Here is a 72089-nt window from a genome sequence, read left to right as displayed (position 1 = left end):
GGTAGGCGCGCCCCCCTACCTTGTGGCCTCCTTCTTTATTTCTTGACGTAGGGTCCAGGTCTCCTGGATCATGTTCGGTGAGAAAATCACGTTCCCGAAGGTTTCATTCCGTTTGGACTTAGTTTGATATTCCTTTTCTTCGAAACCCTAAAATAGGCAAAAAACAACAATTCTGGGCTGGGCCTCCGGTTAATAGGTTAGTCCCAAAAATAATATAAAAGTGGATAATATAGCCCAATAATGTCCAAAACAGTAGATAATATAGCATGGAGCAATCAAAAATTATAGATACGTTGGAGACGTATCAGTCTTAAGCGATTTTGCCGAATCTAGGCTCATCATCGCTTCATCATAGTTCGTAGGTTTGTCATGGTCGAGTAACATGACCTCCAGAACAGGATTACCGTACCACTCTGGTGCGGATCTTACTCTGGTTGACCTACGAGGTTTGGTAGTAACTTGATCTGAAGTTTCATGATCATCATCATTGGCTTCCTCACTAATTGGTGTAGGTGTCACAGGAACCGGTTTCTGTGATGGACTACTTTCCAATAAGGGAGTAGGTACAGTTACCTCATCAAGTTCTACTTTCCTCCCACTCACTTCTTTCGAGAGAAACTCCCTCTCTAGAAAGGATCCATTCTTAGCAACAAATGTCTTGCCTTCGGATCTGTGATAGAAGGTGTACCCAACAGTTCCTTTGGGTATCCTATGAAGACACATTTCTCCGATTTGGGTTCGAGCTTATCAGGTTGAAACTTTTTCACATAAGCCTCGCAACCCCAAACTTTAAGAAACGACAACTTTGGTTTCTTGCCAAACCATAGTTCATAAGCCGCCGTCTCAACGGATTTAGATGGTGCCCTATTTAACGTGAATGCAGTTGTCTCTAAAGCGTAACCCCAAAACTATAGCGGTAAATCAGTAAGAGACATCATAGATCGCACCATATCTAGTAAAGTACGATTACGACGTTCGGACACACCATTACGCTGTGGTGTTCCAGGTGGCGTGAGTTGCGAAACTATTCCGCATTGTTTCAAATGAAGACCAAACTCGTAACTCAAATATTCTCCTCCACGATCAGATCGTACAAACTTTATTTTCTTGTTACGATGATTTTGCACTTCACTCTGAAATTCTTTGAACTTTTCAAATGTTTCAGACTTATGTTTCATCAAGTAGATATACCCATATCTGCTCAAATCATCTGTGAAGGTAAGAAAATAACGATACCCACCGCGAGCCTCAATATTCATTGGACCACATACATCAGTATGTATGATTTCCAACAAATCTGTTGCTCGCTCCATAGTTCCGGAGAACGGCGTTTTAGTCATCTTGCCCATGAGGCACGGTTCGCAAGTACCAAGAGATTCATAATCAAGCGATTCCAAAAGTCCATTAGAATGGAGTTTCTTCATGCACTTTACACCAATATGACCTAAACGGCAGTGCCACAAATAATTTGCACTATCATTATCAACTCTGCATCTTTTAGGTTCAATATTATGAATATGCGTATCACTACTATCAAGATTCATTAAAAATAGACCACTCTTCAAGGGTGCATGACCATAAAAGATATTACTCAGATAAATAGAACAACCATTATTCTCTGATTTAAATGAATGACCGTCTCGCATCAAACAAGATCCGGATATAATGTTCATGCTCAACGCTGGCACCAAATAACAATTATTCAGGTCTAAAACTATTCCCTAAGGTAGATGTAGAGGTAGCGTGCTGGCGGCGATCACATCGACTTTGGAACCATTTCCCACGCGCATTGTCACCTCGTCCTTAGCCAATCTTTGCTTAATCTGTAGTCCCTGTTTCGAGTTGCAAATATTAGCAACAGAACCAGTATCAAATACCCAGGTGCTACTATGAGCTTTAGTAAGGTACACAAAAATAACATGTATATCACATATACCTTTGTTCAACTTGCCATCCTTCTTATCCGCCAAATACTTGGGGCAGTTCCGCTTCCAGTGACCAGTCCCTTTGCAGTAGAAGCACTCAGTCTCAGGCTTAGGTCTAGACTTGGGTTTCTTCTCTTGAGCAGTAACTTTTTTGCCGTTCTTCTTGAAGTTCCCTTTCTTCTTCCCTTTACCCTTTTTCTTGAAACTGGTGGTCTTGTTGACCATCAACACTTGATGCTCGTTCTTGATTTCTACCTCCACAGCTTTTAGCATTACGAAGAGCTCGGGAATCTTCTTATCCATCCCTTGCATATTATGGTTCATCATGAAGCTCTTGTAGCTTGGTGGTAGTGATTGAAGAACTCTGTCAATGACACTATCAACAGGAAGATTAACTCTCAGTTGAGTCAAGTGGTTATGGTACCCAGACATTCTGAGTATATGTTCACTGACAGAACTATTCTCCTCCATCTTGTAGCTGTAGAACTTATTGGAGACTTCATATCTCTCAATCCGGGCATTTGCTTGAAATATTAACTTCAACTCCTGGAAAATCTCATATGCTCCATGATGTTCAAAACGTCGTTGAAGTCCCAGTTCTAAGCCGTAAAGCATGGAACACTGAACTATCGAGTAGTCATCAGCTTTGCTCTGCCAGACATTCATAACATCTGGCGTTGCTCCTGCAATGGGTTTGGCACCTAGCGGTGCTTCTAGGACGTAATTCTTCTGTGCAGCAATGAGGATAATCCTCAAGTTACGGACCCAGTCCGTGTAATTGCTACCATCATCTTTCATCTTTGCTTTCTGAAGGAACGCATTAAAATTCAACGGAACAACAACACGTGCCATCTATCTACAACAACATAGGCAAGCAAAATACTATCAGGTACTAAGTTCATGATAAATTAAAGTTCAATTGATCATATTTAAGAACTCCCACTTAGATAGACATCCCTCTAATCATCTAAGTGATTACGTGATCCAAATCAACTGAACCATGACCGATCATCACGTGAAATGGAGTAGTTTTCAATGGTGAACATCACTATGTTGATCATATCTACTATATGATTCACGCTCGACCTTCTGGTCTCAGTGTTCCGAGGCCATATCTGCATATGCTAGGCTCGTCAAGTTTAACCCGAGTATTTCTGCGTGTGCAAAACTGGCTTGCACTCGTTGTATGTGAACGTAGAGCTTATCACACCCGATCATCACGTGGTGTCTCGGCATGACGAACTTTGGCAACGGTGCATACTTAGGGAGAACACTTGTACCTTGAAATTTAGTGAGATAGATCATCTTATAATGCTATCGTCAATCAAGCAGAATAAGATGCATAAAGGATAAACATCACATGCAATCAATATAAGTGATATGATATGGCCATCATCATCTTGTGCCTGTGATCTCCATCTCCAAAGCACCGTCATGATCATCATCGTCACCGGCGCGACACCTTGATCTCCATCATAGCATCGTTGTCGTCTTGCCAACTATTGCTTCTACGACTATCGCTACCGCTTAGTGATAAAGTAAAGCAATTACAGGGCGTTTGCATTGCATACAATAAAACGACAACCATATGGCTCCTGCCAGTTGCCGATAACTCTGTTACAAAACATGATCATCTCATACAATAAAATATAGTATCATGCCTTGACCATATCACATCACAACATACCCTGCAAAAACAATTTAGACGTCCTCTACTTTGTTGTTGCAAGTTTTACGTGGCTGCTACGGGCTGAGCAAGAACCGTTCTTACCTATGCATCAAAACCACAATGATATTTCGTCAAGTTAGTGTTGTTTTAACCTTCAACAAGGACCGGGCGTAGTCACACTCGGTTCAACTAAAGTTGGAGAAACTGACACCCGCCAGCCACCTGTGTGCAAAGCACGTCGGTAGAACCAGTCTCGCGTAAGCATACGGGTAATGTCGGTCCGGGCCGCTTCATCCAACAATACCGCCGAACAAAGTATGACATGCTGGTAAGCAGTATGACTTGTATCGCCCACAACTCACTTGTGTTCTACTCGTAACATCTACGCATAAACCTGGCTCGGATGCCACTGTTGGGGAACGTAGTAATTTCAAAAAAAAATCCTACGCACACGCAAGATGATGTTGATGCATAGCAACGAGAGGGGAGAGTATGTCTATGTACCCTCGTAGACCGAAAGCGGAAGCGTTTATCAACGCGGTTGATGTAGTCGTACACCTTCACGATCCGTCCCGATCAAGTACCGAACGTACGACACCTACGCTTTCAGCATACGTTTAGCTCGATGATGTCTTCGCCTTCTTGATCCAGCAAGAGGGGCGAAGTAGTAGATGAGTTCCGGCAGCACAACGGCGTGGTGACAGTGTTGGTGAAGAATAATCTCCGCAGGGCTTCGCCTAAGCACTATGAAAACTATTACGGAGGATAAACTAGAGGGGACGGGGTTGCCGGCACACGGCTTGGTGTTTCTTGATGTGTCTTGGGTGCTAGCCCTACCCCTCTATTTATATGTTGAGCCTTGGGGTCGAAACTTGGAGTAAAAGCCTCCACAAAGTCGGTTTCACCTGAAAGGCAAGAGTCCTTCTCGGACTCCAGGGCCAGACGCCAGGGTTCCCGGAGTCTGGACCCAGACGCCAGGGACCCTGGCGTCTGGCCCCTCAACTCCGCAAAACTTCCTTTTACGCTTTCCAAAAACCTTGTGGGCTTTCCCCCTTTGGCCCAAACAAAGTGTTCTCGTACCCAAACATTTCGGGAAACATCTGGAACCCCTTCCGGTGAATTCCGGAACCCTTTCGTAGACCAAACACTATTATCCCATATATCAAACTTTATCTCCAGACCATTCCGGAGTTCCTCGTCATGTCCGTGATCTTATTCGGAACTCCGAACAACATTCGGTTCCCAACATACATAACTCATAAATACTATATCGTCAATGAACGTTAAGCGTGCGGACCCTACGGGTTCGAGAACTATGTAGACATGACCAAGACACTTCTCTGGTCAATAACCAATAGCGGAACCTGGATGCCCATATTGGCTCCTACGTATTCTACGAAGATCTTTATCGGTCGAACCGCGTAACAACATACGTTGTTCCCTTTGTCATCGGTATGTTACTTGCCTGAGATTCGATCATCGGTATCTCAATACCTAGTTCAATCTCGTTATCGGCAAGTCTCTTACTCGTTCCGTAATGCATCATCCCGCAACTAACTCATTAGTTACATTGCTTGCAAGGCTTATAGTGATGTGCATTACCGAGAGGGCCGAGAGATACCTCTCCGAAAATCAAAGTGACAAATCCTAATCTCGATCTATGCCAACTCAACAAGTACCATCGGAGACACCTATAGAGCACCTTTATAATCACCCAGTTACGTTGTGACGTTTGGTAGCACACAAAGTGTTCCTCCGGTAATCGGGAGTTGCATAATCTCATAGTCATAGGAACATGTATAAGTCATGAAGAAAGCAATAGTAGTAAACTAAAATGATCAAGTGCTAAGCTAACAGAATGGGTCAAGTCAATCACATCATTATCCTAATGATGTGATCCCGTTTATCAAATGACAACTCATGTCTATGGTTAGGAAACATAACCATCTTTGATCAACGAGCTAGTCAAGTAGAGGCATACTAGTGACACTCTGTTTTTCTATGTATTCACACATGTATTATGTTTCCGGTTAATACAATTCTAACATGAATAATAAACATTTATCATGAAATAAGGAAATAAATAATAACTTTATTATTGCCTCTAGGGCATATTTCCTTCAGCTATGGACCTGTAGGTCTGTGGTAAACTACTCACGCTTCATCAAAGAGGCAATGGTGTTGATGTAGAAGCCCTCCGTGATTGAATCCCCCTCCGGCAGGACGCTGCAAAAGGCCCCTAGATGGGATCTCACGGGTACAGAAGGTTGCGGTGGTGGAAAAGTGGTTTTGTGGCTCCACTGAAAGGTTTTGAGATATTTGAGAATATATAGGCGGAAGAAATAGGTCGGTGGAGTCATGAGGGGCCCACAAGGGTGGGGGCGCGCCTCCCGACCTTGTGTCTGCCTCGTGGCTTTCCTGACGTGCACTCCAAGCTCTCTGAATGTCTTCTGGTCCAGGAAAAATCATCGCAAAAGTTTCATTCCGTTTGGACTCCGTCTGGTACTGCTTTTCTATGAAACTCTAAAATAAGAAGAAATAACAAGAACTGGCACTGGGCTCTAGGTTAATAGGCTAGTCCCAAAAATCATATAAAATAGCATATTAATGCATATAATACATCCAAAACAGATAATATAATAGCATGAGACAATCGAAAAATTATAGATACGTTGGATACGTATCAGCCGCCGAGGTTGCTGGTGTAATTAGACTCTTCCCCAAGGTTGAGTGGGTGATCGTGTTGGGTTCTAGGAAAAATCTTTGCATCTTTTACGGGGGTCTAAGAGAATCTACTGCCATAATTTGCAAATTTGACCTTTAAACATCCGCGGACATGCCCGGGCGCGGACTGTCCCTCATATGGGCTACCGGATAGTCACACACTTCAAATTCAAACCCTTAAATCCATACAATCCATGCATGTGGATCACATAGCAGAAATTCATCACAATTTAATAGTTCAACAATGCAAAATAAATCATAGTTCAATGATCCAGACATGCCAAAATTAAATTCAAGTCTGAGCGTGATGGATCAATCGCCGACCGAATCACTCATCGGGCGCCATCCTTACCGCCTCCTCTACCGCTGCTATCTCTGCATCCTGCTCTACCTCCATCCATGCCACCAGCTCTGCTGTTGCCATCGCCTCTCTCACCTCCTCGTAGTCCCTACTTTAGTTGGTCTCCTACTTCTTCCTGGCAAGACATATCTTTGCTTGCTCATTCAAGAGGCTTGATTCCGCCAACATTATTCTCAAATCCTTCGTGTCTCGAGCAAGTTGCAACCTCTCATTCTCGATCTCTATTGATCCAAAGGTTTTGGAATTCCCAATCTCCCATTTGAGACACGCTTATTTCTTCTTCAACTCCATCTTATCCCTCTCAATTGCCAACTTGTTGCTCTCAATTAGCAAAATGTTGCTTGCCCTCTCTCGGTCCCAATTCATCTTTTCTTTTTTGCATATCCAACATGAGCTTGTACCTCTCCTCTTTCTTGTTCCCGCTTGTGGAAAAAATGCCCGTCCATCTAGTCGATATTTTTGTCACCGCGGCGTCATGGGCGGCCCTACCCTTCTCCCACTTGTTTCCCATCAGTCGCTGATTATTCATTGGCATGGTGGCTTTTCCATGCTCCCCTACAACTTCTCCATTTAAATCTAATCCAATTGATTGGTTGGAGTTTAAGCCATTATTCTTCATCTTGCTAGCCTTGAGATCATCCACAAGTTGTGTCCACTTTGGTTTAACATGCAATAGCACCCAACAATGGCCAAAACTGAATGGCTTCTTCTCCGTTTGTTGATACATAATGGCTGCCACCACAATCTAACAAACAAGTATAACAATGGAAAGCGAAAAAAACGCAATTCAAATGATAACAAATGAAGCAATTAAACTTATGGGAGTTGACACTCCCATCCCGCTTTGAGGGAGGCCAATCATTTGTTTATAGTAGCCAACATACTTGTTCACTTCCTCTTAACCGATCCCCCATCAATGTTGGAGAGAACCACATTACGGGTGGTCACGATAGGATGCGGCTCTGCATATTCCATATGTTCATGATAATGCTTATGGATCTTCTCCCAATACAAAATGCCCTTTTGCTCTCTATCACATATCGGGTCCATGAATGTAGCTAGCCAAGCTTTAACCAACAAGATATCGTCAAAAGTTGTGAATGTCGGACCTCTTGCTTTGGGCATGCATCTTTGCCTTTCTTTTCTTGTTGGGGTTGAGGTTTGATGTTCTGCCAACTTCAAACGTAGGAAAATTTGGACCCCTCAAGTCATAGTCCATTTGGGTAGGTTCTTGATTATCGTTGATCATTTCCGGCATGATATTCTCCTAAAATTATCATGATTTCAAATAAACTAATGGTTTATGCAACTAATTGCTAATGGCTTGTGCAATTTAATAATGGTAAAGGAGCAAAAAATGTATTGTATCCTGTTGTGTCATTCTATCAAACGGGACGTGGGCAGTGTAGCGACCCGACCTCAAACGGTCTAGTCTCTGTGCTTTAGTGTCATCCCTGTATCGGTAATGCTGAAACACACAGTACTCGGAGGATTTCTAGCAGAGTAGCAATCACACACTTATTACATCGAATGTCTCAAAAGAGAACTTATTACAATAAATATGGCTTAAGGCCATCTAATACGATAACAACGGAAGGCTTGGAAGATAAAGTGAGTCCATCAACTCCAACGGCATAGCTGAGCTGCACGGCAACGACCTAACGAACCTTACTCCTCATCTGAAAAGTCTACAACATAATACGTTGCAGCCCGAAACGGGTTCAGCACATGGAATATGCTGGCAATATAACACAGTAGAGCAAGAACAAAATAATGCTATCACTATATGCATATTTGGCTGGTGGAAAGCTCTATAGTTAAAGTTTTGCGAAAAGCCAATTTTTCCCTGCAACAAAGGAATAGATTTTATTTAACTATCATGGTAGTTGAAACATCATTGAGAAGGTTCCTCCAACTCAATCCCAATTAAAAAGTAATTATAAACCCAACAATATTAATTTAGAGTGATGAGATACATATGATAATACAAGTACTAGATACTCAAGATGTCCAAAACCGGGGACACGGCTAACCATGATTAGTTTGTACACTCTGCAGAGGTTTGCACACTTTTCCCCACAAGACTCGATCTCCTCCGTTGGATTTCTTGCACTACATGGTGTTTGAGAAATGGATGACCGAGACATAGTCTTTCAGAAGCATTAACTCTCTACTCCGGATAGACTATACCACCTACAACCCACTACTTGCTAGTCTACCTCTTCAAGAGCTTCACGTAACTTACTCAACTATGTTAGAGCCCATAATAGCTTGTGGCTGCACACGGAAGTTTCTAGCATGAAATATCTCAGTTCCCTTTGAGCCTGGGTGGTGGACCTTAGGATTATCACACGGGTACTCCGGGATATCCTAGGACAACACTGGATTCTCCAGGTGCCCGACAAGCAATCCACACAGATGTGTATTAAAGTTGCCACCTTAAGTTGAACCATTAATTAACAATCTCACATCTGTCATGGTTTCACTCAAACCCAATCCACGTCTACGAGCATAGCATAGCAATATAAGCAATACGTAGAAGTAACTCCCAAGGGTTTGATAATAACAGGGCAATAGGTTCTACCTCATCAACTACTTCCCAATACCACATGTTATCAAGTCGTAACCATGCAATGTTTGAGGGTTGAAACTAATGCATAAAACTGGGTGATAAAAGGATATGATCAAGTGTTACTTGCCTTGGTGATGATCCGCAAAACCTAGAGACTCGATGTAGCACGCTTCGCACTCCGGGTACTCTATCGCAATCAAACAAGCATACAATAAGCAATCAAACAAGGGCACGAGTAAAACTCAAATAAGAGATCTAACCAGAAAGTTCAACTTAAGAACTCCGGTTTGCAAAAATAATCAAATCAAACGGAGCAACGAAACTCAAACTGCGAAAGAAACAAGATCCGATTACTAATCTGGACTGAAGTAAAATTTTACTGTATCAAAATATTTTTCAAGTTGGTTAAACGGAAAGAGGGTTTCAAGACGAAACTCTAGGCGCTTGAATCGCCTGATTCCGATAAATGAGCGAAAAGTTATACTAAAACGAAAATCGGATTAGAAATCACGATCGAAAATAATCGTGGAAAATCCGAGAAAAAGAAAAACTGACGAACAGGCTAACGAACGAACGTTCGCTGTCTGCGGTTAAACGGTGAAAACCGTTCGTTAAAACGAACGTAAAAATGGGCATTCGCTTAATAACTAAACCGAAAATAAACCGAACCGGATCTAATAAAAAAACGGATCTAGGGTTTCGAAAAAAAACCAAACGGTTTTCTCACGAAAACCGAGGCGGCTACCTCGGGTCCGGCAAGGTCCGGCGACTCCGGCGCGGGCGGCGGCAGCGGTGGGCGGCGGCACGACACGGGGCAGCGGCGGCGCGTGCGGCGGCGGCGACGCGTGGCGGTCGCGGCAGCGGTGCGGCGCGTGGCGGCGGCGGCGGGCGGCTAGGGTTAGGGTTTCGGGGCGAGGCGAGGCTGGGCTGGCTCGGGTGCGGCTTATAAGAGGGCCGGCCCGAGGTCTCCTGGACGGGTACGGCCCGAAGTCGGTTTGACTTTTTATAGATAATTCCAACGTGCAGAAAAAGAAAGAAAAGAAATACTAAACAGACTCCAAAAAATCCGAAATAAATTTTGCCCGTCCTATAAAAATAAGCCGGACAAGGTGAACATTTATTTAGGCCTAAAATGCAATTTTGAGAAACGCATATTTTTCCTAATTCAAATAAAATAGCGATAAAACTCCGAATAGAAAATCTTATTTGATTTTAATATTAAATCTTCGATATTTCTCTATTTTGAGGAAGTCATTTTATCCTCTCTCTTTTATTTTTATAAAAGAAATAATCGAAGAGAAAAAAATTAAAACCAAACGATCCTCTTTCCAAAATTCAAGAAAACTCGAATATGAAAATAATGAAATCCCCAACTCTCTCTGTAGGTCCTTGAGTTGTGTAGAATTTCTAGGATAAAGCCAAAAATGCAATAAAATATGATATGCAATGATGATCTAATTTATAACATTCCAAGTTGAAAATTTGGGATGTTACAAACCTACCCCCCTTAAGATGAATCTCGCCCTCGAGATTCGGGTTGGCTAGAAAATAGGTGTGGGTGGTCTTTGCGAAGATCATCCTCTCGTTCTCAGGTGGCTTCGTCCTCGGTATGGTGGCTCCACTGAACTTTGCAAAACTTAATAACCTTGCTGCGGGTAACTCGGCTGGCAAACTCGAGGATCCTGACTGGCTTCTCCTCATAGGTCAAATCATTGTCGAACTGAATCGCTTCCAGCGGTACTGTATCTCTCAGAGGAATGTCGACCATCTCTGCGTGGCACTTCTTCAACTGAGAAACGTGGAACACATCGTGAACTCCTGACAATCCTTCAGGTAATTCCAACTTATAAGCAACTTCTCCCATACGTTCTGAAACTCTGTATGGTCCCACAAAGCGTGGCGCTAACTTTCCCTTAACTCCGAAACGCTTAACTCCTCGGAGTGGTGTTACCCGAAGATACACTGTCTCCGATTTCATAGACTACCTCCTTGCGTTTTGAATCTGCATAACTCTTCTGTCGGGACTGAGCTACCTTCAGTCTATCTCTAATCAATTTAACCTTCTCTTCTGATTCCTTAATCAAATCTGGTCCAAATAACTGACGGTCTCCAACTTCATCCCACAACAACGGTGTCCTGCACCTCCTTCCATACAAAGCTTCGAAAGGTGCCATCTTCAAACTGGCCTGGTAACTGTTGTTGTATGAGAACTTTGCGTAGGGCAAGTTTTCATCCCAACTAGATCCATAATCTAGTGCACAAGCTCTCAGCATATCCTCCAGAATCTGGTTGACTCTCTCGGTCTGTCCATCTGTTTGCGGGTGAAAAGTTGTACTGAACTCCAGTCTGGTTCCCAAGGTTTCATGCAACTGATTCCAAAACTTTGAGGTAAACTAGGTTCCTCTATCTGATACAATTGTTCTCGTAACTCCATGCAAACATACGATCCTGGTCATGTATATCTTTGCCAACTTGGCACTTGTATAGGTGGTTTTTACTGGGATAAAGTGAGCTACTTTGGTCAAGTGATCAACTACTACCCATATAGAATCATATCCTGATTTGGTCCTGGGCAATCCGGTGATGAAATCCATGCCAAGCTTATCCCACTTCCATTCGGGTATCGGCATAGGTTGTAACAATCCGGCTGGCTTTTGATGTTCTGCATTCACTCTCTGACATACATCACATATAGCTACATACTCGGCAATATCCTTCTTCATACCAGTCCACCAGAAACGTTCCTTTAAATCCACATACATCTTGGTGTTTCCGGGATGTATTGAGTATGGTGAGTCATGAGCCTCCTGAAGTATTAACTTCCTGATCTCTGTGTTATTGGGCACATAAACACGGTCCTCAAACCATATGGTGTCGTGTTCATCCTCACGAAAACCTTTGGCCTTTCCTTTGCTCATTCTCTCTTTTATCTCGGCGATCTCTTTGTCATCCTTCTGAGCTTCTCGAATCTTTCCTAACAATGTAGACTGAACTTCCATTGTTGCAACAAAACCTCTAGGGACAATCTCCAATCGAAGTTCCCTGAGATCCTCTGCCAACTCCTTTGGCAATCCTACGCTTATGAGTGTGTTGGCATAACTCTTCCGGCTCAAAGCGTCTGCTACGACGTTGGCCTTGCCTGGATGATAGTGAAGCTTCATGTCATAATCCTTTATAAGCTCCAACCATCTCCTCTGCCTAAGGTTCAGCTCCTTCTGTGTGAAAATGTACTTCAAACTCTTATGGTCAGTGTATACATCGCAATGGTTTCCAATAAGATAATGTCTCCAAGTCTTCAATGCATGCACTATGGCAGCCAACTCCAAGTCATGCGTGGCATAATTTAACTCATGCGGTTTCAGTTGTCGCGAGGCATACGAAACAACTCTTCCGTCCTGTATCAGTACTCCTCCAAGTCCTAAGCGAGAGGCGTCGCAATACACTTGGAAATCCTTGCGTATATCCGGCAGAATCAGTATTGGGGTTGTAGTCAGACGTTTCTTTAACTCCTGAAAACTCGCTTCACATTCTTCTGTCCATTTAAATTTGATATCCTTCTTCAATAGCTCTGTCATTGGCTTCGCAATCTTGGAAAAATTCTCAATAAATCTCCGGTAGTATCCTGCGAGTCCAAGAAAACTGCGGATCTCGCTAACTGAAGTGGGTGCCAACCATTCAGTGACTGACTGAACCTTGGTGGGGTCTACTGCTATACCTTCTCCTAATATAACATGTCCAAGGAATCCAACTTCTTTCAACCAAAACTCACATTTGCTGAACTTGGCATACAACTGATGTTCCCAGAGTTTCTCGAGAACTAAACGCAAATGCTCTTTGTGCTCCTCTTCATTCTTCGAGTATACCATTATATCATCAATGAACACCACAACAAACTTATCCAAATATTCCATGAACACCTTGTTCATCATGCTCATGAAATAGGCAGGGGCGTTAGTCAGTCCAAATGACATGACCTGTAACACCCTCGATGCGACTATATCTCCCACGTGTCGAGGCACGACTTAGAGGCATAATCGCATTGAAGGCATATGTCGCAAGTTAGGCAATCTTCACAACATCCCATGTAATATAAATAATAAAGGGGAGGTAACATAGTTGGCTTACACTCGCCACGTCAATCAAGTACTTAAATAACATTACATCATCCAAACACTCATGGCCCGACTACGGCGCCAAAATAAAAGATAACCCAACATGCGACACGGTCCCGATCTGTAACGCCTGAGTAATCAAGCAACAGTAAAACTCTCCTAATGATGCCATGTCATCTGCGATTATTGTTACTAATCTCGGGATAATTCGAAACCGCGTCAAATTCAAACTTAAAATTAAAGTCGACAATAAAAGTTTTCAAAATTGAAACAAAAATGTTCGGTGGACACCAAATATTACAAAGGTAATTATGGTGCAGAAAACACATTTTTAGTAAAAGACTACATACTTTAAAATGAAATAAAACAGAAAAGAAAAAAATAAAGAAAAGAAAGAAAGAAAGAGAAAGGAAAACCCCCCAAACCCCCCTGGGCCATCTGGCCCAGCTAACCCACCTGGCCCAATCGGCCGAACCGGCCCGCCTCCGCCTGCCGCCTCCCTTCCCTGTTCCCCCGACCCGGGTCGGAACAGGGGCGCGTCCCCGCCGCACCCTCTCGCCGACGATGACGAGGGGATAAGGTCGCCACGCCGCGCCCCCACGGTCTCTCCTCCCACTCACCCCCACGCTCGCCTCGGTTCTTGCGCCTCCCACTCCCCTCCAGAGCCACCGCACCTCGCCCCCTCGTTCCCCACCGCAACCGAGCGCCGCCATGGCCTCGCCGCCGTAGTACTCGCGGCCACCGCGACCTCCAAGCCCTTCCGACGCGTCCGCTCGCTCCGCCTCCCTCGACTACGCCTCCACGTCAAGACGCAGGACGCCGAGCACCATCGAACGCTGCCCCAACCTCGTCTTCTTCCTCAGATCCCCGACGCATCTTCGACGAGCGCCGTCGACTCTCCGGCTACTAAACTCCCAAGGGCCATCTTGCGTGCCGCACGGTGAGCTCCCCATCTCCCGCCCATCTCCGTTAGCTCCCTCGCATGCCCTAGCTAGCTTCCGCCGAATCACCCGAGCGCTCCTCCGCGGACCCCGTCGCCGACGAGTCTTCGGTGACCAAATGGTCACGGGCTCGTGTCGGTTACGCTCCTCATGCCGCGTAGATCCTCCCCAACCTCTCCATTTCTTTGCTAGCTCGCCCCAGCTCCACTCTCCTCGAGCTCCCGACTACGCCGCCGCCTGCGCGCGTCGTCGGCGCCCTTCCGGTGACCAAATGGTCACGGGGCCGAGCCCTTTGTGCTCAGCGCGTCGCGCAGCTCCACCCTAGCCTTCCTGCTCGCCCCGAAGCGCGCCGCGTCGCCGTCTCCGTCCGCGCCCGAACAGCAGCCCGCCGCGCTCGTCGCCGGCGACCATTCCGGCCACCTCCGCCGTCGTGCTCCCCTCCATCGGACGCGGCGCGGAGAGGCCGTTCCAGAGAGCCTGGCCACGCCCGATTTGGTGCCCCGTAGCGCGATTCCGGCCAACTCCGGCGAGGGGCCGCCTCTGTTGGGTCGCCGGAGTCGGTCCGGCACCGTCCGCCGACGTGGCTAGGCGGGCCCCACCCCTGGGTCGCTGCTTGTGGGCCTGGGGGCCCCAACTGGCCTTTGACAATGACATGTGGGTCCCACTGGACCCACCTGTCTGGTTTGACTGGTCAACCGACCAGTTGACCTGCTGACATCACTCTGATGTCATGCCTACGTCATCACACACTGTTTTGGATAATGTTGGAATTAAATATATAACTAAAATCAGAAAATGATTTATATCTTTAGAAAATCATATCTTTTAATCCGTAACTCGGATGAAAATACTTTGTACATGAAAGTTGCTCAGAACGACGAGACGATTCCGGATACGCAATCCGTTCGTCCGCCACACCTCCCTAACCTATCGAACTTGTAACTTTCCCCCTTTGGCTCCTCTGCCCGAAAACGCGAAACACCGGGGATACCTTCCCGGATGTTCCCCCCCTCACCGGTATCACCTCATACCGCGTTAGGGCACCCCTAGCACCGTTACTTGTCTTGTCATGCATCGTTATGCATCTGTTTGCATTGTATTCATTGTTTCTTCCCCCTCTTCTTCCGCTAGACACCGAGACCGACGCCGCTGCTACCCAGTACGACTACGGAGTTGACGACCCTTCTCTCTTGCCAGAGCAACCAGGCAAGCCCCCCCCCCCTTGATCACCATATATCGCCTACTCTCCTCTATACTGCTTGCATTAGAGTAGTGTAGCATGTTACTGCTTTCTGTTAATCCTATTCTGATGCATAGCCTGTCCTTGCTACTACTATTGTTACCTTTACCTGCAATCCTAATGCTTAGTATAGGATGCTAGTTTATCAGCAGTGGCCATACATTCTTGTCCGTCTGCCATGCTATATTATCGGGCCGTGATCACTAGGGAGGTGATCACGGGTATATACTATATACTTTATACAGGATACATGTGGTGACTAAAGTCGGGTCGGCTTGTGGAGCACCCGCGAGTGATTCACGGATTGGGGGCTGAAAGGACCTTTGTCCCAACGGCCCTCTGTGTGGATCTTTGTGGCGAAGCGACAGGGCAGGTTGTGACCACCTAGGAGAGAGGTGGGCCTGGCCCTGGTCGGTGTTCGCGGATACTTAACACGTTTAACGAGATCTTGCTATTTGATCTGAGTCTGGCTACTGGCCTATACGCACTAACCATCTACGCGGGGACAGTTATGGGCACTCGACGTCGTGGTATCAGCCGAAGCCTTCGTGACGTCAGCGACTGAGTGGCGCGCGCCGGATTGGACCGTAAGCCTGCTCTTGTATTAAGGGGGCTAGTTCTGCTTTCGGCCGCGTACGCAACGTGCAGGTGTGCAATTGGCGATGGGCCCAGACCCCTGCGCCATAGGATTTAGACCGGCGTGCTGACCTCTCTGTTGTGCCTAGGTAGGGTTGCGACGTGTTGATCTTTCGAGGCCGGGCATGACCCAGGAAAGTGTGTCCGGCCGAATGGGATCGAGCGTGCTGGGTTATGTGGTGCACCCCTGCAGGGAAGTTAATCTATTCGAATAGCCGTGATCTTCGGTAACAGGACGACTTGGAGTTGTACCTTGACCTTATGACAACTAGAACCGGATACTTAATAAAACACACCTTTCCAAGTGCAAGATACAACCGGTGATCGCTCTCTCACAGGGCAACGAGGGGAGGATCATCAGTTAGGATTATGCTATACGATGCTACTTGGAGGTCTTCAGTCTAATCTCTTCTACATGCTGCAAGACGAGGCCGCCAGAAGCGTAGTTTTCGAAAGGACTAGCTATCCCCCCTTATCCCGGCTTTCTGCAGTTCAGTCCACATATAATAGCCTTATTCCAGTTGATACCAATGCATACATATGTAGTGTAGTTCCTTGCTTGCGAGTACTTTGGATGAGTACTCACGGTTGCTTTCTCCTTCTCTTCCCTCTATCCTTTCTACCTGGTTGTCGCAACCAGATGCTGGAGCCCAGGAGCCAGACGCCACCGTCAACGACGACTCCTACTACACCGGAGGTGCCTACTACTACGTGCTGCCCGCTGGCGATGAACAGGAGTAGTTAGGAGGATCCCAGGCAGGAGGCCTGTGCCTCTTTCGATCTGTATCCCAGTTTGTGCTAGCCTTCTTAAGGCAAACTTGTTTAACTTATGTCTGTACTCAGATATTGTTGCTTCCGCTGACTCGTCTATGATCGAGCTCTTGTATTCGAGCCCTCGAGGCCCCTAGCTTGTAATATGATGCTTGTATGACTTATTTTATTTGTAGAGTTATGTTGTGATATCTTCCCGTGAGTCCTTGATCTTGATCATACACATTTGCGCGCATGATTAGTGTACGGCCAAATCGGGGGCGTCACAAGTTGGTATCAGAGCCGACTCCCTGTAGGAATCTCCCTTCCACACTCCTTGGCTGAAGTTGACTCTAGACATTACAAAAACTTTTACTAACATGGCTGTGTGCCTTACGGGCCCACATCGCCATCTGGGTGGTATTATGCTCTTTTACTCCTCGATCCTTACTCTGGGACACTGAACTCTCTCCTACTCGGGTTAAACGATTTTACTAACTCTAACACTAGGATCCCGTGACCATGTTCACCCCAAAGTTGGATAAGCCCTAGTTATTCTTTAGAGTAGTATTTGAACATTATCCACATTGTCATTTGACTCCTGTGAAAACATCTTTGATTTCAGATGGGACCCACGAGGCAGGTCGTGCGCCACATGACGGCCATTGGTGCCTCAGGATCACCTGCTGTGTTGGTTGAGATGATGACCTATCTGGGTTATCGCTGGCACCCTGAGTACACCGTCTATGAGGAGTATCAGGACTTCAACCAGGAGCAGTACCGTGCCATCGTCCACCTCTACTCTCAGGAGTATGACTCCACTACCGTGCTGCACACTGCTCATGGTGTTGGAGTGACTATCGATATGGCGGTCCACGATGCTGCTTATGCTGCTCTGACACGTCTTCGTGGAGAGTATCAGGAGTTGGACACCTCCCCCTTCAGGCACATTGCTATCGCATCCGATGTTGGTGCGGAGGGTTACTACACTGCTGCCTACTCCACTGTCACCCGAGAGCCCTTCTACCATCAGAACCTGGCTCTGCATGCTGATGGGCTGGATAGAGCTAACTGAGCTCTTCGCCACGAGCTGTACACCACCCGTCAGCACCTATATTGTTCTCTGACGCTGTTGCACCCCTCTGTCCGCTCTGGTGATCTATCGCGTTCTACGATCTACCCTGCCCGGACCGTGATGCCCCAGGGCGTCGGCTGGCTAGATGTGGGAGGCTACTCTCCTGCATTGGGTCCTCTCCTGCCACCTGCGCATCGGGTTCCACACCAGAGTATCCGCGGACCCCAGGCTACTCGCGTGGAGGTCTTCCCTTCGCGTCACTACCAGTTGTCGGGCTACACCTACCTCTGCAGTACCGCATGGGACTGATGTAGACTTGCTTGTTAGTGTTAGATGCATTCGCCGCGAGCCTGTGTGCCACCTATGATGCCTTAGCCTGTGTACCAAACTTTGTGTAACGAACTCTATGCATGATCTCTTTTGTAAGATATGCCGACTGCTATGTAGTATCTATCGTGTTGCTTTCGTTGTGCATGTTTCATCATGAATGATTCTTGTCTTTGCAAATTTCTCAATGCTGAACTACCCCTGTTAAATATTAGCAGGATGGTTAGACCAGGTGGTCGTGGTCGTGGTCGTGGTGGCAACGCCCCACCACCGCCTGAGTACATGGCTGGGATGATGCAACGGTTTGAGCTGAATCGTCAGTTCATGGAGAATATTATGGCTCAGTTTCCTCGCCCCAATATGAACCAGCAGCCAACCCAAGTGACTCTGCAGGATTTCATGCGCCTCAACCCAACCGTGTACCGCAGCTCGACTCAGCCTCTGGATGCTGACAACTGGCTCCGTGACATCACCTATGAGATGGAGTCTGCTGATGTAGCCCCTGCCAGCTATGTCACCTTTGCTTCCTTCTTCCTGAAAGGACCCGCGGCTCAATGGCGGGACAGCCACAGGCGTACTCTGCCAGCTGGAACAATCATCACCTGGCCAGACTTCCAAGCTGCCTTCCGTGGTCGCTTCATTCCTCAGGGAGTCATGGATCGGAAGAAGCGTGAGTTCCGCAACCTCACCCAAGGCAACAAAATTGTGGAAGCTTACCAGCGGGAGTTTCTGGACTTGTCCCGCTATGCTGAAGAGGACATTGCAACTGATGCACGCAGACAGGAGAAGTTCCGTGATGGCCTTCAAGCTGACATCAAGCTCGCACTTCTAGTGCATGACTTTGCTGATTTCGCCACTCTGGTGAACAAAGCCATCAATGTCGAAACTGGTCTGCAGGAATCCCAGAGCTCTCACAGGCGCAACCGTGACACGGGCTCATCTTCGGACCCGTCTTCGCAGAAGCGCAAGATATGGATTCCCAACAACATGTACCATCTGAATGCACCTGCCCCAAGGCAGACCTATGCTGCACCTCGTCTGCCTGCTCCTCCAACTAGGCAGCCAAGACTTCCAGCTCCACTACCACAAGCTCCTGTTCCCACTCCCAATAATGGTCTCTGCTACAAGTGTGGTCAGCCAGGTCACCGTGCTAGGGATTGCAATCAGAACCAGAATCAATTGGCCCTCCCCACAGCTGGCCGTGGAAGCAACCAGCCTTGCAACAACAATGCCAAGTCTTATGGTCGTGTTCATGCCAACCACGTTGATCTCAATGAAGTTCTAGACCAGCCTGCTACCGTGATGGGTACACTCCTCGTAAACTCAGTACCTGCATCTGTTTTATTCGATTCAAGAGCATCGCATTCATTCATGTCAGAAGATTTTGCATACAAGCATGACGTTAAATGTGAGGAGATGAACACTTCGGTATTGGTAAAAGACCCCATGGGACAATGTCAAACCTCTCTGGTTGGCATCGATGTCCCCGTGGAAATCGAAGGGCTGGAATTCTATGCCTCTCCCATTATCCTGAAGTCGTCTAACATCGACCTCATTCTGGGAATGGATTGGTTGAAAGCGCATACTGCTTCAATAGTTTGCGCCACTAAGGTCGTCCATCTGCTACACCCTTCTGATGAAATAATAGCTTACCAAGCTCATCTAGTTCAGAACACCGAGGCACGACTTTATGCCTTGAATGCGTTGAATGCTGCACCACTCGAGGGAATTGAAAACATTCCCGTCGTTCGTGAATTCCAAGACGTCTTCCCAGAAGAACTTCCAGGGATTCCCCCTGCTAGAGCTGTCGAGTTCATCATCGACTTGAAACCCGGCACCACCCCTATAGCTAAACGACCCTATAAGATGCCGCCGCATGAACTCATTGAGCTTAAGGAGGAAATCGACAAATCTCTTGTCAAAGTTTTCATTCGCCCAAGTTGCTCTCCTTGGGGAGCACCTTCTCTCTTTGTTAAGAAAAAGGATGGGACAAACCGATTAGTCCAAGACTACCGTCCTATAAACCAAGCTACCATTCAGAATAAATATCCTCTTCCTCGGATCAATGATCTTTATGATCAACTGGCTGGCTCATCAGTGTTCTCCAAACTCGATTTGAGGCTAGGTTACCACCAGATCCGTGTTCGTGAAGAGGATATCCCAAAAACTGCCTTCGTGACTCGGTATGGATCATACGAGTACACCATCATGTCATTCGGCTTAACGAATGCTCCCGCCACCTTCTCTCGTCTGATGAACTATATATTCATGGATTACCTCGACAAGTTCGTCGTGGTTTATCTGGACGATATCCTTGTATTTTCCAAGAACGAGGAAGAACATGCTGGACATCTTCGTCTGGTGCTAGAAAAGCTTCGAGAGCACCAACTGTATGCTAAGTATTCCAAGTGTGAATTCTGGCTCCCCGAAGTAACCTATCTTGGGCATGTCATCTCCAAGGATGGTATTGCCGTCAACCCTGAACGAGTTCAGGCTATTCTCGATTGGACTCCTCCGAAGAATGTCAAGCAAGTCCGAAGTTTTCTCGGTCTCGCCAGCTATTGCCGGTGATTCGTCGAGAACTTCTCCAAGATTGCCAGGCCTCTGACTAATCTGTTGCATAAGGGTGTCAAGTTCGATTGGACAGACAAGTGTCAGGAAAGTTTCCAGGCGCTCAAAGACAAGTTGACTTCTGCCCCCGTGCTTGCTCCACCTGATACTAAGAAGGACTTCGTCATTTACTGCGACGCTTCCCGTCAAGGATTAGGTTGTGTCCTAATGCAAGAGCGCAGAGTGATTGCTTATGCCTCTCGTCAACTGCGCCCTCATGAAGAAAACTACCTAGTTCACGACCTCGAGCTTGCTGCTGTCATTCATGCACTGAAGCAGTGGCGACACTACCTTCTCGGTAATCGTTGCGAGATCTTCACCGATCACCAAAGTCTGAAGTATCTGTTTACTCAGCCAGATCTGAACCTCCGTCAGCAAAGATGGATGGAGACTGTTGCAGACTTTGACGTGGGTATATCATATACCCCCGGCAAGGCTAATGTAATTGTTGATGCCTTGAGCCGCAAGTCTTACTGCAACCACCTCCAGGTTCACAAAGTTCAGCCCTCGCTTGCCGAAGAATTTAGAAAGCTGAACCTCCATATTGTTCCTCCTGGAGCACTCGCTCCCCCTCCCCCGGAGTTCCGCAAGATGAATCTTCTTGTTGTTACTAAGGGTTCTCTAAATACCCTGGCTGTCGTACTAGATCTCGTAGCTGGTATAAAGACTATTCAAGGTTATGACTCTGAAGTCCATAAGATTAAACGCCATCTAGCAGAAGGAAAGCCCTCATTATTCACGATCGCCGACGATGGCGCCTTGTATTTCAAAGGCCGCCTAGTGGTACCATGTTCGAAGAAAAACCTGGATAAGACTAAAAGGGTTATGGAAGAAGCTCATGATACGCCTCTGTCCATCCATCCTGGTAGTACGAAGATGTATCAGGATATTCGCCAAAGATTCTGGTGGTCTAATATGAAGCAGGACATTGCTCGTTATGTCGCGGAGTGTGACGTTTGCCGTCGTATCAAAGCTGAGCATCAAAGGCCTGCTGGAACTCTGCAACCTATCTCTATTCCTGAATGGAAATGGGACCATGTTGAAATGGACTTCGTCACTGGATTTCCCAAATCGCAGAAAGGTAATGATGCTATTCTTGTCGTCATTGACCGGCTTTCCAAAGTTTCCCATTTTCTGGCGGTCAAAGAGACAATCACTGCTAGTCAGCTTGCTACTCTCTACATGGCCAGAATTGTTTCACTTCACGGTATCCCACTGGTTATCAGTTCAGACCATGGCAACTTATTCACTTCAAGGTTTTGGGCGAGTTTCCAAGAAGCTATGGGAACTCATCTGTCGTTCAGTACTGCGTTTCATCCTCAGTCGCAAGGACAGGTTGAACGTGTCAACCAAGTTCTCGAAGACATGCTTCGAGCTTGTGTAATATCATTCGGCAAGAAATGGGAGGAATCTCTTCCATATGCCGAGTTCTCTTATAATAATAGCTATCAAGCTAGTCTGAAGATGTCCCCCTTCGAAGTGCTATATGGACGAAAGTGTCGAACCCCTCTGAACTGGTCAGAAACGGGGGAACGTCCACTCTTCGGTCCGGATATTATCCAACAGGCCGAAGAACAAGTCCGCATTATTCGCGAGAATCTCAAGACTGCTCAGTCACGTCAGAAAAGTCAGTATGACCGTCATCACCAAGACATGGTCTATCAACCTGGCGAAAAGGCTTATCTTCGAGTTACACCAATGAAGGGTGCTCACCGCTTCGGGATCAAGGGCAAGCTAGCTCCTCGCTATATCGGTCCCTTCACTATTCTCGAAAGGCGTGGAAAGGTGGCATATCAACTGGAGCTTCCGCCGAACCTTTCTCAGGTTCACGATGTGTTCCATGTGTCACAACTCCGCCGTTGCTTCAAGGATCCAATCCGAGTGGTGGATCATGAAGTGCTCGAATTGCAACAGGACCTCTCTTATAAAGAGCATCCGGTCCGCATTCTTGACCAAGCTGAACGCCGCACACGTCAGAAGGCGATCAAATTCCTCAAAGTCCAGTGGTCGAATCACTCTGAAGACGAAGCCACTTGGGAACGCGAGGACCGCCTGCGTGATGAATACCCCGCACTGTTTCCTTCTATCTCCTAAAATCTCGGGACGAGATTTCTTGTAGTGGAGGAGTTTTGTAACGCCCGGGTAATCAAGCTATAGTAAAACTCTCCTAATGATGCCATGTCATCTGCGATTACTGTTACTAATCTCGGGATAATTCGAAACCGCGTCAAATTCAAACTTAAAATTAAAGTCGATAATAAAAGTTTTCAAAATTGAAACAAAAATGTTCGGTGGACGCCAAATATTACAAAGGTAATTATGGTGCAGAAAACACATTTTTAGTAAAAGACTAAATACTTTAAAATGAAATAAAACAGAAAAGAAAAAATAAAGAAAAGAAAGAAAGAAAGAGAAAGGAAAACCCCCCAAACCCCCCTGGGCCATCTGGCCCAGCTAACCCACCTGGCCCATCCGGCCGAACCGGCCCGCCTCCCCCTGCCGCCTCCCTTCCCTGTTCCCCCGACCCGGGTCGGAACAGGGGCGCGTCCCCGCCGCACCCTCTCGCCGGCGACGACGAGGGGATAAGGTCGCCACGCCGCGCCCCCTTGGTCTCTCCTCCCACTCACCCCCACGCTCGCCTCGGTTCTTGCGCCTCCCACTCCCCTCCAGAGCCACCGCACCTCGCCCCCTCGTTCCCCACCGCAACCGAGCGCCGCCATGGCCTCACCGCCGTAGTACTCGCGGCCACCGCGACCTCCAAGCCCTTCCGACGCGCCCGCTTGCTCTGCCTCCCTCGACTACGCCTCCACGTCAAGACGCAGGACGCCGAGCACCATCGAACGCTGCCCCAACCTCGTCTTCTTCCTCGGATCCCCGACGCATCTCCGACGAGCGCCGTCGACTCTCCGGCTACTAAACTCCCAAGGGCCATCTTGCGTGCCGCACGGTGAGCTTCCCATCTCCCGCCCATCTCCGTTAGCTCCCTCGCATGCCCTAGCTAGCTTCCGCGGAATCACCCGAGCGCTCCGCCGCGGACCCCGTCGCCGACGAGTCTCCGGTGACCAAATGGTCACGGGCTCGTGTCGGTTACGCTCCTCATGCCGCGTAGATCCTCCCCAACCTCTCCATTTCTTCGCTAGCTCGCCCCAGCTCCACTCTCCTCGAGCTCCCGACTACGCCGCCGCCTGCGCGCGTCGCCGGCGCCCTTCCGGTGACCAAATGGTCACGGGGCCGAGCCCTTTGTGGTCAGCGCGTCGCGCAGCTCCACCCTAGCCTTCCCGCTCGCCCCGAAGCGCGCCGCGTCGCCGTCTCCGTCCGCGCCCGAACAGCAGCCCGCCGTGCTCGTCGCCGGCGACCATTCCGGCCACCCCCGCCGTCGTGCTCCCCTCCAGCGGACGCGCGCGGAGAGGCCGTTCCAGAGAGCCTGGCCACGCCCGATTTGGTGCCCCGTAGCGCGATTCCGGCCAACTCCGGCGAGGGGCCGCCTCTGTTGGGTCGCCGGAGTCGGTCCGGCACCGGCCGCCGACGTGGCTAGGCGGGCCCCACCCCTGGGTCGCTGCCTGTGGGCCTGGGGGCCCCAACTGGCCATGTTGACCAAGTCAACTTCGCTGACGTGGCAGCTACTGCCACTGACATGCGGGCCCCATGCCATAAAACAAATAAAAACAAATATATAAACTACTAATTAATTAAGTTAGTTAACTAAAACCTAATTAGACACTGACTGCTGGGGCCACCCACTAATTAACCCATTTTAGTTAGTTTTAAAACTCTGTTAAGGCCTTTGACAATGACATGTGGGTCCCACTGGACCCACCTGTCTGGTTTGACTGGTCAACCGACCAGTTGACCTGCTGACATCACTCTGATGTCATGCCTACGTCATCACACACTGTTTTGGATAATGTTGGAATTAAATATATAACTAAAATCAGAAAATGATTTATATCTTTAGAAAATCATATCTTTTAATCCGTAACTCGGATGAAAATACTTTGTACATGAAAGTTGCTCAGAACGACGAGACGATTCCGGATACGCAATCCGTTCGTCCGCCACACCTCCCTAACCTATCGAACTTGTAACTTTCCCCCTCTGGCTCCTCTGCCCGAAAACGCGAAACACCGGGGATACCTTCCCGGATGTTCCCCCCCTCACCGGTATCACCTCATACCGCGTTAGGGCACCCCTAGCACCGTTACTTGTCTTGTCATGCATCGTTATGCATCTGTTTGCATTGTATTCATTGTTTCTTCCCCCTCTTCTTTCGCTAGACACCGAGACCGACGCCGCTGCTACCCAGTACGACTACGGAGTTGACGACCCTTCTCTCTTGCCAGAGCAACCAGGCAAGCCCCCCCCCCTTGATCACCATATATCGCCTACTCTCCTCTATACTGCTTGCATTAGAGTAGTGTAGCATGTTACTGCTTTCTGTTAATCCTATTCTGATGCATAGACTGTCCTTGCTACTACTATTGTTACCTTTACCTGCAATCCTAATGCTTAGTATAGGATGCTAGTTTATCAGCACTGGCCATACATTCTTGTCCGTCTGCCATGCTATATTATCAGGTCGTGATCACTAGGGAGGTGATCACGGGTATATACTATATACTTTATACAGGATACATGTGGTGACTAAAGTCGGGTCGGCTTGTGGAGCACCCGCGAGTGATTCACAGTTTGGGGGCTGAAAGGACCTTTGTCCCAACGGCCCTCTGTGTGGATCTTTGTGGCGAAGCGACAGGGCAGGTTGTGACCACCTAGGAGAGAGGTGGGCCTGGCCCTGGTCGGTGTTCGCGGATACTTAACACGTTTAACGAGATCTTGGTATTTGATCCGAGTCTGGCTACTGGCCTATACGCACTAACCATCTACGCGGGGACAGTTATGGGCACTCGACGTCATGGTATCAGCCGAAGCCTTCGTGACGTCAGCGACTGAGTGGCGCGCGTCGGATTGGACCGTAAGCCTGCTCTTGTATTAAGGGGGCTAGTTCTGCTTTCGACCGCGTACGCAACGTGCAGGTGTGCAATGGGCGATGGGCCCAGACCCCTGCGCCATAGGATTTAGACCGGCGTGCTGACCTCTCTGTTGTTCCTAGGTAGGGTTGCGACGTGTTGATCTTCCGAGGCCGGGCATGACCCAGGAAAGTGTGTCCAGCCGAATGGGATCGAGCGTGTTGGGTTATGTGGTGCACCCCTGCAGGGAAGTTAATCTATTCGAATAGCCGTGATCTTCGGTAACAGGACGACTTGGAGTTGTACCTTGACCTTATGACAACTAGAACCGGATACTTAATAAAACACACCCTTCCAAGTGCCAGATACAACCGGTGATCGCTCTCTCACAGGGCAACGAGGGGAGGATCATCGGTTAGGATTATGCTATACGATGCTACTTGGAGGTCTTCAGTCTACTCTCTTCTACATGCTGCAAGACGAGGCTGCCAGAAGTGTAGTTTTCAAAAGGAGTAGCTATCCCCCCTTATCCCGGCTTTCTGCAGTTCAGTCCACATATAATAGCCTTATTCCAGTTGATACCAATGCATACATATGTAGTGTAGTTCCTTGCTTGCGAGTACTTTGGATGAGTACTCACGGTTGCTTTCTCCTTCTATTCCCTCTATCCTTTCTACCTGGTTGTCACAACCAGATGCTGGAGCCCAGGAGCCAGACGCCACCGTCGACGACGACTCCTACTACACCGGAGGTGCCTACTACTACGTGCTGCCCGCTGACGACGACCAGGAGTAGTTAGGAGGATCCCAGGCTGGAGGCCTACGCCTCTTTCGATCTGTATCCCAGTTTGTGCTAGCCTTCTTAAGGCAAACTTGTTTAACTTATGTCTATACTCAGATATTGTTGCTTTTGCTGACTCGTCTATGATCGAGCTCTTGTATTCGAGCCCTCGAGGCCCCTGGCTTGTAATATGATGCTTGTATGACTTATTTTATTTGTAGAGTTATGTTGTGATATCTTCCCGTGAGTCCTTGATCTTGATCGTACACATTTGCGTGCATGATTAGTGTACGGCCAAATCGGGGGCGTCCCAGGATCATCCCCAACTGGGCACCACTACTGATCATCAGGGAAAGACACGTAGTATCATTGAGAGTCCTCGTCGAACTCCCACTTGAGCTCAAGCGCGTCACCTGGAACGGAATCATCAGGCCCTGCATCTGGTTTGGAAGTAATCTGTGAGCCACAGGGACTCAGCAATCTCGCACCCTCGCGATCAAGACTATTTAAGCTTATAGGTAAGGCAAGGTAAATATGTGGAGCTGCAGCAAGCGACTAGCAAATATGGTGGCTAACCTGTTCACAAAAGAGAGCAAGAAGAGGAGGCAAAGCGCGATCGAGAAACTAGAGGGCATCTTGCGGCAATCATTACTCCAACACCGTGTTCACTTCCTGGACTCCGCCGAGAAGAGACCATCATGGTAACTCACACGGTTGATTCATTTTAATTAAGTTAAGATTCAAGTTATCTACAACCGGACATTAACAAATTCCCATCTTCCCATAACCGCGGGCACGGCTTTCGAAAGTTCAAATCCCTGCAGGGGAGTCCCAACTTAGCCCATGACAAGCTCTCACGGTCAACGAAGGAATAGACCTCCTCCCGAGACGTTCCGATCAGAATCGATATCTCGGTTCTTCAAGACACTTCGACAGGTTAAAACAAGACCAGCAAAACCGCCCGAATATGCCGACAAATCCCGATAGGAGCTGCACATATCTCGTTCTCAGGGCACACTCAGATGAGCCAGACGTCGGGTAGGCCAGCCCAGAGTTGCCCCTGGTAGCCCCGGACATCGCTCGGTTGGACCAACACTTAGAGGAGCACTGGCCCGGGGGGGGGGGGGGGGGTTTAAATAAGATGACCCTCGGGCTCTGGAAACCTAAGGGAAAAACAGCTAGGTGGAAAATGGTAAGACCAAGGTTGGGCATTGCTGGAAAAGCTTTAATCAAGACGAACTATCAAGGGGTTCCCATTATAACCCAACCGCGTAAGGAACGCAAAAATCCGGGAACATAACACCGATATGACGGAAACTAGGGCGGCAAGAGTGGAACAAAACACTAGGCGAGAGGCCGAGCCTTCCACCCTTTACCAAGTATATAGATGCATTAATATAACAAGATAATATAATGATATCCCAACAGGTAAATAATGTTCCAACAGGGAATGGTCTCCAATCTTCACCTGTAGCTAGCAACACTATAAGAGGGGCTGAGCAAAGCGGTAACATAGCCAATCAACGGTTTGCTAGGACATGGTGGGTTAGAGGTTTGACATGGAAATTTGGGAGGCTTGAAAGCAAGTGGTAGGCATCGTAGCATTGGCATAGCAAAAGAGCGAGCATCTAGCAAAGCAAAGATAGTAGTGATTTCGAGGGTATGATCATCTTGCCTGCAAAGTTGTCAGAGTTGACCGGATCCTCGAAAGCAAACTCAACGGGCTCCTCATTAGCGAACTCGTCTCCTGGCTCTACCCAAACAAGACAAACAAGCAAACGGAACACAATCAACCACGTGCAAGCTCAAACAATATGATGCAAGGATGGTATGCTATGCGGGATGCGATGCGGGATGCATATGCAAGATTTGACAAGGAATGCATGAATCTGGCCTCAACTTGGAAAACCAAATGTGCCACTGGAAAGATGAGATGAAATCGCTTGAAAACGATATAAAGAACGCCGGAATCGGAGTTACGGTTTGGAAATGGCAAGCAATTCAAATATGACCATGTTCTGCGATTTACAGCAAGTAGCCATATAAATGCAATGAGATGAACATGCTACAGCATTCAAACATGACAACAAAATACATGGCAGGGATGCATGCCTGATGCTTAACAAAAGTCTAGCACTGAGCTACGGCCAATTCATCCATTAACAGGTTCAAACAAGCATGGCAAAAATGCATATGACAAACAGATCTCAGACTTAGTGAAATTAACACTTGTCTGAAATTTCAGATCAGATAGCACCCTTCGGAGCAACAAAACTATATGCTACAGGACCTGAACATGGCAAAGTAAAGCATGGCATGGAGCTACTTAAAGAGCTTAACAAAAGTCCCTTAGTGACCTTGAGCCAAAAGGGATCAGAAAATACATTTGCAAGCATGAGAACATGGCAAAAACATAATCAGTTCTCAGACTTAGTGAAAACTGGAGCATGCTGAAACAGATATCAAGTAGGCATGTTTACGAGCTCGATGCACTCACTACAGAGCAAGTCATGACAAACTAACATACATCCATCAAGAATACACAAAATTCAAGCTAGACATGGCAATAACAATAGCATAGCATGCACGGATCAACTACAACGTCCTCGACAAAATCGCTAACAAGTAGACAATCTACCCAGATTCACGAAGTAGCAAAAGTAGAGCTCGATTGACTCAAGCTAGGTTGCTCCATAATTGAAAACGAAAACATGGATGGATAGAGCACTACAAGATTAACAAAACATCCTTACTGATCATCCTCAAAAGAGGCACGGATCACTAGGAAACAACGTGAACATACGGCCATATGAGATAAATAGGTCAAGGACTTGGTGGAAATGCTAAGTCCCTGAAATCAGCATTAGCAAGTGCCTCACTTTGCAAGCTTGTGCTAGACACCACACACATCACAAAAATACATGGGTTGCACCTCTGGAAAGATGGAAAAACCCTTAACAAAACATATGTAGAGCTCATGTGCACACAATAATCATGGCAAAAATGACAAATATCTAAATGAAGCAGCAGATCTGACAATTATCTCAAGTAGCACTCTTCTAACAGCATTTACGGCATCAAGATGAACTCAAATGAAAATGATGCAATGAGATGAAATGATGTGCTCTCTGAGACGAACAATTTTATATGCTATATGCCCAAAACGGAGCTACGGATGCAAAGTTATAGAACGATGAACAGGGCAACATGGACTAGGGTTTCGGGAGAAAGTCAACCCGAAACGGATCTCAGATCCAGATCTGGGGCACGGACTACGAGATTCACCGGAGAAGCACTGTAGCCGGTCGGAGCTTCGCGGGGCGTCGCCGGAGAGGAAGAGGCCGGAGTCGGGGACGAGGCCGGCCGGCGTCAGAGGAGGAAGGCGGGGCGCACGGCGGAGCGGCGGTCGCCGGCGCGGTGCGGGCGGCGGTCGCTGGCGAGGCAGCGGGCGGCGGGCGCGGCTTCGGTGTGGGCGGCGGTCGCCAGCGAGACAGCGGGCGGCGGGCACGGCGTCGGTGCGGTCGGGCGACCTCGTGCGGTGGGACGGGCCCCGCGGGCTCGCGATGGGCCTGGCGGGCCGCGCGGCTAGGAGGCGCGGGGAGGACAAGTGGCGGCGGCAGATTCGTCGGCGGGCGGCGGCTGGACACGTCCGGTCCGGGATGGACACGTCCGGCGGCTGGAGGTGGAAGAGGGCTAGGGTTTCGCCCGTGAATTTTTCGGGGAAGCCCACATATTTATAGGTAGAGGGAGATAGGAGAGTCCAAATGAGGTGCGGTTTTCGGCCACGCGATCGTGACCGAACGCTCTAGATGATGGAGAGGGTTTTGGTGGGTTTTGGGCCAAATTGGAAGGGTATTGGGCTGCAACACACACGAGGCCTTTTCGGTCCCTCGGTTAACCGTTGGAGTATCAAATGAAGTCCAAATGATACGAAACTTGACAGGCGGTCTACGGGTAGTAAACCAAGGCCGCTTGGCAAGTCTCGGTCCAATCCGGAAATGTTTAATCCCCACACACGAAAGAAAGGTAGAAATGCCCACCGGAGGAGAACGAAGCGCCGGAATGCAAAACGGACAACGGGGAAAAAGCTCGGATGCATGAGATGAACACGTATGCAAATGCAATGCACATGATGACATGATATGAGATGCATGACAACGATAACAACACATGGAGACAAAGACCCGAACCCAAGAAAATAAAATAACTTAAGGCCGGAAACGTCAAGAGTTGGAATACATATTGGGAAAGTCATATCCGGGGTGTTACAACACTCCACCACTACGAAAGGATCTCGTCCCGAGATCTAGGACTGAAAGAACGCCGGGTACTCAGAACAGAGGTGATCCTCACGTTCCCAGGTAGCTTCACGGTCGGAATGGTGTGACCACTTGACTTTGAGGAATTTGATTGACTTATTGCGAGTCTTGCGTTCAGTCTCTTCAAGGATAGCAACTGGGTGCTCACAATAAGAGAGATCTTCTTGGAGCTCAATGTCCTCGAAGTTGACGGTGCGGTCAGGAGTCTTGAAGCACTTTCGGAGCTGAGAGACATGGAACACGTCATGAACATTTGCAAAGTTTGAAGGAAGTTCGAGTTGATAGGCGAGATAGCCTCTCTTGCTGACAATCTTGAAAGGTCCCACGTATCTAGGGGCAAGCTTCCCTTTGATACCGAAGCGACGAGTACCTTTCATAGGAGAGATGCGGAGGTAAACATGATCTCCGATCTCGAAAGCCAAATCACGGTGCTTACTATCATAGTAGCTCTTCTGGCGGGATTGGGCTGCTTTGAGGTTATCTCGAATGACTTTGCACATTTCCTCTTCCTCTATGATTAAGTCATTTCCGAGAAGCTGACGTTCACCGGTTTCAGACCAATTGAGAGGGGTACGGCACTTCCTGCCATACAGAATTTCAAATGGGGCCTTGCCCGAACTTGCTTGAAAACTGTTGTTGTAGGAGAATTCAGCATAAGGAAGACAATCCTCCCACTTCATGCCGAAGGAGATCACACAAGCCCTGAGCATATCTTGAAGAATCTGATTGACACGCTTGACTTGACCGCTAGTTTGAGGATGGAAAGCTGTGCTAAAGCGGATGTTGGTGCCCATGGCCTTCTGAAAAGAATCCCAGAACTTGGAGGTGAAGATGCTGCCACGGTCTGAAGATATTGCTAGTGGAATACCGTGCAGAGAGACAATCCGAGAGGTATAGAGTTCTGCCAATTTAGCTGCAGTGATTGACTCTTTGATAGGCAGAAAGTGAGCCACTTTGGTGAGTTTATCGATGACAACGAATATAGCATCATTGCCATGTTTATACTTTGGAAACCCAGTCACGAAGTCCATCTCAATGTGGTCAAACTTCCATTCTGGAATGGCAAGAGGTTGGAGGAGACCAGCTGGACTTTGGTGTTCTGCCTTCACTCTTCTGCAGACATCACACTCATTTACGAACTGAGCAATCTTGCGCTTCATTCGAGTCCACCAATAAGCCTGCTTGAGGTCCTGATACATCTTCGTACTCCTAGGGTGGATGGAGAGGAGAGAATTGTGAGCCTCGTTCATGATCACTTTACGGAGGTCACCTTTGGGCACAACAATACGATCCTCGAAGAAGAGAGTGTCCTTGTCATCAAGGCGGTAGCACTTGTACTTGGGTTGACTCTTGGCAATCCCAATCTTCACCTTTTTCACCATAGCATCAAGAAGCTGAGCTTGGCGAATCTGGTCTTCCAAGGTAGGAGAGACTTGAAGGTTGGCGAGGAAACCTTGAGGAACAACTTGCAGATTAAGTTTGCGGAAAGCTTCACAAAGCTCTGGTTGATAAGGCTTGAGAATCAGACTATTGCAATAAGCTTTCCTGCTCAATGCGTCAGCAATCACATTGGCCTTGCCTGGAGTATACTCGATACTCGGATTATACTCTTGAATCATTTCGACCCATCGAGTTTGCCTGAGGTTGAGATTAGGCTGAGTGAAGATGTACTTGAGACTCTTGTGGTCAGTGAAGATGTCCACTTTTCTTCCCAATAAGAGATGTCTCCAAGTCAAAAGAGCATGCACAACTGCCGCCAACTCGAGATCATGAGTGGGGTAGTTCTTCTCATTGGGCTTCAACTAGCGAGAGGTATAAGCAACAACTTTCTTCTCTTGCATCAACACTGCGCCAAGACCTTGGAGAGAGGCATCATAAAAGACCTCGTACGGCTTGGATTCATCAGGCGGAGTCAGAACTGGAGCAGTGATCAATTTCTATTTCAAAGTGTTGAAAGCAATGTCACACTCCGGAGACCAAACGTACTTGACGTGCTTCTGGAGAAGATTTGAGAGAGGCTTCGCGATCTTAGAAAGTTTTCAACGAATCTTTGACAGTAGCTTGCGAGACCGAGGAAGCTACGGAGTTGCTTCACGTTCTGAGGAGGTTCCCAATTCACAATTGCAGACACCTTCTCAGGATTCACCGCGATGCCCTTGGCGGAGATGATATGACCAAGATAAAGAACCTCATCGAGCCAAAATTGGCACTTGGAAAACTTGGCGTAGAACTTGTGTTCCCTCAGCTTATTGAGTACCAAACGCAAGTGCTTGGCATGATCTTCCTTGTTCTTCGAGAAAACCAGAATGTCGTCGAGATAGACCAAAACGAAGTCATTGGTGTAGGCGTTGAAGATGAAGTTCATCATGCGAGAGAAAGTTGGAGGAGCGTTGACGAGGCCAAAAGACATGACAGTGTATTCATATGAACCATAGCTTGTCCTGAAAGCCGTCTTGGGAATATCTTGCTCACGGATTCGAATCTGATGATAACCCATACGGAGATCAAGCTTGGAGAATACTTGGGCACCTTTGAGTTGTTCGAACAACTCGTTGATGTTGGGAAGTGGGTATTTGTTCTTGATGGTCTTCTTGTTCAATGGACGGTAATCAACACAAAGTCGGTCCATTCCATCCTTCTTCTTCACAAAAAGAACACCACAACCCCACAGAGAAGAACTAGGCAGGATGAGACCCATTCTCTCTTGAATATCGAGTTGCTTCTTCAGCTCCTTCAACTCTTCAGGTCCGAGCTTGTAAGGACGCTTGCACACAGGTTCCGTACCGGGCTCAAGATCAATAACAAATTCAACTGGCCGGTGCGGAGGCATTCCTGGAAGCTCTTCTAGAAAGACGTCTTGATATTCGCAAACGGCTGGAATTTGCGAGATAGCATCCAGTTCACCCTTTTCATTGAGAGAAAACAGACGGATTGTATCATCACGAGCGGCAAAGACAATTACATCCTCAGACGAATGAGTCAATTGAATCTGCCTGGCAGCACAATCAAGATGTGCCTTGTGCTTAGAAAGCCAATCCATTCCGAGAATAAGATCAATATCCGAGTTACCAAGAACCACCGGAGAAGAGAGAAACTTGTAATCGCCCAACATGATAGAGACATCCGGGACGCAATTGTTAGAAGTCATTTGCTTGCCCGGAGACACAATCTTCAACGGAACAGGAATCCTTTCGGTCACAAAATCATGCTTGGCCACAAATGGTGTTGAAATAAAAGAAAGCGATGCACCAGTGTCAAAAAGAACTTTTGCAGGAACATCGTTAACAGGAAGGTTACCCATAATCACATCTGGCGAGTCCTCTGCCTGAGCTGCGTTCAGCAAATTGACCTTGGTGTGCTTGGGGTTATGCTTGACCACAGCTGTACTTGCTGATCTCATAGGAGGAGGAGGAGGAAGACACCTCTGATTGAGACACTTGTTGGCATAGTGACCCTTCTGTTGGCACTTGTTGCACGTGACCTCTGAAAGCGGACGGTGGTACGGAGCACTTGATCTTGGAGCTTGAGACGAAGTCTTGTTCTGAAAGCCAGGGTTGGGTGGGTGGGAAGAACCACTGCCACCTTTGCTCTTCTGCTGATACGGCTGACGGAACGGAGGAGGAGGAAGCCAATACTTCTGCTGCTTGGCCACTTGAGTAGAGGAAGAAGGAGTAGCATCTCTGACTCGCTTCTTGGAAGCATCACACCTCAGTTGAGCGGCCTCTTGCTTCAGTGCCATGTTGTAGAACTCATCGTACCTCAAGGGCTCAAAGAGAACAAGAGCTAGCTGAATTTCTTCCCTGAGACCACCCCTGAACTGGTATATCATGCTCTTCTCATCGGGTATGTCCTGCTTGGCAAAGCGGCGAGCTTCTGAAACAACTTGTTGTAGTCATAGACAGACAAAGAGCCTTGCTTCAGGTTGCGGATTTCCTCACGCTTGCTTTCAACCACGCTCTGAGGGATATGGTGAGCTCTGAAATCTTGACGGAATTCGTCCCAAGTGATCACACGTCCACCTCTGGAGTCCTTGTACTGCTGGAACCATTCTGCAGCTTGGTCTTTGAGTTGGAAGGAAGCGAACTTGACAAAGTCCTCAGGCCTGACGTTACTGCACTCGAAATGCTTGCACAGATCCACGAGCCAATCGTCAGCATCGGTTGCCTCAACACAATTGCTGAAAGTCTTTGGCCCGTTAGCAAGGAACTGGTTGAGTGTAGCAAAGTGATTCTGATTGTTGCCTTGGTTCCCTTGGTTGCCTTGATTGCGCTCTTGGAGAATTTGCATGATCAACTATGTGTTTGCATTGGTTGCGGCCATCACAGCTTGCCATGCCTCCGGAGGAGGTGGAGGTGGTGGCGGATCTTGATTCTGATTCTGATTGGTGCTCTTAGAGGGAGCCATCCTGAAGAGGTTGACCACCGTTAGCACATAGACAGATAAATGAAGCTGAATCCAATGGAATGAAAATTGCAACATAAAGTCTTCACATCCGAACAAAATGAACGAATGCATTCCTCTTGCAATGGTCACATATCCATAAATTGAGAAGCCACGTAGAATTAGGTAGAGAAATAGATCAACAAGGTACGGGTCAAGAATGAATACTCGGTAAGAAAACCCAATCTCAAACCAAATATCCGTGGAAGAAGATCTAGAGCTACAAGAATTCCCACCTATGAAACTCCCGAACCTTTCCGTTTATGCAATCAGGTGTTGGGGATACAGGGGAAGCATAATATCTCACCCAAATCTAGCAAATCCTACATCCAGCTGTATCCATCCTTCAACACATAACCGAGAAAAACTTCGGAAACCATCTACCTCAACCTTCGAAAAGCATCCGTTATACAAGTTATGGCGATACTCCCGAACTCCCGCCCCAGTACTGGGTGGCATCGAGGTTATCTCACCAATGAACTACATAAAAGAGATTTTCGATGTCGGCGTACTAAACTCAGGTATTCCAGAACTGCAATGATAAAATTATGATGACAACACCTCAGAGCTTAACTCCCCGGGACACTTCCACAAAACCCCTGACAGGAGGCACCAAGACAATGTTCTCGTCATAAAACCATCGGAACGATTCCAAGATACCCGCGTGATCCTAAATTTTTTTTTAGTGAAATTTGAGAAGAGAAGAGTCAAAACTCTACGTCAGGATGCCTTACCGGAGTGATGAGGAGACTGGGAAGTAAAAATAATTCCTAAACTCTCCGATATATAATTCCTAAATGACTCAAAACATTTTTCTAGACACAACTCGGCCGTTAATAACGATCAAGCAATGGGGCTCCTAAGGTCGGGGAAGGCTCTGATTACCAACTTGTAACGCCCTCGATGCGACTATATCTCCCACGTGTCGAGGCACGACTTAGAGGCATAATCGCATTGAAGGCATATGTCGCAAGTTAGCAATCTTCACAACATCCCATGTAATATAAATAATAAAGGGGAGATAACATAGTTGGCTTACACTCGCCACGTCAATCAAGTACTTAAATAACATTACATCATCCAAACACTCATGGCCCGACTACGGCGCCAAATAAAAGATAACCCAACATGCGACACGGTCCCGATCACCCCCAACTGGGCACCACTACTGGTCATCAGGGAAAGACGCGTAGTATCGTTGAGAGTCCTCGTCGAACTCCCACTTGAGCTCAAGCGCGTCACCTGGAGCGGAATCATCAGGCCCTGCATCTGGTTTGGAAGTAATCAGTGAGCCATAGGGACTCAGCAATCTCGCACCCTCGCGATCAAGACTATTTAAGCTTATAGGTAAGGCAAGGTAAATATATGGAGCTGCAGCAAGCGACTAGCAAATATGGTGGCTAACCTGTTCGCAAAAGAGAGCGAGAAGAGGAGGCAATGCGCGATCGAGAAACTAGAGGGCATCCTGCGGCAAGCATTACTCCAACACCGTGTTCACTTCCCGGACTCCACCGAGAAGAGACCATCACTGTAACTCACACGGTTGATTCATTTTAATTAAGTTAAGATTCAAGTTATCTACGACCGGACATTAACAAATTCCCATCTGCCCATAACCACGGGCACGGCTTTCAAAAGTTCAAATCCCTGCAGGGGAGTCCCAACTTAGCCCATGACAAGCTCTCACGGTCAACGAAGGAATAGACCTCCTCCCAAGATGTTCCGATCAGACTCGGTATCTCAGTTCTTCAAGACACTTCGACAGATTAAAACAAGACCAGCAACACCGCCTGAATGTACCGACAAATCCTGATAGGAGCTGCACATATCTCGTTCTCAGGGCACACTCAGATGAGCCAGACATCGGGTAGGCCAGCCCAGAGTTGCCCTTGGTAGCCCCGGACATCGCTCGATTGGACCAACACTCAGAGGAGCACTGGCCCGGGGGGGTTTAAATAAGATGACCCTCGGGCTCTGGAAACTCAAGGGAAAAAAGGCAAGGTGGCAAATGGTAAGACCAAGGTTGGGCATTGCTGGAAAAGCTTTAATCAAGACGAACTATCAAGGAACGCAAAAATCTGGGAACATAACACCGATATGACGGAAACTAGGGCGGTAAGAGTGGAACAAAACACTAGGCGAGAGGCCGAGCCTTCCACCCTTTACCAAGTATATAGATGCATTAAGATAACAAGATAATATAATGATATCCCAACAAGTAAATAATGTTCCAACAGGGAACGGTCTCCAATCTTCACCTGCAGCTAGCAACGCTATAAGAGGGGCTGAGCAAAGCGGTAACATAGCCAATCAACGGTTTGCTAGGACATGGTGGGTTAGAGGTTTGACATGGCAATTTGGGAGGCTTGAAAGCAAGTGGTAGGCATCGTAGCATTGACATAGAAAAAGAGCGAGCATCTAGCAAAGCAAAGATAGTAGTGATTTCGAGGGTATGATCATCTTGCCTGCAAAGTTGTCAAAGTTGACTGGATCCTCGAAAGCAAACTCAACGGGCTCCTCATTAGCGAACTCGTCTCCTGGTTCTACCCAAACAAGACAAACAAGCAAACGGAACACAATCAACCACGTGCAAGCTCAAACAATATGATGCAAGGATGGTATGCTATGCGGGATGCGATGCGGGATGCATATGCAAGATTTGACAAGGAATGCATGAACCTGGCCTCAACTTGGAAAACCAAGTGTGCCACTAGAAAGATGAGATGAAATCTCTTGAAAACGATATAAAGAACGCCGGAATCGGAGTTACGGTTTGGAAATGGCAAGCAATTCAAATATGACCACGTTCTGCGATTTACAGCAAGTAGCCATCTAAATGCAATGAGATGAACATGCTACAGCATTCAAACATGACAACAAAATACATAGAAGGGATTCATTCATGATACTTAACAAAAGTCTAGCACTGAGCTACGGCCAATTCATCCATTAACAGGTTCAAACAAGCATGGCAAAAATGCATACGACAAACAGATCTCAGACTTAGTGAAATTAACACTTGTCTGGAATTTCAGATTAGATAGCACCCTTCGGAGCAACAAAACTATATGCTACAGGACCTGAACATGGCAAAGTAAAACATGGCATGGAGCTACTCAAAGATCTTAACAAAAGTCCCTTAGTGACCTTGAGCAAAAAGGGATCAGAAAATACATTTGCAAGCATGAGAACATGGCAAAAACATAATCAGTTCTCAGACTTAGTGAAAACTGGAGCATGCTGAAATAGATATCAAGTAGGCATGTTTACGAGCTCGATGCACTCACTACAGAGCAAGTCATGACAAACTAAGCATACATCCATCAAGAATACACAAAATGCAAGCTAGACATGGCAAGAACAATAGCATAGCATGCACGGATCAACTACAACATCCTCGGCAAAATTGCTAACAAGTAGACAATCTGCCCAGATTCACGAAGTAGCAAAAGTAGAGCTCGATTGACTCAAGCTAGGGTGCTCCATAATTGCAAACAAAGACATGGATGGATAGAGCACTACAAGATTAACAAAACATCCTTACTGATCATCCTCAAAAGAGGCACGGATCACTAGGAAATAACATGAACATACGGCCATATGAGATAAACAGGTCAAGGACTTGGTGGAAATGCTAAGTCCCTGAAATCAGCATTAGCAAGTGCCTTACTTTGCAAGCTTGTGCTAGACACCACACACATAACAAAAATACATGGGTTGCACCTCTGGAAAGATGTCAAAAACCTTAACAAAACATATGTAGAGCTCATGGGCATATCATGCACACAATAATCATGGCAAAAATGACAAATATCTAAATGAAGCAGCAGATCTGACAATTATCTCAAGTAGCACTCTTCTAACAGCATTTCGGGCATCAAGATGAACTCAAATGAAAATGATGCAATGAGATGAAATGATGTGCTCTCTGAGACGAACATTTTGATATGCTATATGCCCAAAACGGAGCTACAGATGCAAAGTTATAGCACGATGAACAGGGCAACATGAACTAGGGTTTCGGGAGAAAGTCAACCCGAAACGGATCTCAGATCCAGATCTGGGGCACGGACTACGAGATTCGCCGGAGAAGCACTGTAGCCGGCCGGAGCTTCGTGGGGCATCGCCGGAGAGGAAGAGGCCAGAGTTGGGGATGAGGCCAGCCGGCGTCGGAGGAGGAAGGCGGGGCGCACGGCGGAGCGGCGGTTGCCGGCGTGGTGCGGGCGGTGGTCGTCGGCGAGGCAGCGGGCGGCGGGCGCGGCGTCGGTGCGGGCGGCGGTCGCCGGCGAGACAGCAGGCGGCGGGCGCGGTGTCGGTGCGATCGGGCGACCGCGGGTGGTGGCGCTCGTGCGGTGGCGGCGGTGGGACGGGCCCTGCGGGCTCGCGATGGGCCTGGCGGGCCACACGGCTGGGAGGCGCGGGGAGGACAAGTGGCAGCGGTGGATTCATCGGCGGGCGGCAGCTGGACACATCCGGTCCGGGATGGACACGTCCGGCGGCTGGAGGTGGAAGAGGGCTAGGGTTCCGCCCGTGAGTTTTTCGGGGAAGCCCACATATTTATAGGTAGAGGGAGCTAGGAGAGTCCAAATGAGGTGCGGTTTTCGGCCACGTGATCGTGATCGAATGCTCTAGATGATGGAGAGGGTTTTGGTGGGTTTTGGGCCAAATTGGAAGGGTGTTGGGCTGCAACACACACGAGGCCTTTTCGGTCCCTCGGTTAACCGTTGGAGTATCAAACGAAGTCCAAATGATACGAAACTTGACAGGCGGTCTACCAGTAGTAAACCAAGGCCGCTTGGCAAGTCTCGGTCCAATCCGGAAATGTTTAATCCCCACACACGAAAGAAAGGTAGAAATGCCCACCGGAGGAGAATGATGCGCCGGAATGCAAAACGGACAACGGGGAAAAAGCTCGGATGCATGAGATGAACACGTATGCAAATGCAATGCACATGATGACATGATATGAGATGCATGACAACGATAACAACACACGGAGACAAAGACCCGAACCCGAGAAAATAAAATAACTTAAGGCGGAAACGGCAAGAGTTGGAATACATATTGGGAAAGTCATATCCGGGCTGTTACATGACCGTATACTCATATAACCCGTACCTTGTGGTAAATGCGGTTTTAGGTATATCCTTTTCCTAGATCTTCAGCTAGTGATATCCTGATCGCAGATTGATCTTCAAGAACACCTTAGCTCCTTGCAAATGGTTAAACAAATCATTGATCATTGACAGTGGGTATTTGTTCTTGATCGTTACCTCATTCAGTGCACGATAATCAACAACCATCCTTAGAGACTTATCCTTCTTCTCAACCAAAAGCACTGGGGCTCCCCATGGTGATGAACTCCGTCGGATGTAACCTTTCTCCAATAACTCCTTGATCTGCTTCTTGATCTCCTCTAGATCATTTGCGGGCATCCGGTAGGGTCTCTTTGATATTGGCCCGGTACCTGGCAATAGCTCTATCAAAAACTCGATGTCTCGATCTGGTGGCATGCCTGGTAACTCCTCTGGAAAAACATCTGGGTAATCCTTTACTACAGGCACTTCCTCCTGAACAAATCCCGTGAGGGTATTTGTTTGGCTCCTCATAGGCGCATGTCTAGATACATACTTGATCCTTTTTCCCTCCGGGGTGGTTGATACGTCTCCAACGTATCTATAATTTTTGATTGCTCCATGCTATATTATCTACTGTTTTGGATGTTTATGGGCTTTATTATACACTTTTATATCATTTTTGGGACTAACCTATTAACCCAGAGCCCAGTGCCAGTTTCTATTTTTACCTTGTTTTAGGGTTTCGAAGAAAAGGAAAATCAAACGGAGTCTAATTGACCTGAAACTTCACCGAACTCATTTTTGGAAGGAAAGAAGCCCAGAAGACTTAAAGTGCACGTAAGGGAAGCTTCGAGGAGGCCACAAGGTAGGGGGCGCGCCCACCCCCCTAGGGCGCGCCCACCCCCCTCGTGGCCCCCCTGACGTACTTCTTCAGCCTATATATCTCCATATACCCTAAAACTTCCAATGAGCACAATAGATCGGGAGTTCCGCCGCCAGAAGCCTCCGTAGCCACCGAAAGCCAATCTACACTACAAAAAAAGACACATCCGTGACATTTTGGGCCGAACGAAAAAAAATCTGTCATACATATGACACTTCTATGACGATAATTGTGACAAAACCCGGTATCATCATAGATGTGGTGGGCTCCTACTTCTATGACAAAAAATCATGACAGAAAATGGGCTTTTCGTCCTGGGCGGGCCGGAGACGCGGCTGCATGACATTCTTTGGGCCGTCCATGACGGAAAAAACCGTGGTAGAAGTGAGGGCGAGGAAAATTTCGAGGAGTTCCCGGTTACGGTGGGAGGTCGGGGGCCGAGCGATGCGCGTTTCTTTCGTACACGTACGCGCGTGTGTGCGAGGCGTTGGCTCTAACTGAACCCGAGCGAGGCGTTGGGCTCTAACTGAACCCGAGCGATTGCACTGCAGGCTACGCGTTACTGAACCTGAGCGATCGATTGATGGTTGTTAACTGAACCCGATCGAGCGATTCCTTCGCTACTGCTGCTAACTGAAGCCGATCGATGCTGCCTCTGGATGAATAGTGAGCGTTGCGGGGGGGGGGGGGGGGGGGGGTTGGACGAACAGTTCCCAGTGGGGGTGGATGAACAGGACCCCGTGGTGTTGCCTCTGGATGAACAGGACCCCGATCGATCAAGCCGGTTGGGGCTGGATGAACAGGACCCCGTGGAGGGCTGGATGAACAGGACCACCCCGTGGAGGGCAGGATGAACAGTAGACGGTGGAGGGCAGGATGAACATTAGCCCGTGGAGGGGTGGTTGAACAGGAGCCCGTGGAGAGGGCTGGTTGAACAGTAGCCGATGGAGTAGCGCGCGGTGGAGCCTGGATGAACAGGAGCGCGTGGATGAACAGTCGCAGGTGGAAGCTGGAGGAGGTCGACGGTGGATGAACAGTAGCTCGTGGAGGCTGGAGGGGGTCGACGGTGGAGATGAACAGTATCCCGTGGAGTCCCGTTTTGCGGTACGCCACACCCCTCCCGATGAACAGGACCCCCGTTTCGACCGTAGGAGGTCCGTTTCGTCCGCTTTGTCGTACGCCACACCCCTCCCAATGAACATGACCCCATTTTCGACCGTAGGAGGTCCGTTTCCTCCGTTTTGCGGTACGCCATACCCCTCCCGATCAACAGGATCCCGTTTCGAATGTGGCCGGTCGAACACAAGGCCGTTTCCTCCATTCTGCGGTACGCCAGGCCTCGTTTCCATCGCCTGTTCCGTCCAAGCCCTCTCGATCAACACGACGCATTCTGTTGCCTCCCCATGAACACGACGCATTTCGTTGCCTCCCCATGCACACGACGCATTCCGTTGCCTCCCCATGAACCCGACGACGACGCTGTTTCTCCGTTCCGACCCAGACATGTACACGAGCCCTGGCCGTACGTATGCGCGAGTAGGCGTTCGAGACCCCGCCCGTATGTACACATACGTGGCCATATTTTCTTTCTTGCACCCTGGCCGTTGTACGTACGTGTACATGCTACGTGCGCACCTCTAATACAACACGTGCGCGCCTCTACATCGACCAGTATATATGTACGTACACATTCGCGACCAGAATGACAACGCTACGTACGCTTCGACCATGTGGGTCCCCACTGTCAGGAACTTCCTTGCGTGCGAAGATGTAGCTGGTGGGTCCCAGCAGTCAGGGGCAAAAAAAATTTCGCGAAATACGGTGGCCCGTCCGGTGGGTCCCCGCTGTCAGGTGGAGGAATAATTATTTTGCGCGTAATAAGGAGGCACTTCCTTGCTACGGCCGTGGACCCAGCTGTCAGCGTCTCCACGCACAGTACTCTTCCGATGGAAGTCGGTCGTTGACCACATTGACCACGCCGCGCCGAGAGCACCACGGCGAGGCCTAGGAAGGGAACGACACGGAGCCGGGGAAGACACGGCAGTGGAAGCCAGCGCGGAGAGGAGTACGAGGGTTCACTGGTTCGGCTGCGGTGTGAGGCTGCCATCGCCGCAGGGCCTGGGCAGCGGTGGGAATAGTAGGGGGCAGTGAGGCCTCCGCGGCAGCACAACAGGCCACGGGAGGCAAGAGCATGCGTCATGACCGGCGCTGCTTTGGGCGGCTGGAGCAAGAAGACCAGAGGTTGAAGAAGCACTACGGCCGTTGGATGGACATCGTACGCTCACTGGAGCTAGAATCGTTCATATTGACTAAGTTGACAAAGCCCTTCGTCCTCGACAACTTAGTAGGCCCACAAGTCAGCCTCCCACCAAGGTGGGTCCCAGCTAGCCGGGGGAGTATTCATTTTTTTGTGCGTAATAAGGAGGCACTTCCGGTGGGTCCGAGCTGACAGCGGGGGGAACGTTTTTTCGCGAAATATGGTGGCCCGTCCGGTGGGTCCCAGCAGTTAGGGGGAAACAATTTTTTTCGCAAAATATTGGTGGCCCGTCCGGTGGGTCCCCACTGTCGGTGGAGGAATAATTATTTTGCGCATAATAAGGAGGCACTTCCTTGCTGCGGCCGTGGACCCAGCTGTCAGCGTCTCCACGCACAGTACTCTTCCGATGAAAGTCGGTCGTTGACCACATTGACCACGCCGCGCCGAGAGCACCATGGCGGTGGACAACGACGAGGCCTAGGAAGGGGACGACGCGGAGCTGGGGAAGACGTGGCAGTGGAAGCCCGCGCGGAGAGGAGTACGAGGGTTCACTGGTTCGGCTGCGGTGTGAGGCTGCCATCGCCGCAGGGCCTGGCCAGCGGTGGGAATAGTAGGGGGCGGTGAGGCCTCCACGGCAGCACAGCCGGCCACGGGAGGCAGGAGCATGCGGCACGACCGGCGTTGTTTTGGGCGGCTGGAGCAAGAAGACCAGAGGTTGAAGAAGCACTACGGCCATTGGATGGACATCGTACGGTCATTGGAGCTAGAATCGTTCATATTGACTAAGTTGACAAAGCCCTTCGTCCCCGTCAACTTAGTAGGCCAACAAGTTAGCCTCCCACCAAGGTGGGTCCCAGCTAGCCGGGGGAGTATTCATTTTTTGTGCGTAATAAGGAGGCACTTCCGGTGGGTCCGAGCTGACAGCGGGGGGAACGTTTTTTTCATGAAATACGGTGGCCCGTCTGGTGGGTCCCAGCAGTCAGGGGGAAACGATTTTTTCGCAAAATACTGGTGGCCAGTCCGGTGGGTCCCCGCTGTCAGGTGGAGGAATAATTATTTTTCACGTAATAAGGAGGCACTTCCTTGCGGCTTCCGTGGACCCAGCTGTCAGCCTCTCCACATATAGTACTCTTCCGATGGAAGTCGGTCGTTGACCACATTGACCATGCCGCGCCGAGAGCACCACGGCGGTGGACGACGGCGATGCATAGGAAGGGGACGACGCGAAGCCGGGGAAGACGCGGCAGTGGATGCCCACGCGGAGAGGAGTACGAGCGTTCTCCGGTTCGGCTGCGGTGTGAGGCTGCCGTCGCCGCAGAATAATAGGGGGTGTGGGTGAGTAGAGGGATGCCCTGGCCAGCGGTGGGAGTAGTAGGGGCGCTGAGGCCTGCGCGGCAGCACAGCCGGCCACGGGAGGCGGGAGTAGGCGGTCCCGCTGGCGCTGCTTTGGCGGCTGGAGCAAGAAGATCAGAGATTGAAGAGACACGACGGTCGTTGGATTGACATCCAACGGTTACGTCTGCTAGAATCGTTTGTTGACGTATATAATAACTAAAAAAATCTTGCATACGCGTCAACTAAACAGGCCCACAAGTCAGACCACTCCCTCTTTTTTTAATAATTTATATATAGCTCATGGCAACTTCTTATGCAATTTATTGCAGTCGTTTTTTTTGGTTGGCCAAGGCCAATTTCGCATATTTCTATGGGTTCCAGACTATTTTTAATACCAAAATGTCCAGCCAGATTTAAAGTACTTTGAAGATATATTTAAATTAGGTTAATGCCCAGTGAAATAGGAATCTGAAAATGTAATAAAATTCAGAAATTATAAAGTAATTGCCAATTTGTCATCTGTTCTTATATTTACAACCCATTTCATATTACTTTCAAGATTTGCAGGTGTCTTGAAAGAGTTGCAGCCCATCAGGGCGTAGAAAAATAAGTAGGCCTGGATTGGGTATTCTTCAGAAAAAATAAACTGGCCTCATTTTCACAAAGAAAAAATAGCTGGGCTGGTCACATGATGAACATAAAATATAAGCCTGGGCTAGACGGGCCACAGCCCAGTGCAAACCCTGCTCCGTCTCAACAATACCAAACAAAAAAATACTGCTCGAGTAGCTACGTCCCAGGTGTCAGCCGATCTTGTGTTGTTCTCTTGTCTATTGACTATATACGCTCCCAATGTCGTGGGTCCCAGATGTCAGGAAAATACTAGGAGGAAGCATTTTATTTTTCCATACGCTGACGTGGTGGGCACCTACTGTCATCCTCTCCATGTACTTCTGCCGATTCCTATTGTTTGTTGACCATGTTGACAACGTGAGAGGGCGGCGCCGCAGCGAGCGCAACAAAGCGTGCAGAGGACGTCAGCGTTAATGATTTAGGAGACAGTGGGGAGGCGATGCGTGCGCTGAGGCGCAGCCAGCCGTGGGAGGCGGAAGCGGGCGGCCTCGTCGGCGCTGGTTTGGTTTTGGCGGCTGGAGGAAGACAGGACTGAAGAAACACAACAGACTGTAAAAGCAGCAGGAGTACTTAACAACCTTAACTGAAACCAGTAGGGGCACTTAACAACCAAAGCTAAAAGCAGTATGAGTACTTATACAGGTTCAACCGTACAAAGCACGCCTCGAACAGTGCTACTTTGCCTACAGTTAACCAAGGGTGAGGCCGCCAAGCCCCAGGACAAGGCCCAGGCGCCATCCCGCGCATCCACAACCTTCTGAAAGCGGCTTCATCTCGCAACGTGGTCAATAAACAGGATATTCGCTTTAGAGCCATGGAAAAGCATGAACATAATCTTCTGTCCTATTCTCCAAGATGGACGGGCCTTCATTATTTGAAACCACCCATGAATAAGTATCTTTTCACCTCCAAGGGGAATTGAGTAGGTCGACATAAACATCATGTTGTGACCAAGCGCAAGACTGACCCGACCATGGTCAGGCATCTGTATAGGAACAATAGAACTCGGCAGTTCCTGTTTCAAGAAGATCACAGATGTAAAACTGTGTATAAGCAATAGTTTATGAACAACATATATAACAGAAAACAGCTCGTACCATAAGTTTCTCGACACAATTGGACCTGTTCAATGAGTGCAGCAGTGGCACTCATATCCCACGTGGCCTTCCACCATTGAAACGCCCCACAAGGACCTCAAGACGATCAATAAAGTGTAGGAACTTGTGGATGTCGATCCAGTCAACTTCAGTGCCATTAGTAACAACCGAGTTGTTACAGAGTAACAAACGAGCAGACTGCTTAACTCTGAAAAAACCTACACGTGCCACCAATTATAAGAAAATATTAGTTAGAAGTAGCTTCTTCGTGAGAGATTCGTTGCTACTTCTAAAGTTAAATTGTGATTAGTTAGACATAATAGGTGGATTAAGAAGTAATCGAGGCAACAAGCAAGAACCAGATACAAAACTAACATGGATGAACAATTGGAACGACGTCGGGGTGGAAGATCGCAGTGAAGATGAGACCAGGTTCTGCTATTTCCATCAACATTCGTGCGCCAACTTTCAATCCGTAACACTTGAGAAAGTTTATCCAAGTTTGGCCATAAAAAAAGCAGCGATCTTCTTGGTTCATGAACCCAACTCGGAACTTATATCCATGGCTTGTCTTCACTGTGACCATTAAACTAGTGTATTCAGTTATGGCAAGGCCGAGCATCTTGAGTACATGTGTTCTGGCAGAGCAAATAATACACTGCAGGAAAAATAATATGAGAACACAGCATGTTCAAAAAACCCCACCCTCCCGGATAAAAAAGAGGATTCTAGGAACATACTGTGCGCGTTTCAAAATGTTGTGTTAGGATGAGAAGGAACAAGTGTGGCGTCTCACCGAGGGCGCAGAAACCTGTAGGGTACTCGCACTTTGGGCACTGCAAATGAAACACACTAGATTCAGTAGGAAGAAAAATGCATCAACGGCGGCGGCTGCCATCCTAGGATTACCTGCGACCAAGGGACTTGGGTTTATCAGGGATGGATGCAGAATTCGTACCTGGTTCTCCATGAGAAAACCCTATGCAATCACCGAGAGGGGGTTTTCTCTAAACAAGCAGACGAGGGTGAAGGGGATTCAGGCCCAGTGAAATATTGCCGCTTTGTCCGTCCAGCTTACTGCTAAAGCTGGAAAGGGGGGTTATGATTTGACGACTCATTGGGCATTACTGCGGTGCTACGACCGGGGTGTGTCTACCGTGAAGTTGTGCACTCTAATTTGTGCATATGGCACGTGGACCCCGTTGCCGGTTGCCCCACATATCAGCGAAAGGAAGTAGAAAGACAGGAGTAACTAGTTACACATAAATATATTTGTTGACTGAGAGATACTCCCTCTGTAAAGAAATATACAAATCTTTTATATCACAGGCTCACCTTGCCGAGAAATATACTCCCTCTGCAACGCACGGGCATTATGGGGGTTCAGCTGAGAATATAATACTTAGATGTTTTTTTGAGGGATAAAAGCTGCTTTATTTAAGATTAACAGTCATAGGTATACAAATAATTTCGGGGGTTCCTATGAGCCAAAGATGGCGTCCACGGGGCAAAGAAGTAGCAGCTTTTGCGAGCACATGCGCTTCAACATTACACTCGCGTTTTTCATGTATGATCTCCATGGTTTGGAACATATTCTTCTTCATCTTGATCTCGTCCATAATAACTTTGCTGGGCCCCAAGTATGCCTCTCCGATATGCTTGACTGTTGCTGAACAATCAGTGCTAATCTGAACTTGTTGCAGGTTTAAGTCAAGAGCTAGAGATAGCCCCTCGCAACATGCCATTGCCTCTAGGATCTCTGGATCAGTAACACTTTCGTACACCAGTGCCGATGCTCCAAGGAAGAAGCCTGTATGATCCCGGCTCACAACTGCCAGGGCTCCCCTTTCACCATTGCGAGATAACGCAGCATCAACATTCATCTTCGCCCAACCCACAGCAAGAGGAGGACGCCACTTCTGCACTGAGCTATTGCTTCTCGAAACTAGGTTCTGGACTTTGGGCCGTAGGCCGACCCTACATGTTTGGGGGCCCATGTGTTCTACCTCAGCGCTTTTCATATTGCAAGCGATCGATACGGCGCTGGTTTTAGATGTTGTCGCAAGGCGAATACACAAAATTGAATAAAGCACGACAGCTGTTGGGACGAAATCAAATGACAGTTCCTAACCAGCAATCAGAGTTGCAATTCGATCAACGATATACCATGTGATAAATAATACTATCGTACTATTTATACACACAGTACACTTGTTTCACCATGCCAGATTATTACATCAAAATCTCTCGAAGGATAGATCAGTTAGGCAGTTGCATGCTGCTACTAAAGAATTTCAAAGTTGATTTGGACCAGCTCTCCTTGCCGAGAAAGTTCGATTTTGACATCCTCCCCTACCGCAAGATATGATTTAGATTTGAACCTTGACCATCCTTTAGCATCAATCATCATGCGACCATCCTTTGTACTTACGATATATTGAGCATGTTCATTCACACCAAGGCCGCGCATGGTAAGAGAAACTTGGCCGCGGTCGCCCGGATTGTTGAACGACTCCCTCATTGCTCTAGGAATTCTCTGTTTGCAAACAAGAAGACATACCCAAACAGTTAGATCAACACAATGAATCATGTGAAACAACATGGAAAGAAAAAAGAATGAAGCACTTGGGCGGCCAATGCTTACCAAGAAGGTGGACATGTCGGTTTTTGTAAGGACTTTGGTAGATGAAGTGCGAACTGCAGCCCAGTCTGTTGCTGGTGCAACTGCACGGGCCGGAGCAGATGCAAGTGCAAGTGTTGGTGCAGGTGCCAAAGCCGCTGCTGCTGCCGGAGATGGTGCTCCTTGTAGAGCTGGTGCCAGTGTCGGAGCAGGTACCGGTGTCGATGCCCGATCCTCCGGTAGATCAGACTGATCCGTTGACGCGGTCGGTGCCCAATCCTCATCTGGATCAGACTGAGCTGCTGCCGCTGTCAGTGCTAGAGCAACTGTCGGTGCTCGATCTATGCGAGACAGCGGCGATCGTGTCTGGTCTGCTATGATTAGCTTTCTAACTTGACTAGGATCCGTGATCGTGATCCAGTTTTTTTCTTCATTTCTTTTAAACATGAGAAGGACTAATTGTGGCGTTTTTGTTAAACCAAACTGCAGTTCATCAGAGGCATTCAGCTTGTACTCAGACAACAGACTGATCCAATTTTTTCTAGTAATATAAGTGATGGACAGTACCTTCGTTACTGACACGACATAAGAAGTGAAACCTGCAAAAAAATAGCCATCGTAGAGCAAACCAAACGGTTTATTCTGTGATGAATGTCACATGGCAAAACCTGCATCGTAAAATTGCAGGAAAAGAAAGAAAACATGACATTAAATCAATAAGATTTAGACAGTAAATCAATAAGATTTACTTGATGTGACACGAGTGAATCTTTATGAGGAAATCACTATGTTGAAGTACTAAACAGAATATTGATCATTCAACTACGCGTGGCATGCAGGGGCCCCGCCTACTCCCACAAGCAGGACAGTCCAAAGGTCGTGACAAATCGTATGGACCGAACATCCATGGGGCTGGAAATCCTGGTGGGTGCGATAAACCCTGCAATGCATACAGATATTGGAGTGTAACCATAATTGATAGACCGTCCTCACAAAAAATATGATATGGATACTTTAAAATATACAGACTGAATTGAGTGGATAGACATTAACATAGACTGTTCTCAGGACTGACCACACACCAAAAGTGGCAGTACTAATAAACAATACAGGGTTCACAAACAGAAATCAAGTACTGAACAATAGTACTTACTACAGACACGCAAAGTTGCACTAACTAAACTCTGCAGACTATTTTTTGCCACCGACCTACGGGATGAACCACGCGTAACTGACTAGGCCATGGACTTCGTGTGAGATGTCTACATGCACCATCACCATCTTGTCAACCTTGGAGAACCTAACAGAGTCGTCTTTCCACTCATAAACATGATGATGAAGATAGGCCGCATCAGATTTGTTGGGAAGCTTTACAAGAACCACACCCTTCGTAATCGAAGGCACAGCCGGGAAATTGTTGTGGTCAAGTACAGCCTCGAGAACACGCCTGACAACAATGCTACAGGAAAACACTAGTTCAGGACACATGGCGACAAGGACACAGCAGCTGGATAGTTCAGCAGTAGAACTCATCATCAGGTCTTCCAGTTCACATGGCATGACTTTGAGAACTTCATCTCCTCCGCGGACCTGGTTCTAATTCAAACAAAAACCATATTTTATTACTACCTCCGTTCATAAATATAAGATGATTTTCGATATTATACTCCATATATGACTACATATACACACAGAAATGAGTGAACAAAGACACTAGAACATGTCTTCAAAGGCATGAGAGCAGAGGGATTACATGCAATATCCATAACACAAGTTACTGAGGCAAATATACCCTCTTAAAAGGTAGCATTGATGTTCATAAAGTACTCCCTCCATCCCAAAATTCTTGTCTGAGATTTGTCTAGATACGGATGTATCATCCGTATCTAGAAAAATCTAAGACAAGAATTTTGGGACAAAGGGAGTAGTTGAAAGTAATATATAAGAAATCAGTGTCAACCTATCGCATGTTTTGGTCAAAAGAGGAATTTAGAACCGTCATTTGGCACACAAAAATCATATGCAAGATCACCCAGAAAGTTGTACTACTAGTACTAGTACTGCGTGTTAGATGAAAAAACATGATCAAGATCGAGAAAAAGATCGTCAAGAAGAGATATTACCTGGACTTTCTTAATGAGGGATCCCGGAGAGGCGGGCTTGGACAGGGAGATGGCTTTGAGCTTGTCTGCGGTAGTCTCGGCGGGGTGCTTGCGCTTCTTCGTACCATGAGCCTCAACGGTTTTGGCCGGAGCCATAGACATCACTTCGGCTGGTGCTCCAGCGTCCATCAAGAAATTGTCAAATAGAAATAAAAGAAAAGAAACCATAATCACAAACCCAAAAGAAGAAAAGAGAGGGAGTTATAGGATCAGTCTCGGGGTTGCAAGACCGGGCCTTGGCCAGAATCAACACCATTGATGCGCTCACCTTTCCTTCTTTGGGAGAGAAGAACAATGGCAGAAGCAAGTCGGGGTTTTCTTGAAGAAATGAGGAAAAAGATGAGGCAGAAGTGAGGGTTGGGTAGAGAGGAAGCTGAGAGAGAAGAGTGAAATGATGATTGCTTCGTTCGTCCCACTTACTGCTGGAAAGGAGGGGGGTTTGTGATTTGACGGCTCATTGGGCATTACTGCGGCGCTTCGATCGGGGTAGTCTACCATCACTCTACTACAGAGTAATTTAGTGCATGGCTGGTGGACCCCGATGCTGGCCCACACATCCACACGGTAGAGCGTGTCCACTGTTTTTCAGAAGAAGAAAAATGATTACATCAAGAGTTTCCACTATTACGATGGAGGAGTGCGAAACACGGCAGCCACTTGAACATACACAGTGCTCCTACTACTAGGCATGTGCAGTGGTTCATACGTCAGTACTACACAATCTTGTTGCTAGTGTAGTAAGATATGACGATAACAAATGATGTTGTGCGCATGTCAACTACTCCTATATGTAACATAGTACCGCTTTTTCGACTGTCCGGTCGAGAATGGACAGTGAGATCAATGTTAATAGAACTAGGTCCACAGCGCACGGAGAGTACGGTGCTACAGTACTCCATGAAACATGAACCATATGAAGCACGAATAGTGTTAGGCAGGGTGTATGAAGGGAGCGTGGGATGGGAGCAAAAGTTCCCTTCTCGACCCACTTTTGGGTGTTTGGCAGAGTGCATGAAGGGTGCATGAGTCCACACTAGTAGGTTGACAGAAATACATGAAGAGGAAACAACTATATTGAGATGAGAATGCAACCAAAAACACCCACACGCTTTGTGCTATAGTGACTGATCTGCACCGTCTGAGTTTGATCCAACGGTCATGTTGCGCCGAGACATGGACATGCCCATGCAGAGGGCGCCTAAACACCACCGATGTCCCTCTGCTTCTCGAGGCACACGATGTTGGTGATGCAGGGTGCAACCGCCCGCAGAGCCCGCTCCCGGTCGACGGGAGCCAGCTCGTCAAAGACGGTGTCCAATGGCACGGATGGATTCCGGTGATGGAGCCCTGAAAGGATTCACCTGGCAATGGCGACGGCAGCCCGCAACCCCTCCTTGTCCAGCTCAGCCCCCACCATCGCGCGGAGACGGCTCAGTGCCTCGGAGATATAGGTGAAGAAGGAGACCAGGTCAGGAAGCCACAGCTCGTTGAAGTCGACCGGGTGGTCGAACGGGTTTAGCCCGACGGCCGGCATCATCGCGCTGGAATGACGGTAGGCATCGCGCAGCCGCAACACGTGTGTGGCAACTTGGTTCACCAAGTGGCTGAGGCGATCCTGGACCTCGTCACGATCGGCCCGCTCGCGCTCTAGCCAGCTCCCCTGACGGCCTATCGTATCTCCCGCTTTCTGCAGCAACGCCGCCGACGCCTCGAGCATCTTTGTGGTGGACGCCTGCCGCTTTAGAAGCTCCATGAACTCCCGCACATAACGGAGGAGCATGGCACTCCTCTCCTCCTTGAGCTCACGGAGCTCCACGTCCTTGGCCCTGAGCTCCGCATCCTTGGCATGGAGCTCCTGTGTCAGGAGCCTCACCTCGGACTCCGTGATCTGCTGTGTCGCCATGGCACCAGGTAGAAGCAATGGGGAGAGGAAGCAAAGGGAGCGAAACGGCTGAAAGGCAATGCAATCTACGGGAAGGCGGAGGGAGCGGGGAATCTTTTGGTTTTCACCACGGTAAAACACCAGTCGACGACTTCTCACATCAGGGAGCAGTGGGTACAGGCGGAGTCATCGTGACTAATTACTACCGCGCCTGCTCCCGTCAATCAAAAAAATTAAAAATCCTGCCGCGCCTGCTCCCGTCAATCAAAAAATTAAAAATCCTGCCGCACCCAAACACCAGAGCAACGCCGCGATGGATATTTAAATTTACGTACCGGCAAGTAGATAAAAAAAGGGGTGAAAAAACAAATGTGGCGGCGGCCTAGCTAATCGGTCGAACTAGCCCAACTAGCTAGCCACCGTGCTTCACTGATGTACTCGGCAGGAAAGGTGGTCTTTCGTGATTTGATGACTCATTTACTTACTTCGGCGCTACGACCGAGGAGGACCCAGAAAACGCGCGGTAGGGCGTCCCACGTCAGGAAGAATATATGTGTGCAGCACCCGGGAGGACCCCGAAACCGCGCGGTAGGGTGTGCCACGTCTCGGCACGAAGGAAAAATGTGCGTGTAAAAATATACTGTATCAGACGTAGTAGAGTACCTATGGTTCGACCTCGGGACCCAGCCAGTCGGTTGAAAACACCCCACTAGCCACACAGCTTCATCATGCAAACATGGCACGGAGGATAGATGTGGTTAGCTCCGTCTCGACCAGCCACAACGTCTCTTGTTCTAGGCGATTCTTCTATTTTCCAAGTTTTTTTAGTTGTAATAACACCACGGCAAGCTAGCGCCGCTCTTCGTGTGTGCCCGTGCAAAGGTTAGACGATGGAGAGAAGAGAGATTGAGATCGCAGACCTGGGACCCACCATTAAGTGAGATAACGGTCATGCACGTGTTGACGAGGCACTCCCTCTACTCTACTCAACGCAAGTACTGTATAAAATCAAGTTATGGGACAAAGCCAACAACCGTTCGTTTTTTCAGGCTATCGACTTATGCTTTGTAGTCCAGGTTGCCAGTTCGAATCTCGTCTTTCAGATTTGTTAGTTTTAGGTCCAAATTTGATTAATGACAAGTGGGACCCCCGTGTGTTGTTCCAATATTTCAGTGTAGGATGGTTTTTTTTAACAAACACTTTGCACGGTTAGACAAGTAACGGCACGAGTTACACGTTTTTTGCAAGTTTACGAACAAAAATGACAGCGGCATAGAATATCACATCCACCCCGCAGCTTAGATACTATGGTGATACGAGTTTTTACACCGTTGGAAGTGAGATCCAATGGCTTAGGAGTAGTCTTTGTAATTATGCGCAATTTCCAAACTCTCCAAAGGTTTTCTTTGCAAATAAAACATTCAGGCCTTGTGTGTGCCGCTGCATCCTCAATCCAATGGCTCCCTAGTGCTCATATTAGGTGCTCCCCGTAGCTTAATTACCCGCTACGGTGATTGGAGTAGTTGTGGGCTGAGTGCTACGAAAATATAATCTAAACCGACCGGAATAAATGCCTACACAAATTAATCCAAGGTTGGAGTGCCCCTCGCAATGTAAATAGCTCCGGCTTTGCGAGGGATGGAGAGGTAGTAGCTTCAACGCGTGGAAGATACGGTGTGAGAAAGCGAGGTCAATCGAGAGAAATATAGATAGAGAGACAAAGTGAGTGTGGTTCGACATTCATTAAACAAATATATATGCTCTGGAGAGATATTGTCTGATTGAGCTTTTTGGCAAGGGTGAGGGCAGTAAGATAGAGCTTGAGAGATGATCCAGTCACAGACGTGTAGATATATTTTGTGCGTGGGAGGAAGCAAGGTCAACCGATCACATAGGGTCACCGTGCGATTGAAAGAGTGAGACGGGTTGGAGAGAGTGACCTGGATAGACGATGTGCATGAGAGAGTATACAATGTGAATAGGTCAAATTGGGCTCAACATGGTGATATATCTTTTTGTCCGAGAAAGAGCGAGGTCAATCGAGACATACGGAGAGAGAGAGAGAGAGAGAGAGAGAGATTGAGTGAGCGTGGCCCACCATGAGGTCGAAAGAGTGGTGGCGGCTTGGATGGACTAGCCTAGATAGACAATCTGCGTGAGAGAGTATGGAGTGTGTCGATCGAGGCCCGAACAGGGAGATATATCATTTGTGTGTGAAAGAAAACGAGGTTAAACGAGACTCAGATAAAGAGAGCGAGATTGAGCGAGTGTGGCCCGCCGTGTGGAAGAAAGAGTGAAACAGTCTCGAGGGAGTGACCTAGATATACAACGTGCGTGCGTGCGCATGCACGAGTGGTTGGGGGGCTAGATAGGCAATGCATGTATTTAGCGCGAGAGGGTGAGAGGGAGAGGGGGGAGAGAGAGAGCTCGGCATGGGGTGCAATGGCGGGTGTGTGAGGTAAATACATTTGGTAACAGAGTGGAAAAAGGGGTTGTGTAGTTGAGAGACTTGGAGATCGAAACATGGAGAGAAAGAATGAACGTGTGTTGGAAACCGATAGCATCCTAAGGTGGTTAGGAGAGGAAGATTGACCAATACAGGAAGTATATATGTACCGTTTGTGCGGGGGGGGCTAAGAACAACATTTGAATGTACATAGTACGAGACTTAATATCAATGTTTCAATTCGGTGTACATTGTAAGATTTGAACCGAGGACCAGGCATACGGGTAATTATTTCGAATTCGTGCCATACTAAGTTTTGAAAAGTTGACATTGACTCTGTTTGTTGTGCTATTTTGTAGGTCATATGTTTGAATCCATCCAAAAGTTTTCTCACTACCATGGTGTTCATCATATACATATGAATTTGTATTAAAAAAGTAGCGTGGATATAGTGAAATGTGAAATCCATGTTAGAATTAGAGATCGCTACGTGACACAAACTCTAATTCAAATAACTAACTACGTGACACACACTCTAATTCAAATAACTAATTATGTGACACACACTCTAATCCACGTTAGTGTGGGTACCGTTTCGATTTTTTTCAAATAACTCCTCATTAATTAATTTATAGTACACCCTCTGTTCACTTTTATAAGACCTTGAAGACATTTCAGACAATGTGCAAAACAGTTCATTTTAAGTTGTCTGAAATGACTTACAAAAGTGAACGGATGGAGTATCTCGTTTCGAATGACTAATTATTGCAAGGAAAACACGGGCATGGTAATACATACAGATTCGTTTGCAAATGAAAGAAGATTCGTTTGCATTCTCAAATGTAGGTGCACCAGGCAAACCAGGGTCGTGTCGGGGTGGACGCTGCTTCAGTGCCTTAAAGGCAACTGCCTCTGGGTCACTGACATGTGGGCCAGCCACCTGTTGGGCCCATATGTCATGGACACAAAGGCAGGTGCCTTAAGGCACCGAAGCATAGTCCTGTCGGGGTGGTCGCGTGTGTCGGACGGACGCGTAGCACCCAGCCACCCACCCCCCCCCCAAAAGGACGACGACAATATAAGTTCGCGCTTCCACGTCTCGGATTAAAATATCTGGCGGCCCCAATTCCAGCCCTGCAAAATCTCTCTTCTCCACAGTCCCCTTCCGCGCCCAGATTGCTCAAATCCCTAATTCGCCGCCAACCCTCGAATCGCCCCTTGTCTCGTCTCTTTCCCCACCATTCCCCACCTCTGTGCCGGACGACGACGACGAAGACGACGGTCGCGCTTCACCACTGCACTGGAGCTACCTCATCTACGCCCTCGTCCACCGCACCGGGTGGTCCACCGACAATGTCGGCCGCCGCAACCGACATGCCACACAGACACTGAGTTCCATCACATCAGGTGCGCTTCACCGACTCCGTCTCCCAGCTCACCGGGGCTACTTCACAGAGCACATCGTCGCACCTCCGGCCCCCGAGGCCGTTGGGGCTTCACCAACGGTCTCGTCCACCGCATCATAGCGCTCCGCTGCCACTCAAGATCTGCACCCATGCACGGCCAGCCAATGCCAGTGCATCACCCTCAACGGCTTTAAAGTGACCCGCACTCTAGCTAGGAGAGCATGCCCAAACGCCATCCCGAACTAGGTATCCACACATCACTCCCTTGTGCACTGTTCTGACAATGTTTGAATATCCTTTCACTGCTCTCTTAGCTTACACGCCTATGCAACTCTGACCTTAACTCTTATTTCTTCTGGAGATATCATCTGAAACAAGCAAATCCATATTTTAGCGAAGCATGACGGCGCTATGGGATCTGGTACACATCCTGCACACCCGTATAACCTTGTAAGTATCTGTCCTCCGGTACAACATCAAGGTCGATTCCTCTTATTTGATCAACCATTCGCCGTGTCAAAAATGCAGAGGGGGATGCAAGGAGCACAAGGCCTGCACATCCAAGCAAGTGGTAACATGGACTTGTACATGGAACATCCCAAGCGCAAGCAGAGCTGCAGTGAGCCTGTACAACGAGCTAGCGTAAGTCCCTGCATTTCATTTAATTCGTACTGGCATTCGTGTATGATTTGTGTGAAGTGGCTGATCCACGAATTCAAGTTACCAAGGGCGAACATTTAACTTAAAAAATACGAAGGCACTTGCACTCCGGAAATCAACATAACTTGAGAAATGTGAAGCTACATGCACTTTGAAAACCAGCTAATGATCCAAAGTAGTTCAGATTATAAACACTAAATGATGCAAGCACCAAAAAACACAAAATGCAACATGGTGTACAAGGACTACAAACATGGTCTGTACCTGCTTGAATTATTCGTTCTCTGGCTGAAAATATCGAAGTGTAGTTGCATGTATAACCAGTGCGCAAACTGCATATCAATATATCTATCCTGCACAAGTATGCCAATAGTTTCAAACAACAGATTAGAAAAGTATTTATGCTATGTTGTCATGATACGGGGACTTTCTGGTAGATGGCCTTGACGTTTCCTCAAGCTATGAAAATGCACTATAATTTGCTTATCATCAATGCCTGCAAATATCTATCTCTCTCAACATAGTAGATCACCATTAGACACTAAATCCTTCAATGAGCTTGCAAAATGCTTGCATTAGATCCCTCATTAGACACTATATGTTCATCACCAGGAGCATGTAAAATGTTTGCATCAAATCCTTCATTAGCAGTCTGTTCATTAGACACTTCAGGCTCAAGAACAACATGAGCTTGTATGTTTGCACCAGAAACTTGATTAGATACATCATATTCAGTCAGTTCAGAATTGATTGGGGGAGTTATAAAATAAGTAGAAATTGATTTCATTTTCTCATAGATTCCCTACATACAAGCAGTTTTACAACACCGTCAGGTTTAACTATTGGCCAAAAATTGAAGAGTTGAATTAGATATAATCAGGGATGTGATGTACCTGCTCGTTGCGCATGCTACTCTTCAAGCTGCGATTGTCCGTTTGCGCAAGCTCGATGCCATGCCCGTGCTGCCGCTGTTGCCTCCCACGCAGGCTACACCCAGGGTTGGATCTTCATCTTCTTGTCCTTCCGTTTGCTTGAAGCCCGGCGACCGCCCTCCAACGAGGGCGTGCGGAAGTGCTGTGTCGGTCTGTCCAGCGACGGCTAGGTTAGGAGCGAACCAGATTGGAGGCTGGAGCGAATGAATTGGGATTTTTCCTGTTGTCGATCGATATGGGAGGCGCTTGTTTGGTCCACGAGCCTGCTATAGGGCCTGCCTTGCACTTATGTTATTGGCCCATCCAAATTGAAACATTTTTCTTCATTTTTTACATTGCCTGCTCGTGCGTTGGGACGAACAAAACTAGCATGGGCCAACCTGGACGACTCAAACTAGGTGCACACTTTCCAGCCACCTGAGACGGCCGCCCATACCAGCCCCTATGGTGGCGTCGCCCCTTTTTGCGTGTATGATTGGATAGTGAAAAATATTCCAGTGGCGCTTTTGATTTACCCATAGAATGGTTGAATTGCTTGTTTCTATGAACTGACTTCGGCAATAATGTGAAGGATGCCAGTCTTTTCATCCTATTGTAGATTGCTTAGATCTCGATATGCCAAAAGTAATCGCATGAAATATACAGTAAAAGCCAGTGTGATGTGTTTGGCTACAACTAGTCTGACTACACGTCCTCATATAACATATCAAAGACGCACCATCTTACCAGATTAACCATTCGACTTACCCATGCAGTGTGGGAAGAAAGAAGTATTGGGACTGCGTATCCAAGCAATTGATGCCATGGACTCCTTCGTACAACCTTGTAAGCGAAAAAGAAGTTGCAGTGTGCCTGTACAAAGAACTAGCGTAAGTTCAGTTACCTACTTCTCGGAATTTTAGTTAGCCACTTATTGCAAAATTGTTCAATTACGTTGCTTGGCTTAATTTAGTTTGCTACTGATTACATAATGGCACAGCCTATTAATCATATTGTAGACTGCGCCTATCTATGTGTTTGATACTTACTGATAAGACTTACCTGTTTGCCTTAACTTAAATATCTACTTGTTTGTTTAACTGCTTTGCTGCTGCAACAGCGGGTTACAATGATGTTAATAACTACTTTTCAGCATCCAATTGAAACTCTTTAATTCCTTGTTTGTTTAACTGGTTTGCTGTTATAACTCCTAGTTGAGATGTTTTGCTAACTTCAACTTTTCTGAATCCAATCGGAACTTTAATGGCAAAACAGGTTAGCCCAAGATCAAAGAGCGAGGTCCCCATGGACGTTGCATCATCCCACAGCAGTGGCACTGGCCCAATCGTGCATTATAAATTGCCAACTGTTGATGCTCTAGAGGCTAAACTTGTGGTAGAAAGAGATTCTGGTTCTGCACTTAGAGATGAAGTTGACATGTTGAGGAAGCAAACAACACAATCACAAGCAGTACTCAAGACAACCATTAAATATTTGGTGGATTTCAAAACGAAGCAAGCTGAGACTGACCAGATTGTTAAGGTCCTGAAGGAAAAAGGAAATTAAATTCCTACTTGGTAAATCATAGGTGAAATGTTCTTTCCATAGTTGAATAACCTTTGTGTTGTCTGTTCATGTAATCAATCAAACCATTTGTTTTAGAGATCATGTAATAATTGTTTTTTTGTAATTTTATTTGAGCACAAGTCTGTACTAATTGATAAGACTCTGAGACATTTCATTTGGATTGTTGTGCCAGACCTACAAATATGCCAATCGGGCTGAATGTGCATTCAACAATAGTAGTATAGATGGACCATAAGTGGCACGCATCGGAAAGGGCCAAGATGCTGGCTAAAAAAGGATGTTGTTGTAGCAAAAAAAAGTACAGCGGCCTGGCTTATGTATGTTAGTTGATATTATTGATCCATATACTCTATAAGTGTTTACATGTCTGTTAGTTCTGTACATTCTTGGTTGATTGACTCGGTATTTGAATCTTGATACATCGCTTGTGTACATATCTAAATGGGAATACACATTATGCCGCGTGTGACATTTGAGTTGGACATGAAGTGTTCCAAATATTCGAATTCACCTTAAACTGGATTCTAGTTTCTGAATTTGAGTATCGGCATTTGTAAACCATATTCATATATGACAGTGGAATACATCTTGGTCGTCCTTTTAAAGATATATAAAAACACATAGAATGATTTATAAAGATTCATATAGGAATACAAAATGGATTCGAATTTAGTTGTCAGGGTAAACGTGGATGCTTATTGTCCCTAAATTTGAAAGAAACAGCAAAATGTCCACTCCCACATCGGCTGTCCGAAGCCAAGTGTTTGGGAGATGCTAATTAATGTCTACCCATTACACGGACAATCCATCGGCCCGATTTCCACTGCTCTAAATAGGGGTAGGTTAGTAACTTCAATTAGACGTGACACGACCTCCTCTGAGCCCATTCCGACACGGTGGGCGTCAAACATGGGCGGCAAAACTCATTTGATTCAAGCTCGTCCGAAAGACCTCTGTTTCTCCCTTCATTCCCCATTCATACATGGTGAGCGGCAAAACACCCTCTCCTCGTCCGAAATAGATGTAGGCTAATATTTTAAATAGGGGCAGATGTGTAACTTCCATCAGACGTGACACAATCGCCCTACCTGTCAGCCCCGTTCATACACCGTGGGCGCCAACCGTGGGCGGCAAAACACCCTCTCCTCGCCCGAAATAGTTACCAACAAATATTTGGGAGATGTGAGATTACTGTCCTATCCCCAACCGACGAGACGTCCAAATTTGAAATGGGGGATAAGTTTGTATCTTTCCCATATTTCAAACAGGCGCGTCCCAAAAACATGGTTCCCCGTACCTCTCCCTCCATTTTCCCATTCATACACCATCCGCGCTAGAACACCCCATTCCCACAACAGCCTCCGTCCGCCACCCCATCCATCGCCCGTCCTCCACCACATCCATCGCCACCATCCTCCACCATGCCGGAGCACCTACCAAGACCGCGTCGTCCACTGCTAGAGATGGACGTTTTTCATCCACGGCGACGTGTTGGAAATATGCCCTAGAGGCAATAATAAATTGGTTATTATTATATTTCCTTGTTCATGATAATCGTTTATTATCCATGCTAGAATTGTATTGATAGGAAACTCAGATACATGTGTGGATACATAGACAACACCATGTCCCTAGTAAGCCTCTAGTTGACTAGCTCGTTGATAAATAGATGGTTACGGTTTCCTGAGCATGGACATTGGATGTCGTTGATAACGGGATCACATCATTAGGAGAATGATGTGATGGACAAGACCCAATCCTAAGCCTAGCACAAGATCGTGTAGTTCGTATGCTAAAGCTTTTCTAATGTCAAGTATCATTTCCTTAGACCATGAGATTGTGCAACTCCCGGATACCGTAGGAGTGCTTTGGGTGTGCCAAACGTCACAACGTAACTGTGTGGCTATAAAGGTACACTAAGGGTATCTCCGAAAGTGTCTGTTGGGTTGGCACGAATCGAGACTGGGATTTGTCACTCCGTGTGACGGAGAGGTGTCTCTGGGCCCACTCGATAGGACATCATCATAATGTGCACAATGTGATCAAGGAGTTGATCACGGGATGATGTGTTACGGAACGAGTAAAGAGACTTGCCGGTAACGAGATTGAACAAGGTATCGGGATACCGACGATCGAATCTCGGGCAAGTATCGTACCGATAGACAAAGGGAATTGTATACGGGATTGATTAAGTCCTTGACATCGTGGTTCATCCGATGAGATCATCGTGGAACATGTGGGAGCCAACATGGGTATCCAGATCCCGCTGTTGGTTATTGACCGGAGAACGTCTCGGTCATGTCTGCATGTCTCCCGAACCCGTAGGGTCTACACACTTAAGGTTCGATGACGCTAGGGTTATAAAGGAAGTTTGTATGTGGTTACCGAATGTTGTTCGGAGTCCCGGATGAGATCCCGGACATCACGAGGAGTTCCGGAATGGTCCGGAGGTAAAGATTTATATATGGGAAGTCCTGTTTTGGTCACCGGAAAAGTTTCGGGGCTTATCGGTAACGTACCGGGACCACCGGGAGGGTCCCGGGGGTCCACCAAGTGGGGCCATCAGTCCTGGAGGCTTGCGTGGGCCAAGAGTGGTGAGGGACCAGCCCCTGAGTGGGCTGGTGCGCCTCCTACAAAGCCCAAGGCGCAGCAAAGGAGGAGAAGGGGAAACCCTAGGCTTAGATGGGCCCTAAGGCCCACCCTAGGGGGCACCCCCCCTCTTCCCCTCTTGGCCGCCACCCCAAGACCCATCTAGGGCTGCCGCCCCTCTAGGGGTGGGAACCCTAGAGGGGGCGCACCCTCCTCCCCTTCCCCTATATATATGAGGCCTAGGGGCTGCCCAATACACGTGATTTGATCTCTCTCGTTGGTGCAGCCCTCCCTCTCTTTCTCCTCATATCCCGTGGTGCTTGGCGAAGCCCTGCAGGATTGCCACACTCCTCCACCACCACCACGCCGTTGTGCTGCTGCTGGATGGAGTCTTCCTCAACCTCTCCCTCTCTCCTTGCTGGATCAAGGCGTGGGAGACATCGTCGGGCTGTACATGTGTTGAACGCGGAGGTGCCGTTCGTTCGGCACTAGGATCTCCGGTGATTTGGATCACGACGAGTACGACTCCTTCAACCCCGTTCTCTTGAACGCTTTCGCTTAGCGATCTACAAGGGTATGTAGATGCACTCTCCTTCCCCTCGTTGCTGGTCTCTCCATAGATAGATCTTGGTGACACGTAGGAAAATTTTGAATTTCTGCTACGTTCCCCAACAGTGGCATCATGAGCTAGGTCTATGCGTAGTTTCTATGCACGAGTAGAACACAAAGTAGTTGTGGGCGTTGATTTTTTTCAATATGCTTGCCGTTACTAGTCTTATCTTGATTCGGCGGCATCGTGGGATGAAGCGGCCCGGACCGACCTTACACGTACTCTTACGTGAGACTGGTTCCATCGACTGACATGCACTAGTTGCATAAGGTGGCTAGCGGGTGTCTGTCTCTCCCACTTTAGTCGGATCGGATTCGATGAAAAGGGTCCTTATGAAGGGTAAATAGCAATTGGCATATCACGTTGTGGTTTTTGCGTAGGTAAGAAACGTTCTTGCTAGAAACCCATAGCAGCCACGTAAAACATGCAAACAACAATTAGAGGACGTCTAACTTGTTTTTGCAGGGTATGCTATGTGATGTGATATGGCCAAAAGGATGTGATGAATGATATATGTGATGTATGAGATTGATCATGTTCTTGTAATAGGAATCACGACTTGCATGTCGATGAGTATGACAACCGGCAGGAGCCATAGGAGTTGTCTTAATTTATTTATGACCTGCGTGTCAACATAAACGTCATGTAATTACTTTACTTTATTGCTAACCGTTAGCTGTAGTAGTAGAAGTAATAGTTGGCGAGACAACTTCATGAAGACACGATGATGGAGATCATGGTGTCATGCCGGTGACAAGATGATCATGGAGCCCCAAGATGGAGATCAAAGGAGCTATATGATATTGGCCATATCATGTCACTATTTGATTGCATGTGATGTTTATCATGTTTTTGCATCTTGTTTACTTAGAACGACGGTAGTAAATAAGATGATCTCTCATTAAAATTTCAAGAAAGTGTTCCCCCTAACTGTGCACCGTTGCGACAGTTCGTTGTTTCGAAGCACCACGTGATGATCGGGTGTGATAGATTCTAACGTTCACATACAACGGGTGTAAGACAGATTTACACACGCGAAACACTAAGGTTGACTTGACGAGCCTAGCATGTGTACAGACATGGCCTCAGAACACAGAAGACTGAAAGGTCGAGCATGAGTCGTATGGTAGATACGATCAACATGAAGATGTTCACCGATGTTGACTAGTCCGTCTCACGTGATGATCGGACACGGCCTAGTTGACTCGGATCATGTAATCACTTAGATGACTAGAGGGATGTCTATCTGAGTGGGAGTTCATAAGATGAACTTAATTATCCTGAACATAGTCAAAAGATCTTTGCAAATTATGTCGTAGCTCACGCTTCAGTTCTACTGTTTAGATATGTTCCTAGAGAAAATTTAGTTGAAAGTTGATAGTAGCAATTATGCGGACTAGGTCCGTAAACCGAGGATTGTCCTCATTGCTTCATAGAAAGCTTATGTCCTTAATGCACCGCTCAGTGTGCTGAACCTCGAACGTCGTCTGTGGATGTTGCGAACATCTGACATACACGTTTTGATAACTACGTGATAGTTCAGTTAAACGGTTTAGAGTTGAGGCACCGAAGACGGTTTTTGAAATGTCGCGAAACATATGAGATGTTTCGAGGGCTGAAATTGGGATTTCAGGCTCGTGCCCATGTCAAGAGGTATAAGACCTCCGATGATTTTCTTAGCCTACAAACTAAGGAGAAAACCTCAATTGTTGTGCTTGTGCTCAGATTGTCTGAGTACAACAATCGCTTGAATCGAGTGGAAGTTGATCTTCCAAATGAAATAGTGATGGTTCTCCGAAGTCATTACCACCAAGCTGCTTGAGCTTCGTGATGAACTATAATATATCAGGGACATATATGATGATCCCTGAGATATTCGCGATGTTTGACACCACAAAAGTAGAGATCAAGAAGGAGCATCAATTGTTGATGGTTGGTGAAACCACTAGTTTCAAGAAGGGCAAGGGAAAAAAGGGATGCTTCATGAAACGGCAAATCAGCTGCTGCTCTAGTTAAGAAACCCAAGGTTGAACCCAAACCCGAGACTGAGTGCTTCTGTAATAAGGGGGACAGCCACTGGAGCAGAATTACCCTAGATACTTGGTAGATGAGAAGACTGTCGATAGAAGTGTATTGGATATACATTATGTTAATGTTTATGTTACTAGTACTCCTAGTAGCACTAGGGTATTAGATACCGGTTCGGTTACTAAGTGTTAGTAACTCGAAATAAAAGCTATGGAATTAACGGAGACTAGCTAAAGGTGAGATTACGATATGTGTTGGAAGTATTTCCAAGGTTGATCAAATATCGTACGCTCCCTCTACCATCGAGTTTGGTGTTTGCGTTGAGCATAGACATGATTTGATTATGTCTATCGCGATACGGTTATTCATTTAAGGAGAATAATGGTTACTCTGTTTATTTGAATAATACCTTCAATGGTCTTACGCCTAAATTGAATGGTTTATTGAATCTCGATCGTAGTGATACACATGTTCATGCCAAAAGATAGTAATGATAGTACCACCTACTTGTGGCACTGCCACGTAAGTCATATCGGTATAAAACGCATGAAGAAGCTCCATGTTGATGGATCTTTGGGCTCACTCATTTTTGAAAAGTTTGAGGCATGCGAACCATGTCTATTGGTGTATATGCATGAAGAAACTCCATGCAAATGGACCGTTTGGACTCACTTGATTTTGAATCACTTGAGACATGCAAATCATACCACATGGGCAAGATGACTGAAAGCCTCGTTTTCAGTAAAATGGAACTAGAAAGAAACTTGTTGGAAGTAATACATTTTGATGTGTGCAATCCAATGAGTGTTGAGGCATGTAGTGGATATCGTTATGTTCTTACTTCACAGATGATTTGAGTAGATGTTGAGTATATTTACTTGATGAATCACGAGTCTGAATTATTGAAAGGTTCAAGTAATTTCAGGGTGAAGTTGAAAGATCGTCGTGACAAGAGGATAAAAGATCTATGATATGATCATAGAGATGAATATCTGAATTACGAGTTTGGCACAGAATTGAGACATTGTGAAAATTATTTCACAACTAATACAGCCTGGAACACCATAGTATGATGGTGTGTCCGAACATCATAACTGCACCCTATTGGATATGATGCATACCATGATGTCTCTTATCGAATTACCACGATAGTTTATGGGTTAGGCATTAAAGACAACCACATTCACTTTAAATAGGGCACCACGTAATTCCGATGAGATGACACTGTATGAACTATGGTTTAGGGAAACCTAAGCTGTCATTTCTTAAAAGTTTGGGGCTGCGACGCTTATGCGAAAAAGTTTCAGGCTGATAAGCTCGAACCCAAAGCGGATAAATGCATCTTCATAGGACACCCAAAATAGTTGGGTATACCTCCTGTCTCAGATCCGAAAACAATAAGGGATTGTTTCTAGAATCGGGTCCTTTCTCGAAGAAAAGTTTCTCTCGAAAGAATTGAGTGGGAGGATGGTGGAGACTTGATGAGGTTATTGAACCGTCTCTTCAACTAGTGTGTGGCAGGGCACAGGAAGTTGTTCCTGTGGCACCTACACCAATTGAAGTGGAAGCTTATGATAGTGATCATGAAACTTCAGATCAAGTCACTACCAAACCTCGTGGGATGACAAGGATGCATACTACTTCAGAGTGGTACGTGATCCTGTCTTGGAAGTCATGTTGCTAGACAACAATGAACCTACGAGCTATGGAGAAGCGATGGTGGGCCCGGATTCCGATAAATGGCTCGAGGCCATAAAATCCGAGAGAGGATCCATGTATGGAAACAAAGTGTGGACTTTGACAGAACAGCTCGATGGTCGTAAGGCTGTTGAGTACAGATGGATTTTAAAAGGAAGATGGACAATGATGGTAAATGTCACCATTAAGAAAGCTCGACTTGTCGTTAAGAAGTTTCCCGACAAGTTCAAGGAGTTGACTACGGTGAGATTTTCTCACTCGTAGCGATGCTAAGAGTCTGTTGGAATTATATTAGCGATTACTGCATTATTTATGAAATCTGCAGATAGGATGTCAAAACATTGTTTCCTCGACGATTTTCTTGAGGAAAGGTTGTATGTGATACAACCGGAAGGTTTTGTTAATCCTAAAAGATGCTAATAAGTATGCAAAGCTCCAGCAATCCTTCTAAGGACTGGAGTAAGCATCTCGGAGTTGGAATGTATGCTTTGATGAGATGATCAAAGATTTTGGGTGTATACAAAGTTTATGAGAAACTTGTATTTCCAAAGAAGTGAGTGGGAGCACTATAGAATTTCTGATGAATATATGTTGTTGACATATTGTTGATCAGAAATGACGTAGAATTTCTGGAAAGCATATAGGGTTATTTGGAAAGTGTTTTTCAATGGAAAGCCTGGATTAAGCTACTTGAACATTGAGCATCAAGATCTATAAGGATAGATCAAAACGCTTAATGGTACTTTCAAATGAGCACATACCTTGACATGATCTTGAAGGTGTTCAAGATGGACCAGTCAAAGAAGGAGTTCTTGCCTGAGTTGTAAGGTATGAAGTTAAGACTTAAAGCTCGACCACGGCAGAAGAAAGAGGAAGGACGAAGGTCGTCCCCTATGCTTTTATCATAGGCTCTCTGCAGTATGCTATGCTGTGTACCGCACCTGAAATGTGCCTTGCCATGAGTCAGTCAAGGGGTACAAGAGTGATCCAAGAATGGATCACAGGACAGCGGTCAAAGTTATCCTTAATAACTAGTGGACTAAGGAATTTTCTCGATTATGGAGGTGGTAAAAGAGTTCGTCGTAAAGGGTTACGTCGATGCAAGCTTAACACCTATCCGGATAGCTCTGAGTAGAGATGCCGGATACGTATAATGGAGCAACAATTTAGAATAGCTCCAAGCAGAACAGTTATTTGAAATGGCTCCAAATAGAACGTGGTAGCTACATCTAGGAGATGACATAGAGATTTGTAAAGCACACACGGATCTGAAATGTTCAGACCCGTTGACTAAAACCTCTCTCACAAGCAAAACATGATCAAACCCCAGAACTCATTGAGTCTTAATCACATGATAATGTGAACTAGTTTAGCGACACTAGTAAACTCTTTGGATGTTGGTCACATGGCGATGTGACCTGTGAGTGTTAATCACATGGCGATGTGAACTAGATTATTGACTCTAGTGCAAGTGGGAGACTGTTGGAAATATGCCCTAGAGGCAATAATAAATTGGTTATTATTATATTTCCTTGTTCATGATAATCGTTTATTATCCATGCTAGAATTGTATTGATAGGAAACTCAGATACATGTGTGGATACATAGACAACACCATGTCCCTAGTAAGCCGATAGTTGACTAGCTCGTTGATCAATAGATGGTTACGGTTTCCTGACCATGGACATTGGATGTCGTTGATAACGGGATCACATCATTAGGAGAATGATGTGATGGACAAGACCCAATCCTAAGCCTAGCACAAGATCGTGTAGTTCGTATGCTAAAGCTTTTCTAATGTCAAGTATCATTTCCTTAGACCATGAGATTGTGCAACTCCCGGATACCGTAGGAGTGCTTTGGGTGTGCCAAACGTCACAACGTAACTGGGTGGCTATAAAGGTACACTACGGGTATCTCCGAAAGTGTCTGTTGAGTTGGCACGAATCGAGACTGGGATTTGTCACTCCGTGTGACGGAGAGGTGTCTCTGGGCCCACTCGGTAGGACATCATCATAATGTGCACAATGTGATCAAGGAGTTGATCACGGGATGATGTGTTACGGAACGAGTAAAGAGACTTGCCGGTAACGAGATTGAACAAGGTATCGGGATACCAACGATCGAATCTCGGGCAAGTATCGTACCGATAGACAAAGGGAATTGTATACGGGATTGATTAAGTCCTTGACATCGTGGTTCATCCGATGAGATCATCGTGGAACATGTGGGAGCCAACATGGGTATCCAGATCCCACTGTTGGTTATTGACCGGAGAATGTCTCGGTCATGTCTGCATGTCTCCCGAACCCGTAGGGTCTACACACTTAAGGTTCGATGACGCTAGGGTTATAAAGGAAGTTTGTATGTGGTTACCGAATGTTGTTCGGAGTCCCGGATGAGATCCCGGACGTCACGAGGAGTTCCGGAATGGTCCGGAGGTAAAGATTTATATATGGGAAGTCCTGTTTTGGTCACCGGAAAAGTTTCGGGGTTTATCGGTAACGTACCGGGACCACCGGGAGGGTCCCGGGGGTCCACCAAGTGGGGCCATCAGTCCCGGAGGCTTGCGTGGGCCAAGAGTGGTGAGGGACCAGCCCCTGAGTGGGCTGGTGCACCTCCTACAAAGCCCAAGGCGCAGCAAAGGAGGAGAAGGGGAAACCCTAGGCTTAGATGGGCCCTAAGGCCCACCCTAGGGGGCGCCCCCCTCTTCCCCTCTTGGCCGCCACCCCAAGACCCATCTAGGGCTGCCGCCCCTCTAGGGGTGGGAACCCTAGAGGGGGCACACCCTCCTCCCCTTCCCCTATATATATGAGGCCTAGGGGCTGCCCAATACACGCAATTTGATCTCTCTCGTTGGTGCAGCCCTCCCTCTCTTTCTCCTCATATCCCGTGGTGCTTGGCGAAGCCCTGCAGGATTGCCACACTCCACCACCACCACGCCGTTGTGCTGCTGGATGGAGTCTTCCTCAACCTCTCCCTCTCTCCTTGCTGGATCAAGGCATGGGAGACATCGTCGGGCTGTACGTGTGTTGAACGCGGAGGTGCCGTCCGTTCGGCACTAGGATCTCCGGTGATTTGGATCACGACGAGTACGACTCCTTCAACCCCGTTCTCTTGAATGCTTCCGCTTAGCGATCTACAAGGGTATGTAGATGCACTCTCCTTCCCCTCGTTGCTGGTCTCTCCATAGATAGATCTTGGTGACACGTAGGAAAATTTTGAATTTCTGCTACGTTCCCCAACACGACGGACCAATAGCCTTGCATCGCGTCCTCTCACTTCATCGGCGCCATCGTCCTCTTTGCCGGGGCCGCTCACATGACCTTCTCTTCCACCGCAACGGGACTTATCCCCTGATGCACCCGTCTACCGTCGCAGATCTGCTTCAACGCCACCGACAGCCATCGCACCCCTGATGCCTACACGGCGCCGCAAGAGAGGTGGTACTTCATATCTCCTCAACTTTTTGATCTCAACCAGAAAATAGATCTTAACTTGGTTGCTCTACTTTCTTTTCAGCTCTTAGAATTTAGTTCTTAGTTCGAAGCAAATAATGGATGCTAAATATCATTTCTCCGGTTTGTAGCTTCAAATCTGCCATGGCACAACCATAATACGGTTTAATTGATCATGCTTAGGGTTTAATTGATCATGTTGGTTCCGTGGTGGTTTATTTAATAGAAATCAGAGGGGAAACCCTCTTTTGCTAAAAAAATATATGCTTAGAGTTTCCCCCTTTTATGATCACTATACGATCAGAATACATGCTTCGTGTCATAATAACATTGCTCCACCCATCAAGCTCAACAAGCTTAGTTGTTCAAATACGAATATGATATTATTAAAACAGAATTGTTTAATTGGTCAGCTAAATGTTCCTAAATTAGTTTCGAAAATGCATGTTCGCCGCTTGGGTGTGTATCTCTGTGTGTGGTCTGGTCAGCACGGTTGGGGAGGTGAACTTTGCATATGCAGGGGTTTATAGGGAGACACTCTCCGAGTTGAAACCGCAATGCATTCCATAGATAATCTGACTACTTTTTATGTTTTCATGAATCTCAGATTCTGAACAGCATCATAATGATTATGAGCTTGTGCGCATGAAAAGAATAAAGCAGAACAATGCCATGGTTGTCAAACTTGGCATTAAGGGACTGAAATCAAGTCTGGATGCAATGCAATGCAAATACTATCCACCTACAGATTCATGCTCAGAATATGATCCTAACAGTGATTCTGAGCTAGAGGGAGACCTAAGTTAATGTAGCTCCCTAGTGGAGGAGTCAGAGGACGATGCCCTATCTTATCCACCCATCAAGGTACTTGCTCTAACTTTCCAAGGTTACATTGCTCGCACATATCTTGCAACTGATGCTTTGCATTGCTTCTACTTTGTTGAACTTCCATTAGCTTAGTTTACACATCGTGTATGTGAATACGCCCTGCCTATCCATTTTCAGTACATATTCCATCTGTCATCATACGATTGCTGATCGTGGAGGAGCACAAGCAAAGTATTTGGAAAAGGTAGTGGCACCTGATAAATCAAATAGCCCATTAGGTGTAGTTGCAATATCACCTGACCCACAAAATACCCCAACTCTAGCAGACTCTAGCCCTACTACACTGGTCATTTCTGATGCCCCAACTCAGCAGACCCCAACTGCAGCAAACATTATGATTATGCCAGTTGACATAGCACCAGCTGTACAACGCAAAACCCCCATTCCAGCAAAGAGTACACCAAATCCAGTTGCCA

At 47.3% G+C, this 72089-nt stretch overlaps 1 protein-coding gene across 1 annotated transcript; it reads left to right on the top strand.

Moving 5' to 3' along the window:
- Positions 1-18692: 18692 nt before the first annotated feature.
- Positions 18693-48499, top strand: LOC147963992 (uncharacterized). Its single transcript, XM_087529784.1, has 2 exons — positions 18693-19638; positions 48432-48499. The coding sequence occupies exons 1-2, from the start codon at positions 18693-18695 to the stop codon at positions 48497-48499; spliced, it is 1014 nt and encodes a 337-aa protein (XP_087385910.1).
- The last annotated feature ends 23590 nt before the right edge of the window (positions 48500-72089 follow it).

This window comes from Triticum urartu, chromosome 6A (assembly GCF_056163025.1).
Source record: "Triticum urartu cultivar PI428250 chromosome 6A, HENAU_Tu73, whole genome shotgun sequence".
Lineage (NCBI taxonomy): Eukaryota > Viridiplantae > Streptophyta > Magnoliopsida > Poales > Poaceae > Triticum > Triticum urartu.
This window is presented reverse-complemented; position numbering and strand designations above follow the sequence as displayed.

Bases quoted from the DNA above. Each gene is read 5' to 3' on its own strand.
- LOC147963992 (XM_087529784.1), top strand. From the start codon at position 18,693: ATGAACCAGCAGCCAACCCAAGTGACTCTGCAGGATTTCATGCGCCTC. The intron at 19,639-48,431 runs GTACACTCCTCG...AACTTGTTGCAG, and splicing joins CCAGCCTGCTACCGTGATGG to GTTTAAGTCAAGAGCTAGAG.